At 46.6% G+C, this 60,948-nt stretch overlaps 1 protein-coding gene across 3 annotated transcripts; it reads left to right on the plus strand.

Moving 5' to 3' along the window:
• The first annotated feature begins 9,599 nt into the window (after window positions 1-9,599).
• Window positions 9,600-49,828, plus strand: Cdh5 (cadherin 5). 3 transcript variants are annotated; one of them, XM_034522093.2, is made up of 12 exons: window positions 9,600-9,738; window positions 20,784-21,006; window positions 33,057-33,345; window positions 34,142-34,258; window positions 35,685-35,849; window positions 36,933-37,120; window positions 38,543-38,793; window positions 42,759-42,901; window positions 43,852-43,976; window positions 44,323-44,431; window positions 46,025-46,270; window positions 47,757-49,828. In XM_034522093.2, exons 2-12 carry the CDS (start codon window positions 20,803-20,805, stop codon window positions 48,272-48,274), a joined length of 2,355 nt encoding a protein of 784 aa, XP_034377984.1. In that variant the 5' UTR covers window positions 9,600-9,738; window positions 20,784-20,802; the 3' UTR covers window positions 48,275-49,828. The 3 variants fall into 3 exon arrangements, with proteins under 3 accessions (XP_034377984.1, XP_076771822.1, XP_076771821.1); XM_076915707.1 differs by having other exon boundaries at window positions 9,606-9,738; window positions 20,789-21,006; window positions 47,757-48,508; XM_076915706.1 differs by lacking the exon at window positions 9,600-9,738 and adding an exon at window positions 19,257-19,385 and having other exon boundaries at window positions 47,757-48,508.
• Window positions 49,829-60,948: the final 11,120 nt, after the last annotated feature.

Here is a 60,948-nt window from a genome sequence, read left to right on the forward strand (position 1 = left end):
AGAGGAAGAGGAAGAAGAGAGGAAGAGGAGGAAGAAGAGGAGGATGAAGAAGAAGAAGAAGAGGAGGAAGAGGAAGAGGAGGAGGAGAAGGAAGAGGAAGAAGAAGAGGAGGAGGAGGAAGAAGAAGAGAGGAAGAGGAGGAGGAGGAAGAGGAGGAGGAGGAAGAGGAGGAGAAGGAAGAAGAAGAAGAAGAGGAGGAGGAAGAAGAGGAAGAAGAAGAGGAGGAGGAGGAAGAGGAAGACGAGAGGAAGAGGAGGAGGAGGAAGACAAGGAAGAGGAGGAGGAGGAGAAGAAGAAGGAGGAGGAGGAATCCACCTATTTTTCCCGGTGCTAGAAATTAAATTAAGACTTCTCCCATGCTAGACAAGCACTTGTCCACTGAGCTACCTTTCCAGTCCCTGCAAACCCTTAACATCTAGCAACAAGAGGGCAAACAGCCCAATTAAAACTTTAAAGGCAAATGATTTGAGTAGATATTTTCCCAGAGAAGCTATGCATATTCATATATATATAGAAAGTCCCTGGAGAGATGCAAATCAAAATCATAATGAAATGAGACTTCGTGCCCACCAGGAGCAGTCCAATAAAAAAAAAAAAAAAAAAAACAGATAACAGCATGCATTAGTGAAGAGACAGAGAAACAGCGAAACATCATCGCCTCTGCTTGGGAAAATGGTTTGACAAATCCTATAAAGACTCAAAATGGAGTTGCAAGTTCTGTGATCCGATAAATCCATTGTTAGATCTACAATCCTGAGAAATAAAAATGTTCACACAAAACACTGTAAAGCCATGTTCAGAGAAGCCTTACTCAAGATGGCAAAAGGGAAGACATGACCCAGATATCCATCAGCGGATGGATGGATCAACCAGCTATGGTAGACCCATACAGTGACCACCCTTTGTAAGAGCACTCTTGTATGCTACATTACGATGGTCCTTGAAAACATTGTGCAGTGTAAAAGAGGCCAATCACAAAAGGCCGTCTCATAAACATGGGTCCATTTGTATGAAAACTTGTTGTGACAGACGGAAGATTATCACTGGGCTGGGGGAGGGGGTTGGGTTTCTTCAGAAGGTGATGTCAGTACTCTTAAGTACTGAGGGTCAGTATATAGTTTGAGAGTACACAGACACACATAGACATACAGACACACACACACACACACTGAATTTTATACTGTAATAAAAGGATGACCTTCATATATGACTTCCAGTCCAATAAAGCTGTTATATTTTTAACAAGGTAATATATTCTTTATTGTTGTTTGTCACAGAAGAAAGGATGTTTAGGCTGAATTTAAAGGAGTCTGGCCCTAGGGAGATGGCTCTATCAGTAAAGTGCTTGCTGTGTGTGCATAAAGACGTGAGTTTAGATTCTAGCACCCACACAATCCCAACTCGGAGGCGGAGACAGGTGGATCCCTAAGGCTCACACTGCTTAGATAATCAAGCCCATCAGTGAGCTCCAGGCTTAGTGCAAGACTTTGTGTCAAAAAAAAAAAATGGAAAAAAATTGAGTATGACACCCAATGTCAACAACCTCCAACATGTACCCACATCACACACACACACACACACACACAGAGAGAGAGAGAGAGAGAGAGAGAGAGAGAGAGAGAGAGAGAGAGAGAGAGAGTTGGAGAGGCCAGGAATGGAATTCCAGGCAGCAGGCAGTGGAGGTGGCCTTTTCAAATGCCCTGTGACCTAACAGCAGTGTGATGGTTGGAAAAACAGTAATTTGAAAGATGACGTCTCTGACACAGGCTGGGGAATCCCAGAGGAAGCCAGGATCTCAGATAGGGAGTGAAGATGGGTGTGCAGAAATAATACCATCTTGTGGAGCATCTGCCCAGACCAAAAACCCTTGCTTCCTTTCCAGTTGACCTGAATGTCCTCAAGGAAGTCTGGTCCCCATAGCATTCCTGTCCTTTCACCTTGCCTCTGTTAGTGTTACATCAAGTAATGGCCCTCTTTTATGTCACCTGGGGTCTCCTCCTCCAGGCTTGGTAACAGTTGCAGGAAAACCAGACCAAGGAGAAGAGAGCCTTCATCAGAGTTTCTGGAGTTCTTAGAGCGATGTTACTCACTAAGTTGCCTGTGAGATCTGGAGTCAGTCAGTCATTCTATTTCTACTTTCCCATCAGTCTCTGGCATGGAAGGTCAGGACACTGGGGATTCTCAAGACCCAAAGCAGCCTGAGGATTTGGTTCCATCTAAGCCAGGCTCTCCCTAGCAGCTGCACTTGGAGGAACAGATCACATTGCCTCTCCTCTGCCTGCACTGTACTCAAAGGACTGACTTCGGGCCACAGGAAGCTTTGTGCACTGCACTGAGGGTCTGGGAAAAGTTGCAGACCAAGCTGGAGGGCTTGCTAGGATGAGAAACTGGTGTAGGATCCGAGTCTGTTTGGCTCATCAAGCTGGCCAGGCTAGACCCACCTTCCTGCCCCACAGATGGGGAAGGCTCCTACCCATTGTTCTCCAGGATGCTTTGACAGAGAGGGAAGAGAATGTGGGGCCTGGAGACCGGAAGGTTCAGCTTCCGGGCACCAAGGTCTGCCAGACTCACGCCTGCCCTCCAGACAGGAAGGCTGGTCCTTGGTTCCATTCTGTTCTGCCCAGCTGCTGGGCCATCCCCAAGCAATGCTTTACCCTTTCTGGGTTCTTGTAGGAGATGGAGTACAGGAGGCTTTGTCTGTGTGCTGGCTTGGGGAGGGAATTCCAGAAAAATATGCCCAAGATTTGGGCCTCCCTGGGCTCAGCTTATACCATTCAGCGTACCATTACACCCCAAGTACTGCACAGAGGATGACACATCCACAGAAATGCCGGGTACACTCTATGCCAGGTCTCACACATTCACATTATCAGACAAACACCATGTCCATAATCTTAGACGCACCACTGTCCCCATTAACACCTCTGCTGTCTCAGTCCCAATTTACTGAGTATACTTTGCATAAATACTCTCAATGACTTCTCCCAACAACCCTTGAAGGCACACAATCCTGCCCATTGTACAGAAAGGGAAAATAAGGCAGCAAAAGCTACATGGCAGGTCTGGGGCGCCTAGATCAGTAGTTCTCTGAGTCTTGACCCCTTTGGGGGTTGAATAACCTATTCACAGGAGTAGCCTGTGATCATCAGAAAACACAGATGTTTACATTATGATTCATAACAGTAGCAAAATTCCAGTTATGAAGTAGCAACGAAATACTTCTATGGCTGGGGGTCATCACAACATGAGATACTGTACTAAAGGGTCGAGGCATTAGGAAGGTTGAGAAACTCGATCCCAGCCAGTCTGTGTCCGGCTCTGTCAGGCTCCGTACTGAGCCCTTGCAGCCTGGATGTCCCAGCTTCAGGGTCCTTGCTTCTCTGGCACCATTTCCTCAACAACATTGAAAGGATGTCTGAGAGAAAGCAAGGCAGCTGGGAAAGTGCTCTCTAGGAGGAGTTAGTCCCCCTCAGCCCCCAGGAGCTCTCTAAATGGCCATTGTTCTCACCACCAGGAATGCAGTCGTTGCTCTGCTCCTTCCTGGCCTGGGACAGGCTGCCCAACACCCCTCTTCCTCCTCGGGTTCCTGAGGCTGCAGCTTTAACTGCCTTAGCCTCTGGCCTCTTCTGTGATCCAGATTCAGACCATGTCCCCAACCCGCAACCCTGCACACGCTTTCCTGCAAGCGTGTGTTTCTCCTGTTTCTTCTCTCTCTCTCTCTCTCTCTCTCTCTCTCTCTCTCTCTCTCTCTCTCTCTCTCTCTCTCTCTCTCACACACACACACACACACACACACACACAAAACCACCCCATGGGGATCTTAAACCTAGACAGGACAATCTTCCTAAAACAGAACCTCTTATATTGAGCCGATAGTTTCAATGCAGTTTGGGGGCCATCAGGCCACCTCTCTGAGGACACCTAGTATGAAAGCAGTCACCAGTCGGGGTCCCTTCCGAATGGCTTGTGCTCGTCTGGACATCTCCTACTAGGTGATGAGCTTCCTTAAGCCTGGCACAGAGCTAGGAAAAGCCTGGGCAACAGTGGGTGTTTGTTTGTTTGTTTGTTTGTTTGTTTTGTGTTTAATGAGATGAAGATATTGACAAGCAGTGCCACGGTACTGAGATCTGGTTGTGCTTCACAAGGAGGACTGAGATCTGGTGGTGCTCCACAGGGAGGACTGAGATCTGGTGGTGCTCCACAGGGAGGACTGAGATCCAAACACAGAAAGCAGAAGTAGTTTTGGTTACCCTGTGCTGTGAACTTGGCTTCCAAGAACTTGTCATAAGCTAACAAGGCTTCTCCAGGGCAGAAGAGCTCGGTGGATGTGAGCAGCCAAGCCAGAGCTTCATTAATTTCAGGATCCTCCCTTGGTGGGATGGTCTACCTCCATCTACTTGTGGAATGACTGACTCCAGATCTCACAAGCAACTCAATGAGTAACAACTCTCTAAGAACTCCAGACATTCCGATGAAAGCTCTATCTTCCTGGTCTGTTTTTGGTTTTGGTTTCGGGTTTTTTTGTTTGTTTGTTTGTTTGTTTTGATTCAGTCTGGGATGCCAGTCCATAGGCTGGTGCTGCCCATATACGAGGTGGGCCTATCTCCTCAGTGAGAGCTCTCAGGGAGCCCTCTCACAGTTACATCCAGAGGTTTCTCTTCTAGGTGACTCCAAATCTAGTTGAGTTGGAAGAATTACCACCACAGAGCTCAGGTGGCAGGCTTTGCAACCGAACAGATGGAGCGGCTAGAGTGTGATGGGGGGGGGGGGGGGCTTTCCAGTGGGGACTAGGAATCGGAAAGGCTAGGTGAAAGGTGTTGCATTGCATTTGAGCTGGACAATGAAATATTGGGAGGCCTTGGCTGGCACAGTGGGGAAGAAAAATCATTCCAGAAGAGGACAACTTGGGCAAAGGCTCAGAAGCAGGAAGCATGAGTGGCCATCCTGGGCTGATCTACAGTGTTTAGCAAGGCCAGGCAGACATATTCAGGAAGGAAGGAGCTTAGTTGGAGCTAGGCACAAGTACATGGCAGTCACTCGGTGCTGTAAAAAGATTAGATCCAACCCCTGCTTTCAAGGCCATCATATCCCAGAGAAGCTATAAAGCCTAGGATATGGAGGCACATAGTAGACTCCTAGTAGGAGCCTCAGAACAGCTTCTGATATCAGAAGCATCCATATGAAGAAAAGGAAAATTTTGGAGCAACCAAATCTGAGTGCAGACAGACTAGGGGGAGTGTGCTGCCACCAGGCGACTTCTCCAAAGGGTATCTGCTCCCTGTTCTTCAGTAGCACTAAGCTCAGGCAGGGGTACCAAGGAGTCAGCCCACGCTGGCAAAAAACAAGACAAAACAAAAAGACATCAAGAGCCAAGCGTGACTAGTGCAAACCTGTGAACTCAGTGTCTGAGAGTCTGAGGCAGGAAGATCATAAGTTTGTGCCCAGCCTGAGCTATATGAGGGAAAAGGAGGAGGAGGAAGAGAAAGAGGAAGAAGAAGAGGAGGAAGGAAAAGATAGAAAGGAAGGAAGGAAGGAAAGAAGAAAGAAAGAAAGAAAGAAAGAAAGAAAGAAAGAAAGAAGAAGAAGAAGGAAGGAAAAAGGGGGAAGGGAAGGGAAGGGAAGGGAAGGGAAGGGAAGGGAAGGGAAGGGAAGGGAAGGGAAGGGAAGGGAAGGGAAGGGAAGGGAAGGGAAGGGAAGGGAAGGGAAGGGAAGGGAAGGGAAGGGAAGGGAAGGGAAGGGAAACCAAGAACCAAGACAGGAAGACAAGCTAACAGTAATACTGGCCATACAAGGTACAGCTGATCACTTGGCTCCCAGGCAAGGCAACAGCAGGCTGGGAGGGGATGGGAAGAATGCTGGGAGCCCCACTACTGAGTGCACATAGGCAGAGTGGAGCATGGGCCACACTCCTGGGGAAGCTGTGGGGTATACAGTCCCTGGGGAAGCTGTAGATCCACACCCAGTGTCCCACCCCTGATTCCAATGCTTGCACAACCCCAAGTCCTCATTTAGGGAGAACTCCATCTGTGCTGCACATCAGTGAGACACATCTGTCTAGAAGAAGAAAGATGAGCCAGTGGGTGAGCTCATGAATCCTAAAGCTGGTACAAGGGGCTGTGAAATCAGAGAGAAGATCTAGGGGCTCTGCAAACAAGAGAAAGATCTGAATGCAGGAAATGGAAAAGCACAGGCAGATCCCAGAAGGTGGAGCTCACACGCCTTCAAGTCCAGCACCACCGCTGATGAAGCCAAAGGCATCACCCTCCTGCCCTAAAATCGATTGCCTCATACTGTGGGAAACTTTTATTAACAGAAAATTACTGTGACCAGAAGAGTTCTAACAACACACTGTAGAAGGGCAGGAATGCCTGGTGGGTAGAGCTTTCCTGCGGCGAGGAGGAAGGCCTGTTTCAGAATCGGTATTGCACCAACAAGTTCTCAAACCCCAGGCAGCACCTAAATTCCCAGGCTACAGTTTCCCCATCTGTGTAGCAAGGCTAACAACAACTACCAACCCCAGGCTTGTTCTCGGGAGCTAAATGAGGAGCTCTAGGCATGAGCAGCACACACACAGTGTGTGTGTGTGTGTGTGTGTGTGTGTGTGTGTGTGTGTGTGTGTGTTCCTCTATGTGAGTGCTCAACCAGAAGGTCTAAGGGGCTGCCAGACTGTAGATATGTAGATGTTGGGGTTCCATCTCCAGGCATTCTGTCTCCACCCACCTCAGGTGAGGGCAAGGAATCTACATTTTTAGCTCCTCTACTCACCCTAGTGATGCTGAGGCTTAAGGACCATGCTCAGTTAAAAAAAAAAAAAAAAGATTCATTTATTTTTATTTTATGCATATGGGTATTTTGCCTCTATATACATCTGTGCACCATGGACAGGCAGTTCAGGAGGAAGCCAGAAGGTGGCATTAGATCCTTTGGAACTAGAGTTACAGACAACTATTAGTGGCCATAAGGGTATTAGGAGCAGAAACAAGGTCCTCTGAGAAGAGCAACTGGTGCTCTTAGCCACTGGGGTTCATTCCTGCCCCAGAGACCACACAGGTATGAAGCATATGTTCAGTATGCCTTGCTTTGTGTTACTGATTTCCAGTGTCCTTTTGACCTCCTCCTAGTCCTGAAAAAAACGTGTCCTGAAGGTCATTTCAGAGGCGAGGAGAGGAGCTCAGAGAAGCCAATCGGCTGGTCTAGGACACACAGACAGGATCTAGACCCAGGGTCTGCTAGCCTCATGGCCTGCAAGCTCCTCACATAGGACTCCGGCCCTGGTCAGGCTAGGTGAGCATCCCCTGGTCCCTTATACCACTTCCTCTAGTTTGCATCTAATCTGCTCTGGCAGACCATCGTGTTTCCTGTCTTCCCAGCAGCCTCCTGCACGCTCAGTGCCACTCCCTGCATATGTGCCCTCCTCCCAGTACCTTCTTTGCCTCCCATGAGCTTGGAGTGGGGGGAGAGAAGGGAGGGATTAGGAAGTGGGTGAAATCAGGCATTGGACCCACAAGGGGTCTGAAGAATGCTAGCTTGGCCTTTTGGGACTGAACTTCTTCTGCTATATAGACCTCCACTGCCATCCCTGGACTCCAAGTTACATTCAAAGCTTGCCTGTCCATTGTTTATTGTTTACAGATGACAGTGATGGCTGTTTTCAGGGCAGAAATATCCCCCCACCCCTCAACCCCGGGGCTAGAGTACAAACAACCAGGTTTGCATTGACAGCAGGACAGGCCCTGTCCCTGGCAGCCTGCCAGCGCTGAGTTTGAGACCCAGTGGAAAGTGCTACCCTAGCAGACATGTCCATTGAGGTCACAGACCACCAGGATAGGCAGCTCTCACAGGGAGCAGTCTATGCTGGGCCAGCCCACCTTGAGGGCAGGGAACAGAACAGATCCTGGCAGAGAGGAAAATGTGGAGCTATTGTTTGCTCACACACATACACACACACACACACAGAGAGAGAGAGAGAGAGAGAAAGAGAGAGAGAGAGAGAGAGAGAGAGAGAGAGAGAGACAGACACAGAGACAGAGAGACAGAGAGACAGAGACAGAAATAGAGAGACAGAGAGACAGAGATCTGGCTCAGAGCTGAGAACAGCCCCAGCGGCAGTTCCCTTTCCGCCCCTTCTTACTCTGGTGTCATCATCTGTCTTCACACCGTCTCAGAACGCTAATACTCCATCATAATTTAGACTCCATCCACGGGCCTTGGTTCCAGTTCAGTTTTCAGAGGACCTGGAGGGAGTGACTGGCTACACAGACTTTGCTTTCTTGTTACTCCCCCACCCCCACCCAGACTGTCCCCTCCCATCAGTTTTGTTTAATCTGCTATGGTCAGTGGATGGGGCTCTCCTAGTCACACCCTTACCCAGGGTGACCCAGCTGGCCACCCTCCTGACCTCACTAGCTTCCACAACACCTTGATTACAGAACCCTTCCGTAAGGGACACACATTTCAGAGGATGAGCCCTCTCTCTCCACAAGTTGGTCAACTGCCATGGGCCAACATGACTCCTCTGTGTGAGGAACCCATCTCCACTCACCAAGCCCATGTCTCTACTTGGGTGTCTAACGGGCGTCTCCAATACCACCTACCCCAAAGAGAAAACCCTTTCTTCCTTCTCCTACCACCCCCCACACACCCAGTATTTTCTCCGTGCCTGGAAAGATCTGCTCTCTTATGGTTCCTCTTTGCCTCACTGAAGAGCAGGGCAAGTTGGGGACTTCCCAAACTTTTATGGATGAAGAAATCCAGGCAATTGGCCAAAGAGTACACTCTGGGGGTCTGCCTTATATATTCCAAGTGACTTAGTCTGAGCCAGGACCCTGAACTTTTTACTAGCCCATCAAATAATGAATGAAGAGAGAATCTTCCTCATCTCCCCGACCTCTTGATTCTGAGGGACTCTGGTCTACCTTCTGCTTTGCTGTCTTTTTAGTTCTTCTCACTTTTGCTGATTCAAGCCTATGACTATCTTCCATTGTACAGATGAGGAGACTGAGGTATGGATCCCTGGCTGGTCCATGGTCACATCAGAAGTAAAGCTCCATCACCCAGTATTTGTAAAGTGAGATGTGCTTCGAGCTGGTACCTTGGAACTGAAACTCCCTGCCTGGAAGAAGCTGACAGGCACTCTGGTGATGAAAGCGATTATCCCATTTCTCAGCTACTCCACTCCTGAGACCTCCACAGCCCCCTTTCGTCCCTCCATACCACAGAGGCACCATGGAAAGCAAGCTCTGAGGAGAAGCTGAAGTAGGTGGATTTCTGTCTTGGTTACTCTGTCCAGCTGGGAAACAAGTACCTCAGACCCAGTAAGCCTCTGTTTTTTTGAACTGTTAAGTGGGGGATACGACACCTGCCTTCCAGGTATGGTTGAATGCTCTGGCAAAAGCCTAGGGTCCCCACAGCCAGTCCTTAGCTCACAGCTCCTCGGATAAGACCTGGAATTGAGGTTTGAGTTGAATACCCCAGGCAGGTCCAAGGCTTCCACGGGGACCAGCCTTCTAACCAGGCTGAGGCCGCCCACCATAGGGCTTGCCTATCTGCAGGCAGCTCACAAAGGAACAATAACAGGAAACCATCCTGAGGGGAAGTGGGCCAGGGCCAGTTGGAAAACCTGCCTCCCTCCCAGCCTGGGTGTGGCTCCCCTCTCCCCTCCTGAGGCAATCAACAGAACTCTACACAAAGCTCAGTCCCGGACAGACTGCAGTGGAGACTCTTCAGCTCACGGATAAGGTAAGTGAGACTCTCAAACCTCTCTCTACTCCTGTTCCCTGGAGCTAAAACTGGGAGGGTCCTGGTCCAGATGGGCACTGTAGGACTCCCCAAGGGACAACAGCCTCTCCAGAGCGTGAGTCTCCGGTGGGGCCAGAGCAGGGTTAAAGAATGTATATCTCTTAGTGTGCAAGAATGCAAATAGCTATCTCAGGGCCAATATGTGAGAAAGACTCGGCATCCTTCTAAGTAGACTGTGTTACTCAGTGAAACTCCAGTGACCCGAAGCTTCTGTGGATACAAGGCTCAAAGAGGATTGGATTTCCAGTGTTGCTCAGCATACTAGGGCGGAGGACAGGAGTCTGGACCTTGGATTTGAGTAGGATCTGCTTTGTGTGGGATGGGCAAATAACAGTTCTGTGTTTCCCTTCCCTGTCTACCAAGATTAGCTCTGTCTTCCACCCAAAGGACAGGCTGGTCCAGAGCTAAAGGGATAGATTTACCAAGGTCTGACTTACATCTCCCCCAACCCCCATTATCCCTACCCACAACTCCTCAAGGGACTAGAGTGGGATTTGGGGGGGGCTGAAAGGAGCACTCATTCCCTCTGTCGATGTCTCCCACTTTCAAGATGGGCATTCTGAGGTCCAAGTCTAGGCACTTGGGGTCCCATTTAAGAACCCTCTTCCCTCATCTCCCCTAGATTCACAAGGCCTGCTTTGTGTTTAGGAGTTTGCAGGCAGGAAGGCGGCCTCTAGTTTCTCCCCAAACAGTAGATACTCAGGGCCTAGAGATCAAGGGATCCCTGTGGCTGCGCAGCTCAGCAGTCTCTGGAAGGCCCTGGAGACAAGGACCTCTGAGCCAAAAGTCTAGCTTAAAGATGGTGACCCTCGGCACTGATCCCAGCCCACTTCCTTGTGGCCTTGGGACTGTAACCTAAGGTCTCCAAACCTTCATTAGGAGAGGGCATTTTTTTGGATAAAATTCTACTCACAATGTGTGGCGAGCAGTGGAGATGGTTCATGCAGAAAAAATATTCCAACAAAACAATGGCTCCCGGATTTACTATCCAGTCCCGAGGATACAGAGAAAGCAACCAAGATCTGGAGGAGCGTCAGTGTGAAAACTGAGTCAGAATGACGATTGAAACTTAGATCTAGTCCTCAGCAGCACAGGCTCTTCCTGGAACCTGTGGTTACAGAGGATCTCTGGCTTCTAGACTATAAAGTTGAAGAAACGTCTTCAGTCCTTACTTGTGATATACACACCCTTGGCTCTGGGACTGACTCATAATGAGAGACAAATAGCCAGGGAATCCTGAATGGATTTACCCACTGCTCCATAGCAATAGATGGCTGTGAATGCCACAAAGATTTGGAACCCCAAAACACAGGCACAAGTCCCCCACCTCACCTCCTGTTAGGAGGTGGTACCCAGAATATGAAAGGAGAAACTGAAGTAAGAGGCCGTATTCTTAGCTACCCCTGTTGCATCCGAATTCATTGGCTACCCCTGGAGGAATGTGGTAGGCAGACACACTAATAACATGTGATGGCTTCAAGGCAGGAAGCTTGAAGGATCTGGGAGGCTGGTGGGCTCTGGGTTCTTTAGAGCAGGGCATGAATGCTGAGTCCCAGGGAGGATTTTGACAGCCCAGAACAATCAGCTGCCCTTTGGTGGGCAAGGAAGTCACAAAACTCCCCTGCATCTGGCCTGAGCCCAGCCATCTGTGGGCTGGAGAGTACCAGGTGACCCCGAGGGGCCCAGGGGCAGTTGAGCCTCAGGGCAGTCCTTCAAATTCTAATTTTCAGAGCTAGGAGCTGGAAGAAGTGCCCAGTACCTTGAAGGGGTTAACCTGCCTACCCCATAGTCTCAGGCAGACCATTGTGCAGCTAAACAAGAACCGGACATGAAGCAGGAAGCCCAAAGGGCCACACTTTTTTCTCCCAAAGTTAGATGAGTCACAGTTGCATGAGAACCTCAGAGATAGCAGACATTAGCCACCATCCCAACAAAAATATCCACCCCTGGCTGAGTGGACCATTTCTGGTTGCTTCCATCACCTCGTTGGCACTCCCTCGGTTGACATGATTAATTCCCATGTGACTGATGGGACCCCTTGGGATCCAGAGAGGCTAGCCAGACATGAGGTCACATAGTATAAAGTGGGAGGGGGATAGGGCTGACCCCATAGCCATATTCTATATTGGAGTTTAGAGAAGAGACAATCATATGATTTAGACCACCAGAGCCAGGAACCTAAACCAGGGACTGCCCTAAGAGATTGGTTCTACTGTTGTTGGGGAAATATAAAATATAAGTCCATGATAACCCTGCTCTAAGTTGGCATTGAGAGGAGAAACTACAGAGAATTTCTTGAAGGAAGAGTAAGAACCTGGAATTCTGGGAAGACTTGCACAGCTCCCACAAACTCAGCCTTGGTCTCCCATCTCTCTTTGTCAGAGGATGATTCTTAAATCCTCTCAGGTACGACCTGGCAAATCCATAGGCTAGCAGGAAGAAATGGGGCTCAGGGGTGGACTGACAGTGGTGAATAACATTTACCCCTGGAGAAGAACAGTGAAATGGGAGATGAATCTAAAGCTAGACCAGGAAATTAGGTCAAATGTGAGGCAGCCAGTAGAAGGCACAGCTCTAGACCAGAGAGGACAGGTAGGTAAAGGTCAGATACCCACATACTTGGGAGCACTGTCTATGTATATTGGGATTCACCTCTTCTAGTCCTCCTGTCCAGGGATTCAGTATTGGTTGCCTTTATTACAGATGCAGTCACTGAAGCCCAGATAGGGCACAAGACCACAGAGCACATGAGCCATAGGTCAGGTTCAAACAGACAAACATACGGACCTTGTTCTGATGCCCCACAATTACTCCACCAACCCAGCCCAAGTCCGGATGTTCAGAGGAGGCTGAAAGACTCCCTAGGGTGGGAGTCCTCTGTCTGATGCTTGAGCCTCACCATAGGAGACAGAGAGCTAGTTTAAATGACCTAGCACTCAAAGACTCACTGTAAATCAGTTTCAAATTGCAGACAAAATTTGGTTCTATTGGAAGTTTCTATCTCAAAAGTTGTATTACAGAGGAATGAACAGTGTGATTGATTAGTGATGTCTGCCATGGGTATGGGAAGAGGTGAGTAGCAACAGCTTATGAGTTGTAATTTGGCAGCCTTGCCTGAAGAGGCTCACGGCTCAGAGATATGTGTTTTCTCTCTGCAGACCTGTAGGGAAAATTATTTCATTGTCCTAAAGGATCCAATTTTAGTGGGATCTAGCAATATCATGGCTGTTAGAGGGGCTATTTGGGAATAAGCAAGATCTTTTTGTTGTTGTTGTTGTTGTTGTTGTTGTTGTTGTTGTTGTTGTTCAGTTAAACCACAGTTTGCATTTGCTCTGACCACCCAAGGTGCTGTCTGCAAATATACATGGTTTTTAAATCCTGCGAGTGAAAAGAGACCCAGAAGCAGTTTCAGAATAGGAGACTGAGTCACAGGGGCATTCTACACCACCAGACTTCAGACCTACCTTGAGTCCATGTACCTGGACACTAGGATGTAGTACAGAGTCGGATGCTGAATGATTCTGGGAAGAGGATGCTCAGGCCAGGAAGCAGAGGCTGGGCTGGGAGCTTGGTGGCAATTAGAAGATGTCATGGAGGAGGTAGCCTGGGGCTGTGCTCACTCAGAGAGCAAACTAGGAAGGATACTCTGGCATGTTGGGTACAGGCTAAACATCATGCATTCTAGAAACCTTTAGGATGTCTCGTGGCTGGAAAGGAGGTAGGAAGGTAGAAGATAGAAGACTTGGAGGGGCTGACACTCTGTTGGCTGGCTCTGGAGCTTGGCTTCATGCTGGAGAGGTGAAAAAGCTACAAGAGCTTAGACAAGGGAGATTCAGTAGGGAGCACAGGCACAAGCCAAACCAGGAGACAGTCCCAGGGAAGGAACAGGTCTGGAAGCCCTAGGAATAGGTCTCAGTGCTAAACTGAGCTATAAGAAAACCCCAAAGGGCCAGCTCATAGCTGATGGGCTTCACCCTTCCAACGTCCACACTGACAAAACCCAGTTGTTAAACATGGGTGGGGGTGGGAAGGGCTCAAGAAGAGGAGGTAGAAATCACTAGAGGAGTGGAAGATACGTGTACCTTTACATCCAAGTCCTGTTCTAGCTGGAGGCTCAAAGTGTGGGGCAGGCTGAGAGCTGTCCAGGGCCACACACAGAGCTCAGGCTCCAAAACCAGTGAGCACAGGCACACCCCCTACGTGTTCTGAGCCATCTCCGCCCATCACCCTGCCCCTCATCCCTGACCCAGACCTCCAGGCTGGAGTCCACAGTCTGCAGGGGGCTGGGGTAGGGCTGAGCATTCCATCCATCCTCAGAGGCCCTCCCTGGGGCTCCACTTAGCCGCTAGATCCAGCCCCAAGTCCTCACTGAAGGCCATAGGGTGGAAAGAGAGGGCCCTGCACAGGAGGTAAGGGAGTCAGCTCGGTGGAATTGCTGTGGAAACATAGCTATATACAGGGCCACTGGGGACTCATACCAGCTTCTAGAAGGATATGAGCCTCCAGGGAGATTTAGATGCATGGATGGATGGATAGATAGATAGATAGATAGATAGATAGATAGATAGATAGTTTACCTCACCCTGGAGCCCTCCAGGATAGTGAATAGCCTCCTCAAATGGACAGAACCTGGCAGCTAGAATCTAAGGCTTAACTGAGGCTCTGATCAGATGCCTGTGGTCAGGGGCGGACAAACCCAAAACACTGGCCTTATGCCCTGCTGAGGGGCTCTAACCGGAGCCAAATTTTCTACATCTGTTCATCTACAAAGCCAGAACCTAGTCCCAGGGAGCCCCAGAGACACTCCAGCTCCTCCACACCCCTCAGCCCTTCAGCTGGACCCAAAGCCAGTCATCTGTAGAACTCAAGGCTGAGCCTGTCTCACAGCCTCTTTGAGGCCAAGTGCTAGGGACTAGGGACGGATGGGCTATAAAGACAAAGGGGAGGGGGACTTCACTTGATGTCCCACAGTGGGTGAATGAGCAAAACAAAAACCAAGTTCCCTCCTGGGACTCAGGCAGTAGGCCAGTTCTGCCTCCCCTGCCCTCCACACACCCTCTCACAGCTTCTCAAATCTTTTCCTTCTGGCACACATTGAATTTTTTTTTTCATATGGGGTAGTTTGCGTCCTGGGTCCATGGGCACAAAGGCCTATATAAGATAGGTGCTAGTGTGCAAACAACTGTAATCTTGCCCTCTCCTGGCTTCCTTTGGGGAAGTGGTGTGGTTTGGCCAAGCCCAGTGGGAATAGGAGGTCCTGGAATTAAGGTCTTATAGCTAGGACTATGCTTGGAGCCTCCAAGGGAACCCAGAGAGCAGCAGATAGAGCCATGGGGCCCTGCCCTGCCCAACTCAGTCTGGCCTAGGTATCTCATTTCTAGCACTTCGGCCTATGGCTACTCTAGAGATAGACTCCAAAAGCCTCCAAAATCCTTACTTTCCAGGGTATAGTTGAATTCAGCCATATTTGGGTTCTCAGAGACACAAGTACCCACTGCCCTGAGCTCTGTGTATGTTCAACATTAGGTCACTCTTTGTCTTCAAAATTAGAATCTACTTGGCATTCTTAGACTGACTGAGGGCATAGCAGGCCCTGTCATCCATTAGGAATTTTTCTCTCAAAGCATGAGCATGCCCCCAGAGTTAGGGCATCGTCACAGCTCCTGGGTGGCAAGGGATATGGGCAACCCCTGAGTGTTCCACACCCACAGCTGAACCACGAGGCACTTCCTGTCCCCTGGCTTCTGTGTTCACACAAGTTCCCAACTATTCACCTGGGATGCTCGGCACGGAATCACATCCTGGTCCTCAAGCCTTTCACACATCTTTGGTGCCCTGATTCCACCCAGAGACATTCTAAGCCTTTCCAAAGCTAGTAAGAAGGGCCAAGAGAGATGAGACTCTGCTGGGGTCAGGGGTGGGGGCAAGGGGATAGAAACAGCATCACCTGGGCAGTACCTAAACCTTCAGGAGATTCGGCTTCCAAAGAGACCACAGTCGTCCTAGCTTCCATTCCTAGACAGGAGGAAAGGACGATGGCTGTCCTACAAAAGCCTTCCTCTCTGCTAAATTTCTAGCACTAAAGGTAATACTAAGTGTGGCTATTGGAATGGAAATTCCTCCAGGTCCCTCTGAGACTGTATGTTGTCAATCAGAATGTAGAAGAGGGCAGATTGTGTGCGGAGCAATCTCTAGACTTCCTCATCTGCAAAATGGGAATGAGAATCTTTACATCCTGTGTGAAATTTAAATGATAGGGTATTTCCAAAAGCCAAACACTGAGAACTATTATTATGACAAGTGTTGCTGGAGAGAGAGGTGACACAAGACAGGCTGTTTCAGTCTGAGGCTTCCACAGACTCTTTCCTTGCTCATCTGCAGAAGGGGACTATTGGTAATTGCCTCAAAGCTGTGGCAAGGTTTAAATCAGATAGCGTGCTTGGGGAGGCCAGCCTACTCTACCTGATAGGGTCCAGCCTCACAAGATTCCCACCTCTCATAGGCCCACACTCCATGGCCCTCCCTTCTCACCAACAGCTGACTGACAAGAAGTCAGAGTGAACAGACCTCCCCGTCCCCTGCTGTAAAGGACACTGTGAAAGCAAAAGCCATTCTCATTAGAGGTTGGGAAGTTGCTGATGATCTCGTGGGCCAGAGGCTTTCTTTTCAGGGCTCACAGCAAGGCCTCTGCTGGACACAGAGCAAAAGGTCAGCTCTCCATCTTTGATAACTCTATGTGGCCAGCCAAAGCCCGCCAACAAGCCAGTGTCCCCTGTGAGCCAGTGAACTCTGCTTCACTGATGTCTAATAATTTCCTCGTATCACTGGTGGCTGTTGTCAGCTCTCTGAGCCCTTTTCTCATTCCAACAGGTCTCATAAAGAAATTGTGTTTGCTCAGTGTGTTATACAGAGTTCCCTGAGGGAACTCGGTGTCCAATGTGGACTCTTTGAAGGGTCTTCCAGTGAGGGCTGGGGATGGTAGGACAGGGACCAAGCTACACATGGAGGCACCTAGAGACTAGCAATGGAGGGGGCGGGGGGAAGCTATTATTACTCTGGGGCTGAAGGGGCAAAAGGAAACACTTACAGAGCCCAGATCCCAGAGACAGAATCCCACATTGCTGGCCCACTAAGAGCTGGCATGTTGTAGACTGCAGGGGAAGGACGGATCAGCGAAACAAAGAAAGAGAAGCCCACTTCTCTCCTCCCATACCAGAGCACCCGCTGGACATCTCTTAACCAAACCCAGCCAGAGGTCAAGGCCAAGGCTAGGAGTCCCAGAAAAGGCTTTGTGGTCCAGTGCAGAGGTTGGTGAGGGCAAGGAGGAGTGCCTAGGAGAAAAACCAACCCACATAAACTCTCTTGAAAATGATTGGGCAAGGTATTATTGTTATTGCTCTTTGGAGGCCAGATCTTGCTATGTAGCTCACACTGGCCTCAAGTTTCTGGCAGTCCTTCCACCTGTGTCTCCCAAGTCCTGGGATTATAGGCAGGCACCACTTAAGGATTGTGTGTTCAGGAACACGCACAATAAGCAGGCCATAATCCTCTAATGACGGTGACAAGCTCTCACAGATCTGAGGGCTTAAAGCCACATGTGTTGATTTATGTATTGCCTTACAGTTCTGAAAACCAGGAGTCTGGAATAGTTCTCAGAGGGCTAAAGTCAGAGCTGTAACCCCTCCACAGGCCTCAGAAGGAACTCATGGCCACACCTCTTCCAGCTCCTACAGCTAATACCTCCCTCAGCTGGCAGTCTCTCAGTACCTCAGCTTCATTTCACTACATCTCTTTGTGGTACTGGATTCCAGGCCTTCACATATTGGAGACAAATGCCCTACTATAGAGTCCCATCCGGAGCCCTTTCTTTACAGTTTCTTTTATTTCAATTTATTTTTTTGAGGAAAGTGTCCTAGGCTAGCCTCCAGCTTCCCTAGGTGGCTGAGGGTGACCTTTGAACTTCTGGTCCTCCACCTTCCAAATGCTGGGGTTATGGGCATGTGCCACCATGTATTTACATGGTGCTAGAGATAAAACTCAGGATTTATGCATGCTGGGCAAGCAGTCTACCAACAGAGCTACATCCTTATTTGTGACACAGGGTCCCCCTAGATTGCCTAGGCTGGCCTTGAACTCAGCCTGTAGCCAAGGAAGGCCTTGATCTTGAGACAGCTCTGCCAGTCACCTCCATAGCTGGGATTACCGGCCTGCCCCACCAGTAAACGGCATCTTATTTTTGAATTTGATCCTTCTCCCTCTGTCTTCAAAAGACCCGGGCATTATCCTGGGTAGTCCAGGATCAACTCTCCATCTCAAGCATGATACTCCATTTAAGCATATCCATCAAGAGTCCCTTTGTTAAGGTGACCCTTCAGGTTCTAGTGTGTAGGACATGGATATTTGGAGGACATTATTCACCTGTCACACTAACGTAGCCTCTCCCCAGTGCCTTCGACTCATTTCTATCTGGCAGGAGACTTCGTGGTTTCCTCAGACATGGTAACTGCTCTTCTACATTGGGGCTTCGTTTCTCCTGGTGCTACACGCTGAAATTCCCTTCCTCCTTCTGGCCTTCTTACACTCAGGTCTTAAATAGTTTTCTTAAAAGGGCTGGTAGTGTCACTCCGTGATAGAGCACTCGACTAGAACACATGAGGCCCTTAGTTACACCCCCAGTGCTACAAAATACAATAAAACCATCTCAGAAAAGCCACCGTGGCCTCCCAGTCTCTGCTGGTCACATCTGCCTCACAGCTACTTCTAATGGGATTCCCACTTTCTTAGCTTCCTGTTGGTTCCAGTGTGGGGAAGAGCTCCAGGACAGGTCTTCCTGACTCATGGCTGTGCCCCACCGCCTAGTAGAATCCTACATCCAGGAGGTGCTTGCCCCCAGCAGCATAGCATTTAGGTTCCTGTCCTCTGTTTACCCCAGGCCTGAGAAATCTCACCCTCCTTCTCTGTTTCACTTCCTACTGTATCATGTTTCTATTTCCTAGTCACTTCTTACTTGAGGGGGAACAGAAAAACCCAAGCCTGGCAGTTCTTCCCCGGGCAAATCAGGAAATGATTCACGCAGCCATGCCTGCAAGGCGGAGTCAAGGGTCACTTCCCTGAGTCAGGACCAGATTCCTAGCCGGCCTTCGGCTTCCACTACCTTCCCCCACTGTTTATTCACTACCTTTTCCTGCCTGGCATCTTACTCCTAAAGCCCCTGGCATTTTCTAGGCAGCCCCCTTTGCTAATGGTTTTCTGGGGATACAGAGCCTCCCTTAGGCACATAGCACTGTAGTCAGGGCTCCCATTCTCGGACACTGGGGTCCACTTCCTTCTAAGACAGACTTGGAAGAGCTGAAGGGCAGGAACCATGGGTGCTAAAATCAGCACAGACAGCCCAGCCCTCTCTGAAGCCAGTCTGGTGCCAATGGTCTGAAGATGATGTTACTAGAGTTTAGGAAAGTCCTGTGATACACAGGGCCCACCCCTTCCCTCAATAGCTGGGTAGGAGGCTACCCCTTCCAGCTCCTTGAAGGCCCTCATCTTTCTCCAGGCACCGGTACTGATTCCCCATACTATCCCAGGAACTTCAGGTCAGTGACACAGGGACCCTGGGTGAATGACAGGGGAGGTCAGGGATGCGGAGCCATAGCGATGACGACATTGAGGCCTCTATCACCACAAGGCACTGGAAATTTTCCTTGCTTGATATTTAGATTAGAGGCAGAACTTGATCTCTGAGTGATGCCCATTCCAAGCCTACAGGTTGCCTTCCAGAGTCCACAGCCTGTACAACCACACAGGTCACGTGCTTCAAGGGGGTCCACATGTAGTTTAAAATTCTTTCATCTCTATTTCAAAATTTCTAATTTTTTTTTTAAAAAAAAATGGAAACCCACACTCTGTTTTACACCGGACCCACAAATTATAAAGCCCAATGTATACCCCAATCTCCTCCCAACTCCCTCCCAATACAACCCACAGCCTGGCCATCACCTAAGGGTTCTAGAGTGAGGAGCTAACCTCTAGATTAAAGTATTTGGGATTGGGGCTGGAGAAGTGACTCAAAGGTTAAGAGCACTGGCTGCTCTTGCAGAGGAACTGGGTTCGAGTCTTAGCACCAACATGGCAGCTCACAACTGTCTGTAATATCTGTAATACCAGCTCCAGGGAATCCACTGCCCCCTCCAAGGCTCTGTGGAACTCATACACACAAATAATTTTTTAAAAAGCTATTTGAGATTTCCTAGGAGCCTTCCTAAGGCAACAACGCCAGAGGAGCTTTCAAGCTGGAATGAGCTGGAGATGTTTCAGGGAGCCACTAAATCTGCCTCGGAGAAGCTGCAAAGCTGCTGAGATGCAGAAGGCATCGGGAAAGAGCTGGAATTTTGAAGCACACAGACTTAGTTCAGGCCTTGGCTCAGTTCCTTACACTCTGGATAGTTTGGGAGTGTTACTAAGTGTCTCTGTGTCTCAGTTCATTTGTAAACTGAGGGTCACAATTATAGCAGCCTTGGAGACTGGAAAGAAGAGTAAATGAGACTGTGTGTCTAAAGCATCTGGAATAGAGCCAGGCAAATAGTGAGTACTTACTGGAGGTGACTGACTGGCTATGCTCAGATGCTGGGGCCTCATTCCCAGCTGAAGTTAACCTCTCTGTGCCTTAGTTCCCTCATTTGTAAAATGGTGATATTCTGAGTGCCCTCATAATGCTTTGGGATCTTGAACATCAGTATTCCAGCTATCCTTCCCAGGTTCCTGGGGAATCTCATACCCCCCACACCTGCTTTCATGTCATCCTATGTGGGTATAAGGAGAAATCATTTCTGGGTTTGCCTTCCCTACATAGACCAGCGTATTATTCTGCTGGTGTCAGCTGAGTGACAGATAAAGAAGGAGAGAGACAAAGATACTTTGGTTTCTAGAGTGAGCCATTTGCTCCATAGGACAGTGGCCCCTGTACCCTCATGGTGTCTATCCTCTTTCCCCAGATCAGCTCCTCCAGGAAGGATGCAGAGGCTCACAGAGCTGGCCACTGCTTTGGGTACCTTCTTGGGCCTGCTGGCAGTGGCAGCAATGGCAGGCCCTAACTTTCCCCAGATAGACATCCCCAACATGCTGCCTGCCCACCATCGCCAAAAGAGAGACTGGATTTGGAATCAAATGCATATAGATGAAGAGAAAAATGAATCGCTGCCCCACTATGTGGGAAAGGTAAGCCTTGGGCTCCAGGGTGACGGTCATTATCAACACTGGACCATAGTCATGGCCATGTAGCCAAGATGGTGATGAATATAGTAGTGGTTGTCACTGAAGTGGAGGAGGTGATGAACACGGGGGTAATGGTGGTCAAGGTGACATGTATGCTGGCAGTTGTGATAGGAAAGAGAAAATCAATGATGGTGAGGAGGAGGAGGGTGGTAGTGGTGATGATGATGTGGTGGTATCGATGGTGATGATGATGGTGATGGTGGAGATGGTGATGGTGGTGGTGGTGGTGGTGGTGGTAATGGTGGTGGTGGTGGTGGAAGTGGTAGTGATGACCATCGTGTTATAATAAGTGGGAAGATGAGGGTGGTTATGGTAGTGAGGATCATTGTAACGGTGACGCTCTTGGTAATGTTGGCCTTGGCGATAGTAGTAATGGTGTCAGTGGTGAAGGTGGTAAAGGGGAAGGTGAGGAGGTTGATGGTGGTGGAGATAGTGGTAACGATGGTGGTGGTGGTAACAATAATTTCGATAGTCATAGAGAAGAAGAAGACAATGGGAGTAACCATGGTAGCTGTGGTGACAGTGTTCTGAATGAGCAGGTGATACAGTTTATAATTTGGACCTTAAGATGTGTCCCAAAGGTCACAAGCTAATTTTTTTTTTTTATCAACCTGTGTTGCTATAGGGAGTCAGGCGTAGTGGAACGTCATTAGAAGTTGAAGGTGATACTGGGACTCCAATACCACACAAACACACACACACACACACACACACACACACACACACACACACACACACACATGCTCTGCTTCCCAGACACCATGAGCTGAACAAATTAGCCTTGCTGTGGGTTTTCCATGTTGCTCTTTCTTTACACTGGCTCGAAGTGACACAGCCTTGTGAGACTCAAGGCAAGGTCTCAGTTGTGAGCCTTTAAATTGGTGCATTAAAAATAAGCCAAATACTTTACAACAAGATGATAGGAAAGATGAGTTAGGGCATCTCAGAAATCAGCAGGACGCTGCCCATCTGAGGTCCACAGACTTGTCTGAGAAGAGAACACCAGAACACCCTAGTCTCAAAGGAAATGATTCCACAGGATTGGCATCCCTTTCCCTGAGTTTGACCAGTCAGGTACTCAGAGGCCACTGAGATCATGATCTAAGATGGTCTGGCTGTTTCTGATGCCAGCCTTATACCTGGGTATCATTCACATGAGGTTGGTTTTCAGGCATGCAGATATATAACAATTGTGGGGTCAAAGGCTGCTACCAAAATTTCAAAGGAAACCCTGTAGTTAGGTAGCACGGTCGATTTGGAGTCCATGAAGGCATCCCCTGAGAACGTAGTCTACAAATCTGGGAGAATAAAGGTGAATCTCTAATGGGGATTCCCAAAAGTTAAATATGCCAGAAATTCAGATGTAGAGCCAGATCACACGAGATGCCCTAGAGACTGCCTAAGTCCTTCGGATCTCACATCCTTCTGCCTTGTGCCCGAGTTGCTAGACATGGAACTATGAGATTTGATGTCTTCTGTGCTGGGTTTTTATCTTACGTGAGTTCAACTCTTCCTTTCTGTCTTAGTTTCTTTTCTCGTTGCTATGGTTTTAAAAAGTCTAACAAAAGCAACTTCGGGGAGAAAGTGTTTATTTTGGCTCACAGTTCAAGGGTATGCTCCATCATGAAGAGGAAGCCAAGGCAGCAGGGGGTTAAAGCAGCTGGGTATATTACATCCATCATCAAGAACAAAGCAATGAGTGCTTACTCGGCTCGCTTTCTCGTCTGCATACAGTCCTGGACCTCTGGTCCCACCTCAATTAACAGAATCAAGAAAACCCCTCAAAGAAATGTCCAAATACTATCCTCACATAGTTAATCCCTCACAGGTGAACCCAGAGGTTTTTCTTATGAGTGACTCAAGATCCAGTCAAACTAGCAATTAACACTAACCATCACACTTCCTCCCCTATGAAACAGGAATGTGTGTCCTGTATCGCTGTATCTTGCAGCACGCAGCTTTTATTCCCGCTCGGCTTTTACTCTTAAAAGCTCAGAAGCTTTCCTTCAGTCTCAGAAGAAACTTCTTTTGAGCAGTGCCGGAACTGTAGATACCACAGGGACTCTTACAGATGGGACTCTTATTCATTTGGTGGTGTGAGATGACCAAGAGCCCTTGGTAGTCAGAGCCAGGATGTTATCTCTCAGGGCTGTTGAGATGGTGCAACAGATAAGGGTCCTGTTCTGCAAGCCTGGTGACTCGAGTTCACTGGTGACTGAGTGGCAGGAGAATAGAGAATCCAGAGAGTGGTCCTCTGCATGTGGGCTGTGACACACACACACCTGCCTTCACATACATGAACACAAAATTTGTTTGTAGTTTATGAGCCAGAGAGATGACTCAGTGGGCAGAGGCATTAGTATCCAGTCTAATGACTAATCGTCAGGACCCACTTGGTAGGAGAGAAACAAACAACTCCCACAAGTTGCCCTCAGAGGTACACACACACACACACACACACACACACACACACTAATTAATCAAAACAGAATGTTCTATTTAGGTCTTCAGTGTCCCCTAAAGAGCATGTGCCAAAGATTGTGGCCCAGTGAAGATGACAGAATCTTGAGGAACAAAGCCTAGGGGAAGGAAGTTAGGTCATTAGGAATGTTCTCTCGCTTTGCTTCCGGGATGTCCTTAGTGAACCAGATTCCTCTGTCACATACTTCTACCAGGATATACTGCCTTTCTACAGGCCAAGGCACTGAGCCTAAGTGACCATGGGTGATGGTGGTGGTGACTGTGGCAGTGACGATGACACTTGTATTAGTCACTTTGACATTTCTTTCTCTCTCTTTTTATCTTTGTTTTTATTCTTCTCTCAAACAATATATCCCAACAGCAGCTTCCCCTCCCTCTTCTCCTCCCACCGCTCCCACTTGTCTCCCCTCTATCCTCTGCTCCTCCATTTCCCTTCAGAAAAGAGCAGGCCTCCCAATGATATCAACCAACCACGGCATAAGAAGATGCAGTAGGACCAGGCACAAACCCTCATATTAAGGCTGGACAAGGCAACCCAGTGGGAGGGAAAGGGTCCCATAAGCAGGCAGAAAGTGGGTCCCATGCCCACTGCTAGGAGTCTCACAATAACAGCAAACTAAACAACCAAAGCATGTGTGCAGAGGACATGGTGCAGGCTCGGTGATTGCTAATTCAGTTTCTATGAGCACATATGAGCCCTGTTTAGTTGATTCTGTGGGCTGTGTTCTGGTGTCCTTGACCCCTTTGAATCCTACAATCCTCCCTCCCTCCCCTCCCCACCTTCTGCGGGGTTCTCCAAGCATAGGAATGGCCCACATAGGCTCATATATTTGAATGCTTAAGGTGTAGCATTAGGAGGTTTGGCTTTGTTGGAGTGGGTGTGGCTTTGTTGGAGTGGGTGTGGCTTTGTTGGAGTGGGTGTGGCTTTGTTGGCGTGAGTGTGGTTTGTTAGAGGAAGTGTGTCCCTGGGGGCCTCAAGTTAGGCCAGTTATTGGTTGGCCACTCCACCTGATGTTTGGCTGTGGGTCTCTGCACCTGCTCCCATCAACTACTGGAGGAGGCCTCTCTGGGAATGACTGGTCTACTCTCGGATCTAGAGTATAGCAAATTATCATTAGGTATCATTTCATTGATTTTTTTTTTTGCTTGTGTATTTTTATCAGTTGTGCTTGAGTCCTCACTAGAGTCATCTCATCATTTCCAGGAAGTTTCCACTGCACTAGGTTTCCACATCACCCCCTAAGTGGCCACCTATTCCAGCAGTGTCTCCCTGTACTTTCTCCCTCCATCCCTCCCCCGCTCACCTGATCCCTCCTGTTCCCATCCCCATTTACCCCAGTCTATCCACAAAATCTATTCTACTTCCCATTCCCATTTCCAGGAGGATCCATGTGCCCCCTCCCAGACCTTGCCTCTTTATCTAACTTTCCTTGGACTGTAGTGTGATTATCCTTTATTTAACACACCTCACAAGGAGCAACTTATAGGAGGAAGGGTTTACTTTGGCTCACAGGATAAGAAGGGATCAGGGAAGGCATGATGGGTCAAGTGTGAAGAAGAGGGCTACACTGTGTTCTCCAGTCAGGAAGCAGAGAATGGAGAGGAAGTAGGACCATGCTGTAAAACCTCAAGGCCCACCCTAATGACCTACTTCCTCTGGCAAGTATCTACTTCCTAAAGGTTTTACAACCTTCTAAAACAGTGCTGCCCGCTGAGAATCAAGTGTTCAAACACTGGGAGTCATTTCACTTTCAAGCCACAATATTAGTGAAGTAGATAAGGAGAGAAAGCAATTGTCCCAGTCAGTATCCTATTGCTGTGAAGAGAAACAGTAACCAAGGCAACTCATAAAGGAAAACATTTAATTGGGGATTGTCTTACCGTTCAAAGACTTAGTCCATTATTACCACAGCGGGAAGTATAGCAGCATGCAGGCAGACATGGCGCTGGAAAGGTAGCTAAGAGTACTATATCTGAATCTACAGGTGCAGGAGGAGAGAGAGAGAGAGAGAGAGAGAGAGAGAGAGAGAGAGAGAGAGAGAGAGAGAGAGACTGGGCCTGGCTTGAGCATTTGAACCTGAAAGCCCTCCCCCAGTGATACACTTCCTCCAACAAGGCCACACCCACTCCAACAAAGCTATACCTTCTAATACTACTCCTTAAGCATCCAAATGTATGAGCCTATGTGGGCCATTCTTATTCACACCACCACAAGAGTGGGGCTATTATAGAGCTATAGGTGGTAGTATTCAGTGGTGGAGGTGAACGTGACTGAGAGTAAAGGAGTAGCTGGTGGAAGCTGTGATGGTGATGCCAGAGATGGCAAAGGGGATGGAGAAGGTAGCAGTGGTGGTAGTTATGAAAATGTGGTGCTGATGGTGGTGGATGGCACTGATGGTGGACAGTAGAAGAGAATGGTTGTGGTGAGGGCTGTAACTGTGGCAGAAGCAGCCGTGAACTTCGTGGCTCATTTTTCTCCCACACTTTGATCTGCAGAGCAGCAATCACTAACAAGGCCACCCTGTGCTAAGGCTGAAGAGACCAGCCTGGCCTGAAGGCTCAGAGGTAAGGGACAAATCAGCTAAGGCCACACTCGATGTTCCTGCTTTAGAGGTCAGGAAAGGTCTTAGTAGCCTTCTACAATGTCACATGGGTAACAACGCAGATCACCCAGGCTACAGTCTGCCAACCTTGGTTGTGGACTTTGAGCCTCCTCAGAAAAACTTTTTCATCAAGCATACTGGTGCAAAACTGAGACTTCAGCCTTCAAGAGACTAAAGCTGAAAGGTCAAGAGTTCAAGGCTAGCCTGAGCTATATAGTTAGACACTACCATTAATAAAATAAAATGGGAAGAGAGGCTTCTTTGCACAGGTTATCTCATTATCCTTGTTACGTTCCCCATGATTCCATACAGCTCTCCAAATGTTAAGACTGCCTACTCATGAGATGTTTGACCCAGGCATAACTTCTGGAGAAGCAGTGTCATGGCCTGTGACTTTGTTGTCCAAGTCTAAAGTATGACCAACAGAAGTCCATCCCCCAAGAGCTTGGAGATTATCTAAATGAGCAATGAACCTTCTCACCACATCAAATGGTCACAGACCTCAAAATCACCCACTCTAATTCAAGGGAATGGCCGCATAGTGGGATCTCCCATGCAGTCAAGGGATGATGGATTAAGCATCTTAGGCCCTGGCTGTGAGGAAGAAAGCTGACAGCATTGAAGTCTCATGTCAGCTTCTTTGAATCCACACCCCAGCTATAAGAAGGACCAGGTCAGTACACTGGAGGAAGAATGAGCAGTTCCAAGCCTTAGACTGAGCGCTAGGAAGACAGCACTGGGCAAAAATGCACTCATCACTCTTGTGGATAGTAGAGATGCAGAAACTTCTTTCCAGAGACCAATATGGCCCTCTTATAAATAATGGCCTGGTCTTATAAATAAAGTTTTATTGGAACACAGCCACATTAATTAGTTTACTGATTGCCCTTGGCTGCTTTCATGTTATAAAGGCAGCCTGGAGTGCGCTATGACCAAGACTGTATGATTCAAAAAGCCAAAATTGTTTTCTCTCTGGCCCATTACAGAAGTCATTTACCACCCTCTGCCGGGGCCTAGAGCAGGCCTTCTCAAGCTTCTTCCATTTGTACAAATCTCTTTGTGCCCAAGGAAATTTTATGGAACAGGTTATATAGACATATAAAATGGGTGTGCAGGTCAACATCGACTAATAATAAATCATAAAGAAATTCATTTTTAGACAATCCTTTGGTATACATGTAATTACCATTTATTACAATGAAAGCAAATTTGCACCATAATGAAATTGATACTTGTTTTTGAATAAATAATTAAGTGTGAAGCCAGACAAGGAGGCACTTGCTTACAATGCTGGCACTGAGAAGGCAGAGGCAGGTAGGTCTCTGGGGTTTGTGAACCAGCCAGTCTAGCCTACTTAGCAAGCTGCAGGCTAATAAGAGACCATATTGTACCCCCTGAAAGGTGGACAATGCCTCGGAAACACACCCAAGGTTGTCCTCTGGCCACCATGTTATGCACCTATATGTGTACATACACAGCCTCCCCCTAACACACACACACACACACACACACACTAAAATTTCAAAACACCTTGGCTGAACATTTGCTAGGCATAAAGTGTGTTATATGTCAGTGTCTTTAACTATAGACGTGTTTGTCTATTTTCTGTCTATCTGTTTGAACAGAGTCTTGCTTTTAGCCCTGGCTGGCCTGGAACTCGTTCTGTTGAGACTGGTCTCAAGCTCACAAAAATCTGCCTGCCTTTGTCTCCTAGTAGCTGGTATTGAAGGTAGGCACCGTGGATCAATATTTTGATTTTGAGATACTCAGTGTAAGAGCACTGCTTTGCATAGAAACATAGCACACAACGGCAGAAGCATGTTTAGAACTATTTTATAAATTCTTTTCTTCAAAGATATTTTTAAATGAAACTCAAGCCAAGAACTCAAACAGAAATGTTTAAAATCAACTATTCTGACATAATCCAATTCAAAGACACAGCAATGTTGACTCTTATACGCTGAGGAATGGTGGCAGGAAAATGTTAAAAATCTATTTTACAAAGCATGGTGGCATATACCTTTAATCTGAGTGCTTGGGAGGCAGAGGCAGGAGAATCTCTGTGAGTCTGGGGCCAATCTGGTCTACATAACAAGCTTCAGAACAGCCAAGGCTACAGAATTAGATCATGTCTCAAAAAAAATTATATATAGGTGTGTGTGTGTATCATATAAGATATATAAAGATATAAATATATGAAATATAAATATATATTTAAAGGTGATTAAAAGATCTTTTTATCATATCATTGTTTCTATAAGAACAGAAAACTTTGTATGCATAGTAAAGTCACTTTACTCCATACAGTAGTGTTAAATCTGAGCCAAGTGTCTCAGGTGTCACTCATTGGTGTTATGTGGCACAACAGCACACACAATGCCTAGTGCACACACGATGCCTGGGGCACACACAATGCCTAGTGCATACACAATGCCTCTGAGTGCACATGCTCTGTGTGGAGAATTAAGGCAGCCGTGAAGTTGTGTGATACAACACAGGCAAATGCTTCCACAGACACCATCACGTGTTGAATTATGAATTACATTTTTGGTCACTGTGAATGAAGAAATTATTCAGTGTTGCCAAACTTTTCACAAGTCCTGCATTTAGGCACATGACACTGCATAGGATTGACAAGTACAGTTTGAGAACCTGACATCTAGAGAAACAGCATATCTCAAAGAACCCCACAAGCTGTGTGGACAGAAATGTTTTGGAGATACAGAAATAGACTAAGAGGACCTGTGAGGGGAGGGCACAAGTCTGGACAGGACACCAGAATGGCCTCCCAATTCCTGCTAAAGGAAACAGGTGGAGTGGTCTGGGAAGTGTCTACTAACAGCCTCACCCACAGCCCAATGACTGGGCACACAGGCTGGTCTGGCTTCCAAGAATTTTTTTTTTTTTTTTCTGGATGATGTAAATCCTGCCTCCTGACCAGTCAGAAGGAAAGACGCACAGTGAACTCTGTATCATAGAGGAAAATACCATTAGTCCAGTAACTGCTTTCCCAATGGGATAACTGGCCATGAATCATCCTCTGAGGAGAATGGTTAGCCATGAGGTAGATCTGAAGAGCTATCAGAAAGTGGAGGCCAGAGCCAAACAGGACATGCTTATGAAGGGTAGCAGACGCTCCGTGTCTTGTGATGACAGAACCTATTTGGTACCTAATATGGAGTCAGAGGAGTAGAGGAACCACACGTGACCCCAATCCCGGCTAAAAGAAGAGTATGTACAAGACACAAACACAGGACAAGGGTCCCCGCCTAGCTCTGAGGACACAATCTGAAGGAAGTGCGTGTTTATCAAGGTCAAAGTCTGGAACTTTTGTTTATAAACCTGGATGGACAGTGGGAGCCAGCTGGGAGTAGCCTGCCAGGGCAGGGCAGCTGTTGGCATTGAGATAGTTCACCCAAACACAATGATATTTAAAAAGGGGGTGGGGCCAAATCTATATTCCAGTTCAGTGGTGAGAAAAACAGAAATTTAAATGGAAGAGCATCCAGTGAAGTCCTGACCACCATTCCTTCAAACCAACAAGGTCATCAAAAATAAATTCTCGGAAACTGTGGGACCCGGTGGGTGGGACGCAGGAAAGTCCTCCACGAGATGGCAGGCCCCAATAGACACGAGAAAGTCCAGATTCCAAAATCTTTATTGACATGATGGTTGATAGTTGAATCTGGATGTGCACCCCCACTTAAGCCAGGGGGAACCTGACTTTAATAGGGAGGGAGAAGGAAGGAGGGACTAGGAAAAGAATACTTAATTAATTACACCCTCTGGCCTTTAGGTAACTCATTAATATGGAAATCTCTCTAGGGCTGAGGCCTGTAGTCATGCCCTCTACCTGTGCTGGTGACACCTCTCTGGGAGGGCTGCATTGTCCTTAGTGACTGAATGACACAGATCAAATGGAGGTCTTAGACTTCCTGTCAAAACCCTGGGTTCTGGGGGCATGGCTGAACACCTGCCATTGCCCCATTGGGGCCGGGGTTCAAGGTCTATGCCACACCAAAAACCAAGACACCCTACACGGCCCCACAGGAAACTGTCACCACCAAAATGAAACCATAACTAAATGGCATCTTGGGTGGCGAGTGGGACATAGATAGGAGGTGAAAAACAAGGAAATCTGTATAGACTGTGTTAATCAATAGTACTTCACCCGTTTGGTCCCTTCATTATACCAAGGGACCCCACTAGTGTAAGGTGTGCTGCTGAGGAGAAGGGGAGCAGGCACACAGGAACTCTGCACTGGTGCCTCAAGATTTCTTTAAGTGTAACCCTGGCACTCTGGAACCTGATGCAAGGAGATGGTGAGTTCAAGGCCAGCCTGGGTTATATAGACAGATCTTGTCAAAGGAAGAAAAGAAGAGGGAAGAAGGAAGGAAAGAAGGAAGAAATGGACGGAGGGAGATGTGGGAGAGGGGAAAGAAAGAGAAGAGTAGAGAACAGAAAGGAATTTTTAAAAAAAAGGTCTATCGGGGAAAAGGACATTCACGACATCTCCACTGTTCAGTCCATGTCCACTCTGTGCCTTCAGGCAGATCTTCTTGCCTCAGGCTCCAGAGTGCCAGGGTTATAGCATGCACTGTCACGATTGACCCAGTTTTACCTAAATAGACAATAGTTTTAACCCTCTCCTTAAACTTAAAGACATCTTGAGACAAGAGTGCACAGTTTCCGGGTTAAGACCCTGGTTAAGACCAGTGTCTCAGCTTAACTTGGGCCTTGCACAGGGAGGGTATGAGGCTACCACTCTTCTTCATTCCTTTCCATCCCCACATGCCACAGGTTACAGAGCTAGAACATGGCTTCTTGTGTTACCTGCCCCCTGTACACCACAGTCCCTGCTCCAGGATCTCTGCCAGTCCCGGCTGCTGCCTGCCTCCCAGTGCCTACTCAAGGGAAAGGGTCTTCCATCCATGCCTCTAGTCTTTCACCTTCCAGAATCCTCTCTGTTTCTGCCATCTGGCTTCTCGGCCTTCCGCCCAGCTGACACCCCCCTCATCAGAGGCTACAATTATTGAACAACTATTCTGCTCTAGGGACACTTCTAGAGCTCCCAGGGTTGGTCCCTTCTGGAATCTCCTTCTCTCCAGAGCTACTGTCCTTGACCTCCTGGCTACCCTCTCTCTTCTCCCATCTTCTTAACTAGTCCTTAACACACACCTGCATGTAAGGGTATTACATCATCTGATCTGAAGCACTGCCCCCCCCCCCCCCGAGATGTCAGCCTCAGTTCTGAGAACCAGAATGGAACCTTGGATATCTATGGGTTCCATAGTGTGCCTGATACCTGGTAGGCATCCAATTTCTGTTGGTTTTTTTTTTTTTTTTTCAAATGGAATTCTGTTAGGGTCATTCTAGCCTTCTGGAAAAGTACTATTTTGAACTCATGAAATACTATCAACATATAGACTGAATATCCACTGGTTGTAAAAAATAAAAAAAAAGAATCCTCAGCACTCAAACTTTCTATTATCTTTTGACTTGTGGGTCTATCATTAGCAACTACTCTCATTTACCCCAGTAATGTTCAGTACAAGGTGCTAGGCACATACTGCTTTCCCTTAAGCTACTATTAGAATGTCTTGTGGAAGAAAAAAAAGCTCAGTGGTCTAAGAGGTACAGGACATCCTGAGTTAAAACAAAGCTCACGGGAGCTTCGTTGTGCAGGTTAGACACTGTAAATCACCAAGAAGAAAGTATTTTATGCATCATTCCAAAAGCAGATTTACTGGGACCAATACTTACTGTGCCGACAAATGTCTGACATCTGGTTCTGCAGGGAGAGTGCAGATGTGTAGAACTTGCCAGTTCCCACAGTGTAAATACTCAGCCTTCAAGCTGATGCTATGACATCCCTGAAGGCAGAGAGTGTAGAAGATGTGCATAGCCCTACCCCATTTAGTGTTGCCGCTACACTCACACAGAAGACACAGTAACCCCAAGAATGTGATAAAGTGCCAGGACATGGTTAGAAACATGAATTCTGAGTATCTGTAAATCTCTGGTTCTCATAGATCTGTATGAGTTCAGGAAGGAAGAGCTTAACTGGGCTCACAGTTTTAAGGTGCAGTCCATCTTGGCGGGGAAGACATAGCAGCACAAGCATCTATAGTCAGCAATCAGGGAGAGATGGATGCAGCTACTTCTCTTACCCAGGGTGATGGCACCTACATTCAGTGTGGACCTTCTCATTTCTTGTCAATGCTCTCCGGAAAACAACAACAACAACAAAAAAAATGCAACAAACACCATCTCCAGAGGCATGTCTCCTAGACTGGTTCCAAATGCCCAAATCCTGGGTCGACAAACCATCTATAACAAATGATTTATTTCATTGTACACTCAGATAATTTCATTTTTAATATGGCCATGTTTAACAGCAAGATCACAAATATTCCTCAATTCTAGCCAAGTCTACAAAGCCATATTGATATAAGCCAGCTCCAGTACATCACTGGCGTGTGTCCCATTTTTGCAAGGGACAAGGGAAGCCAAGGTTTCCTGGCACTCATCTCCAAGGGGGAAGCTGTATGCATTAGTGTAAATCAACCTTAGGAACTCAATTAGGTCCATTTTAAAGATGAGATAGTAACAGCCCATGTCTTCTAAGAGAGAAAGACACTCTTTATTCTCAAATGGCAAGTGCATTGCTAGGATCCATTCTACACATTGGGCACAGCTAAGAAAGGTCCATCACTGCCATGCCTGAAGTGACCTGGTAAAGAAGAACTCACTGGTGACCAGTCCTAAGTTCTTGTTTAAAATGTCGGTGTCACAGTATGGTCAGCATACATGCATGCATCGTTGTATGCACGCACACACACAAGCATGCACACTCATGTGTGCATGCATACTGCCCATTCCCAGCTCATGTTGCCTGTTCTTCCCCAGATCAAGTCCAATATGAATCGTCAGAATGCGAAGTACGTGCTCAAAGGAGACTTTGCTGACAAGATCTTCCGTGTCGATCCTGACACAGGGGATGTGCTTGCCTATGAGAGGTTAGACAGGGAAAAGATCCCTGAATACTTCCTTACTGCCCTCATTGTGGACAAGAATACCAACAAAAACCTGGAACAACCTTCCAGCTTCACTGTCAAGGTGCATGACATAAATGACAATTGGCCTGTGTTTGCACACCAGGTATTCAACACATCTGTGCCAGAGATGTCAGCTTTAGGTATGTGCCTAGTCTTCCCTCTCTCTCTCCTCCCCTCCTCAACCCCAGCCTGAAGACACCTCTCCCATCAGCCACTTCAATGCTTAGGGTGGGGCTCCAGTAAGCTCAAAGAAGTAGTTGTAATGCTCTCTTGTGCCTTTACATGATTTTAAAATGTGTCTCTAAAGGCTAACCTCTGACCTAGTCCCAGATGAAACCCTGACCCTAATCCTAGATGGGTTTTAATCCTCATAATGTGCTGAGCACTGACTCAGTATAGCCTGGGCCCTGATCCTTTCCCCAGATATGGGCTTAGGAGGCACTAGCCTGTCCTTACCCTGCTTCCAGAGGGTCCAGGCAAAGTGTGTGTGTGTCTCTCTACTCTTCTGTCTGAGAACAGACAAGGCCATGAAGCCAGACCTCCTTGAGGAAACCTAGATCTCCAAGGGATGAGAAATGGGGTCCTGACCCCTCTGGAGGCGTTGCAGCACCCTTCCCAGTCTCACATTCCCACACCTTCAGAAAATGAAAATCTACCCAGACATCACCTAAGTGATGTCTCTCAAACCCAAACATCTTCCCTTCTTCATTTCTCTCAAAAACACACAAACCACCTGTTCTCTCTGCCTGCTTCATGAGTGATCTGGCTGCCCTTACCCTTGCTGGCACTGTGTCCTCGTGATGGCCCCTCTGGCACAAAGCAGCATTCATTCCCTTAGCTTGGGCAGTAGGAAGAGCAGAACCCCATCTATTCCCACCAGTAAATGGGATGAGGGCCACAGTCATGAGCAGATATATCAGAACTCTCTCTCCACAGGGACCTCTGTCATCCGTGTGACAGCCGTGGATGCAGATGACCCCACTGTGGCCGGCCACGCCACTGTCTTGTACCAAATCGTAAAAGGAAATGAGTATTTCTCCATTGATAATTCTGGTCCGTATGACTAAACCTTTTGGGTGGGTACCTAGCTGGAGGGCTGGGGGGGGGGGCGGGCGTGAATATTGCAGGTGCCAATGTAGAGAGAATACTAACCTGATAGGTGTCACCAGCCATTGATCCAGGGAAGGAATGCACACTACACATAAAGACATGATGGTGCAGGTTAGAGGAGAAGGAAGCAGACAAATGTCCAAAGCACATACTCAAATCCAGAAAGAAAATCAGGGCTTTTTCACCCAAGCACAGACCAAGACTCAACAGAACATACTGGTTGGAAGGGCTTTGTACATGTCCAGAGACATCTGATTTGAATCCAGAACTGCCGCTCAGTCCTATAGCCCTTGGCCAAGTTAGCTAACACCTGATCCTTACTTCCTTCGTCCAGAAGACAAGCATGCTCGCACCCCCTTGCGCAGTAGCTGTTAAGTTGGAACTAGATTTAGCATAGGCGCAGCCATGCCACATAATTTTTTTTCCGTGCCTTGTTAAGATAAAAACTTTAGACCAATTAAATTTTATCGAGTTTAATTTTTGCAAAGAACAGTTCACAAATTGGGACACCCCAGAAGCCAAACAAGTTCAGAGAAACCCCAGGGCTGCCACATAGTTGGGTGATATTTATAGTGCAGAAAAAAAAAAAAAAAAAAGACCCTGCAGTCTAGAAACAGCTCGGTCGGTTCCAGCTGGGGTGTCTGCCTTATTTGAATCGCTTTGAACAGGTGGCAGCCTATGATTAACTGAAGCACAGCTGCTGTGATTGGCTAAGCATACTCCTAAGTTAGGGCTTTACTTTATCTACATGCTACTAGGTTGCAGTTCATCACAGGATTCAAGTCTGCAAGTACAGAAGGCTTCTCAGGCCAAATTTGGTGTCTAACAAATTTTCAAAACTGAACCTTGGAAGCAAGAAAGAAGGCCACTTACTCAAGCCAGACACGCTTGTCTTCCAGAAGATGAGCAAATGCTGAGTGCAACTGGTACTTCTATGTGCACCAAGAGATGCATCATTAACCCATCACAGCACTCTCAGCACTAAAAAGGGCAGTCGCTTCTATGTATGTCAATACAGATATCATTAGTCAAGTACAGCACTCTCGGCACTAAGACATGGCACAGCCAATCATGTTTATGTGTACCCAGGCAGACATCACTAATCCATCTCACACTGAGCCTGGAATTGGCAGTATGGTCTTTCTCAACATAACATTCTCTCTGGCTAGGAAAAATATTGGACCATACATTTGGCCAGCTTTTAGCCATACAGGGCAAGGTATGGAGTTAGTGGGCTATGGTTCTGGGGTTCTCAGTCTCAAATATATAGTGGAGTCACCTGGGTCATTCTGAAAGGATCTGAGCGTTCAGATTTTTTTCTCGAGGCTCCTCAGATAACACAATCCCTGTTGGGACACTTTCTTTTCAGGACTCATTTTCACAAAGGCCAAAAATTTGGACAGAGAGACACGGGCTGAATACAAGATCGTGGTGGAAACACAGGATGCCGAGGGTCTTCGGGGAGAGTCAGGCACGGCCACTGTGCTGATCAGGCTGGAAGACATCAATGACAACTTCCCCATCTTTACTCAGCGTAAGCCCCTCCCATAAGCCTTTAAGTAGACAATCCAGATTCAGTGATTTGGGAGCTCTCAGGGAGTGTTCCAAATCTCTCTACTCCTTGCTATATCCCAGGGCACTTCTGAAGCCAGAGTATAGAGACCCTGATGCATCTTACTGCCTTGCTCTCAGGGTCTCCCAACTGTCCGTTGTGAGTCCCTTCACAGACCAGATTTTAGAAAGAAAAAAGCAAAAGATCACAGCCTTGCTGATGGCACTGCAAGACTTCAAGTCCCACTGTGAGACAGAAGCAATTTCATTAAGAACCTCCGAGACTGAAGGCCCAGCTATAAAATCCCAGAGAATAGGGTATGACCAAAGCCTGGTATAAACATGTCCACGAATTGATTTTCTCTTTAGAAACTGTCAAGAGCTTTTCCTGGGCCCCAAGTGAGAGTAGACAGGAAAAGTAAGTCAGTGTGTTCCTGGAACCCACTAGCTATGTGAAAGTTCAGGCCTCAGCTGCCCCCAAATTATCTAGTTCTGAAGTACCTTCATTGCTTCCTTAAGGCAAGATTTGTCTCTCTTGTCTATTGATGATGATATTGAAGGGGTGTATTTGATGTTCCAATGTACAGAAGGAGCTAACTCCCTGCTGGCTTGACAGATGGACAGAAGGCAAGACAGGCCTCCTTACGTTGAGACCCAGAATCACACAATCATAAGTTTCTTGCCTGTTTTCTGTAGCAAAATATTGTTTGATACCCAGATAGGGGCAGCACATGCCTGTGACCCTAGCATTCAAGAGACAGAGACAGGAGATTTGCAAAAATCAAACCCAGCCTGGGCAATAGAGCAAGTCTCTATCTCAAAATTCCAAAGGCTAGGGGTGTAGTTCAGTGACAGAGTGGTTGCCTAGCCTGGGTAAGACCCTTGGTGTGTGTGTGCGTGTGTGTGTGCATGCATGCATGCGTGCATGATAATATGAAGGGACTCTGTGTGTGTGTGTGTGTGTGTGTGTGTGTGTGTGTGTGTGTGTGTATGTGTGTGTGATAATATGAAGAGATAATTGTCCTATCTCTCTCATTAACTCTTTGCGGTATCCTGTGTTCATCAGCTACATACACATTTTCGGTGCCTGAAGACATCCGTGTGGGCAAGCCCTTGGGCTTTCTGTCTGTTGAGGACCCAGATGAGCCTCAGAACCGGATGACCAAGTACAGCATCATGCAGGGCGAATACAGAGACACCTTCACCATTGAGACAGACCCCAAACGTAATGAGGGTATCATCAAACCCACGAAGGTATGTAGACCTACAGAACTGAACAAATCCATGGGCTGTGGAGTTTGTAGCATCCAAAGGACATGCTCAAGGATCACTTCTGAGCTACAGGCCATTGAAGGAGAATGTTCTTGTACAGCTCAGGGCTGGCCATGAGTTCATGGAGACTACAACCCACAGTCTCAGCCTGAGTTGTTCCAGAGATAGAGAAGAGGCAATACTTTGGGTGTGAAATGTTTATTTGGGCAGTAATCCCTAGAAGCTTCAGGAGCAAGGATAGGTGTCAATCACTGATGAACAGATACACGTGGGGCCCAGACCCATGGGGGCTATATAGAGCATGTCTCAGAGTTGCATCAGGAAGATCAAGCTCTGGGGTAAGCAGCCACAACAGACAACACTTGTTCTAGTCTCATTTCTCATGCTGTGATAGAATAACCTTGACCAAAAGCAACTTTGGAGAAGAAGGGGTGTATTTGATTTACAATTCCAAGTTGAGTCCATCGTTAAGGAAAAGTCACAGTGGCAGGAACTTGAGACAACTGGTCACATCACAACCACAGTCAAAAGCAAGAGGATGCAAATGCACTCATAATTTCTGTCTGTGGCTTTGGCTATCAGCTAGCTTTTTCCTCTCGTACAGCTCAGGACCATGCCTAGGGAATGGTGCTGCCCACAGTGGGCTGGGTCTTCCTATACTAATTAACAATCAAGATAATCCCCCACAGACAAGCCCATATGTAACCTGATCCAAGCAATTCCTCAGTTGAGGTTCCCTTCTCAGGTGATTTCAGATTATACAGCAAGTTGACATTTTAAAAACTCATCGGCACCATGCTCCCAACATTAACTCCCTGTGTCCCAACAGTAGTAATCTATCAGTATATATGTAAAAAATGTATACCTGAGGGCACAAGTAGCCATGAACAGTGGCTGCTGCTGGCAGCAAGCAGTCTGACTGACTGAATCCAGAAGAAGAGGGAAAGGAGCTTTCATGCTTCTAGAATTTTCAGGTAGGGGACTGGGAACACACAGACAGACACCGGAGTCCACAGATCTCTCAGACAGTAGGGAAGACATACAAACAACAACAAAATTGTAACTGGTATATTCAAGGCTGCACAATAATGCCAGACAGGAAGGTGTCGCCTCTGTCTGGAGTACTTTCTGAGAGGGTCTCTTAGTACCTACTCAATTGCAAACTGCTGTTCATTCCTCAGGATGAACGGGAAGAAATTTGCTCGGCAGACAAACACAGGAGAAGCCTCTTGAGCAGAACCAGGAAAGGCACTACCTTTGAATACAGCCACTAGGTCATTGCCTCCTCGAGAGGAGGACTGGGGCTGGGCATGTCCTTGATTCGTAGAACAGGACCAGGTACAGAGGCGGGGCCGGTAAAATAAAAGGTGCTAATGTCGGTGACCATGCTTCCCGCCCATGCAGCCCCTGGACTATGAGAACATCCAGCAGTATACGTTCTACATTGAGGCCACGGACCCCACTATCAGACTTGAATACCTGAGCAGCACTGCAGGCAAAAACAAAGCCAAGGTCACCATCAATGTCCTAGACGTGGATGAGCCCCCTGTCTTCCTGCGACGTTTCTACCACTTCCAGCTGTCAGAAAACCAGAAGAAACCACGGATCGGCACTGTGGTGGCCAAAGACCCTGACAAGGCTCAGCGCAGCATCGGGTAAGGAAATGGTGGGCATGAAGCAATAGTGCCATGTTGATCCTGGCATGGACACTCTTATGTCTGATGATCTGAGACCAAGGCTCAGAGAAGGACACAGTCTCACAAAACCTCCATGGAAAGATGCTGAGGCTAGACCCTGGCTCTTTCCACTAACACCCTTCTCCTGCCAGCTCCTGTCTTGTCTATCTTGTTTGATTCAGGCCATGCTTTGTTCTTTAAAGGACTTTGGGCCTTGACTCAGGTAGTTCCAGTCTAATGAGGCCATCAAGCAGGAATGGCTTTTCTGAAGCCCTGTCACCAAAAATAGTTTAGAGATGTGTCTCCCAAGACACAAAGCCAGAGTGTGGCTTTCACTTGGTGAAACTACACACTTCTATAAAGAGATCTATGGTAGGTCCTGCCCCCACCGGGTTCTCAGGTGGGATGAGTATCCTTCCCTTCGTGGCCACATGAACCGACCAATGCACAGATGCTGCGTTTGTTATTACCGTCTGTGTTCTTTCTGTCCTTTGCTTTGGATCATGCTCTGCACAGTTCATCAATACTTGTTCCTGGCCCATTTACCATTGCTACAACTTCATAGCATGGGCTAGATAATTTATGAACTGCCGAGCTCTATTCATCTTAAGGGTCTAAAGGCTTAGAAATCCAAAGGGCATGGTGCCAGCACCTGATTGGCATCTAATGAGGTCTTACTTGCTACAACATGATAAGACCTAGTGAGCTTGCCAGTGTAGGTCTTTCTTTGTCTTCTTACAAAGCCACTAATCCATGGTGGGGACCCCACCCTCGTGATCTAATACTAATTATAATTACCCCCCAAAACTTAATCTCCAAATGCCACACATACATTCATCTATGGGTACAGTTTCTAACATGTGGACCTTGGAGGGTGTGGAACGAGACATTCAACCCTGTGTCCTTGTTCCTCTGTCTCAACTAGATGTCCTTCCTCTAGCCTCTGGGACAAAGGGACTACATAGATCCACTCAGACTTCCTGGAGTCACATAATAGTTGGTAGTAAGCATGAATTCAATCCAGTCTGATTTCATCCCACACATGAAGCCAGCTGTGTTGGGCCTGTTGACTAAACATCATGATGTCCCCACTGCTGTTATATATTTAACTTCTTACATACACTTGCCCCTACCTCTGAATTCCCCACTTTGCCTGTTCCTTGGGGACACTCTGCTTTAGTGGAAGTGCTTTCTGCTGAGTTTTACTGTCTAACAGGAGCCCTTCTCTCTCTCTCTCTGTTTTTTATCTAATCTGAAATGACCATTCTTACACTTAAGTATTGTAGCCCCACCTGGCCTTGACCTGCCATCATCCTATCTCTGCCTCTTTAGGACCAAAATTACAGGGTGCATTCCACCACACTTGGCTTCATAAGAATAATTTTAATATAGTTTTAAAAATATATTTACACCCTAATGAGGTGTTTTTCATTTGATTACTCTTTTTTTTAATTCTTTATTTATTCTGTGTGTAAGGGGTGGTGCGTGCCACAGCATGAATGTGGAGGTCAGAGGTCACTTGTGGGGGGTCAGTTCTCTCCTTGGACCATGAGAACCAGGGATTAGAACTCAGGGTATCAGGCTTGACCATAGGTACCTTTGCCCACCGAGCCATTTTGATGGCCCAAGAATTGATTTTCTATATCGATTTTGGGAAATCTCTGTTTGTTTACAATACTAGCATTGGTCAAGAGACTCCCAAACACCCTACTTTTTGGGCCACATCCCCAGGCCTCTGTGACCTCTCCCTGCCCCGCTATGTCAGACAGGGTCTCACTAAGTGGCCCAGTCTAGTCAAGAACTCACTCGATAACCCAGGCAGATCTTGAGATTCTGCCTCAGATTCCTGGAATTGCAGGCCTTCATCACCAGGCCCAGCAGTATCAGGTCTTCTTGTTGAGAACAAAGCAAGCCTTTCCTGTTTGGGTCTACCTCATACATCTGGGGACCCGATTTCACTCTCTTCTATTCCACGGGATTTATCATTATAATCCTGGCTGTTTCTTTGGTTGAAAACTTTATTGACTTGGGATGGTTTGGTTTGGTTTTCTTGTACTAGTGCTGTGGGGGTTGGGGGTGGTCTAATATGTTCTGGGATAGAATACAGTTGTGTTGTGCCCATTTTTACTGAAATATCAATACTTCTGTTTTATTTATTTTAATGTTTCTGTCCAGTTAACTAAGATTTACCACTGTTTTGCCTTCATTAATGTCCTATAACTTCTTTTTCCAGTGCAGGGGATAGAAGCCAGGGTCTGTAACCCTTTACATCTGTAACAGGAAGCCAGTGCTCCGTGGCTGAGTTAAGGACCTGCAATTTTGCAACCCTGTGAAATCAGCTTAGTTTGTCCTTATGCTTTTGGTCCCAATGCCACACCGTATGATATTCCGCCTGCCCATCCTGTTTGCATGTTATTTCTGTTTGATAAATTCTGCAACTTTTACCTCTGACTCTTCTAGATTGCATGACTTTAAGCTGTCTCTTGAAAGCAGCATGCAGTTGGGCTGGCTTTTTAATTTCAACAGAGATAATTTGTATTCAGCCCGCTTGCTATTTTCACCGTCTGTGCTGGGCTTGAGCTCGCTTGCCTTGTTCTATATTTCCTACCTCTCAAATGGGACAAGTTTCCTCTTGCTCCTCATCTTCCTATAACCCTTCTTTTTTTTTTTTTTCCTCTCATAGACATTTGACTGCAGAATTATTTCTGTCTACAAAATCTCAAATGTTTTCTAGTTAAAAGCATCGTCACATATGAACCAACAACTTCGTTTCAGTTCCTCCCAAACCAGGTTTTTCCTTTTGATTAGGACATCTCTTAAAGCTTCAAAACAATTTTTTCTTTGCATAATCAGAACCCAACTTTGTGAATGATGTATTTCATAAATAATAATGACATATTACAAACACACATACACACACATATATATACACATGTATAATCACCCTTTGCCTTTTAATTTTAATTACTCTTGGCTGTATTTGTGCAATGTTCAGGTCATAGAGACTTCTCTTCAAAAGTTCCACCAGTGTGTTCTAGCATTCACCTTCGCGGAAACAACTGGAGTGGGTCTAATTTCACTTTCTTCTTAGAGAATCTGCTTTTTGTTCATGACAGTCTGAACCCTTCCATTTCCTCACACTGCTGGGACATTTGAAGGACTATCAGCATACACCTAACCATTGTTATATTTTTATAATTATGCCCAAGTATTGCTTAATCTGTAGGCTCAGGCCTTCTTCCTATTTAAAAAAAATGTACTATATTTTGTATTGCATCTTCTTTTTGTCATGGCTTTTCAGTAGTAGCAACAATCTTCACACACACACACACACACACAAACACACACACACACACACACAAACACACACACACAAACACACACACACACACAAACACACACACACACACACAAACACACACACACACAAACACACACACACACACACACACACAAACACACACACACACACACAAACACACACACACACACACACACACACGCGTGCACGCACACACACACACACACAAACACACACACACAAACACACACACACACACAAACACACACACACACACACACAAACACACACACACACACACAACACACACACACACACACACACACACACACACACACACAAACACACACACACACTCCAGCTGCAGTGTTTTAAAGTTACATACAGAGTTGGAAATGTACCTGGGTGGAGTCTCAGGTAGCCCATCCAATCGTAAGATATCCACATCCTTCAGGTGGAGCATCATCCTGCTCACGTGTACATGTGCAGGTCCACTCACTCTGGGTGGTAAGAATAGGGAACATTAAAAGGGGGGTGTGGGGAAGGATGCAGGGGTCAAATCCTGAAGTGCCTTTTCTGTCATGCTGAGGACTTTGGAAACAGCAAAGGACAAGGCAAGCCATGAACCTCTTTCTCCTGACAGATACTCCATCCGCAAGACCAGTGACAGAGGCCAATTCTTCAGAATAACCAAACAGGGGGACATCTATAATGAGAAAGAACTGGACAGAGAAACCTATGCTTGGTATAATCTGACTGTGGAGGCCAACGAACTGGATTCTAGGGGTGAGTGGCTCACCTTCCAAGCTACCTGAGCTCTTTTTCCCTCATTCTTTCAAAACTGACATGACACATCATTCTGGACCTCTGAATGTACTGTAAGTCCCTGGGGAAGCACTCTCTGGCTAGGATATGTTGACCTCCGTTTCTGAATGTGCTTCTTGGACCACCATCATATACCACAACCCTGTTGGGATTACAGAATAAGAGAGTACCACCCTAGACTGAATGCATCATAGTTTAAGAAGCTTTGTGACGAAACAGACTGTTCCAGTGTGTCTGCGATAAGACTCAGTGAAGGCACCTGCTACACACAGACTTTCCAAGGGTTTGGTCCAGAGAACACAGAGAGGCTCGAAGGCTGTGCGTGAGCCAAATGCTGCATGATTCTTTAGTGTTAAACGCACTTAGGAAACACTCTTGTGCACAGAAAGTTATCTGTGCACCAGTGAAAGAGCCAAGAAGCAGCTCTCAACTGTAGAGGTGATAAGGTTCTGCAGACATTGGTGTAAATTCTGACAGATGCGAGGGGAGTGGTAACAACCACCCAGCAAAATAGTGTTTGCTTTCCCACAGCAACCAGGTCCCTTGGGGGTTCCTGAGAGGGGACATTACTTAAATAAGTGTATGGTTATGTGTCCAATTGCATTGTTTTAATCAATTGTATCAGTTTGCTTGATTTACTTACTCACTTTTTTAGTAACCCCTTAAGATGCACTGAGGATGGTTAGCTCTTGAATTTTTATAAGCAAGTTTGCTCGCATATGAAGGTCTACCCCCCCCCCCCATGTTGTCCTCCTTGAAACTCCTTCCATGAGCAACACCATCCTTGGCTTTTCCTCCTGAAAAACAAGAATGGCCTCCAGCACACATTGCCCCAGAACTGTCCACTCAAACATCTTCAGAGGCCAGCATCAGCTGAGTCCCGGATGATAACAAGGCTGTCTCCCCTGCAGGTAACCCCGTAGGTAAAGAATCCATTGTGCAGGTTTACATTGAAGTTTTGGATGAGAATGACAACGCCCCAGAATTTGCCCAGCCCTATGAACCTAAAGTGTGTGAGAATGCTCCTCAGGGCAAGGTGAGTTGGCCTCACGTGGGGGAGATGAGGGCAGGGCAGTGTGTTTTCAGGTAGATGATGTGGGAGAACACCTTTCTGTCCACCTAGAGTTTCCTAATCTTAAAGTAACTACATAATAGCTCTGAATAAAAAATAGCCCTATTCCCATTTTACAGAAGGAGAAATGGAGGCTCTGGGGGTGTCTGAAGAATAGGTCAGGTATAAGTGAGTGCAGAATGGTAGTAGACAAAATGGCTTTGGGGAGACCATCATAGGTGCCTCAGGTGACAGGCAGCCACAGTCCTGTCTAAACCCATCCTTGAACACCCAAACCACACTAATCATTCCTCCGTCTCTCACCTTCCAGCTGGTAGTACGAATCTCTGCAACAGACAAGGATGTGGTACCAGTAAACCCAAAGTTCAAGTTTGCCCTGAAGACCGAGGACAGCAACTTCACCCTCATAAACAACCACGGTAAGCCTCAGAGCAGGTGGTTGGCTCTTAGAAGGTCAGGGGTGTCAGTTAAGAGTCTTGAAGTACTAAGATCAAGTACTAGACCAACATGGGGTGACAGGTCTCCAGAGAGTCTTTCAAGTTATGGGGTGTTCTGTACAACTTTCACCACATAGATTGTACATTTGGTCTATGTTGTAGTTGATAACACCTGGTCAGGCTTCATAGACCATAGGACATGGTCCAGAGAATCACCATTACCCTGAAGAGGCTTCATTGAAGAGGAACACAGAATGGATACAGGGATGTATGCAGCCAGCTCAGTCCAAACTATCCAAAGGCTCCTTCTAATACAGGGAATAGAAAGTCATGAACCCAAGGACTGCAGTGAGCTTTGTTGCAGTTCAGCTACAACGGGTATCTACCATAAAGTGTTCCCTGAACAGGATCTGGTCTGCCAATCACAGCGTATCACAGCTCCTCTGTTCAGCCAATCAAAGCCCAGAGAGTCTTGTGAGGTCAGTAGTGGCCAGTCAGAGGTCTGGTGAAGATTCACTTGTTAGAGTGATGACCCCACGCTGATTTAATTCCATCTGAAAGTGGCCAGGTTTCCACAGCCTCTGCAACTTTTGAAGAAAGATATACACCCCTGGGTATGACTATAGCAACTGGTCACCTGAACATGGGAAGAAACCTTCCTGTCTCTTACTGATGACACAGTAAGGGCCCTGTACTGAAGTAGCCCATTGTCATCCTTGGGGAAGACTAGAGAAGAGGGTCCCTGAGAGTGAGGGGCATGTACAGGCGACCAGCCACAGACTCATCAAACAAGATGAACACCATGGCCTAAGGAATGAGGACGGTAGCCATGCTGAGCTGCTGACAGTTGATGACACGACTCAATACTCAAAAATAGCATTGCACAAATGCCCGTCATCCCAATCCCACTGTGTACCTTGAACGAACTAAGAACTGGGATCCATTATGGAAAGTTTGGGAGCTACCCCAAACACACAGCCCATATGTGTACAGCAGGAAGCGAGTCTGTTGGTCTCAGAGTCATTTGCATACCAATGTTCTGCATATCAGAGTCTCTCATTTCTCCCAGTTTGCTTTTGGCTGTGTGGTTAAGTCAGTCCTCTGACCATTGGTGTCACAACCTCCCAGGAACCTGCAAAAACGTGGATCAGCTCTCCTTTGCTCACAGCCACTGAACAGCAGCAGCAGTGTGTGTGTGTGTGTGTGTGTGTGTGTGAGAGAGAGAGAGAGAGAGAGAGAGAGAGAGAGAGAGAGAGAAATCTTAAAACAATACAGCAATGAGCTGAGCAAAAGCCTCTATTGGGATGGTATTGGAGAAGATGATGTGTACCCACTGACCACAGAAACACAAAGTTGGGGTTTTATATGCTGGCTGAGCTGTTCTTTCAGGCTGGGTCAAAGCAGCTACCCGAGCGCATCCTCTGCAAAGGGACAAGCCTATGCTCAGGGGACCCAAAGATGAGGCAGGGAACAAAGCGGGCAATGAAATCACCCAGAAAGAGGCAGCTTCCCCCCATGGGACAAGAGGACAGACGCTCCTGGCAGAGCCTCACTCTGTGGTCTTGGTGTTCGCAGACAATACGGCCAACATCACAGTCAAGTATGGGCAGTTTAATCGGGAGCACACCAAGTTCCACTACCTGCCAGTGCTCATCTCAGACAATGGGATGCCCAGCCTGACTGGAACCAGCACGCTGACAGTGGGTGTGTGCAAGTGCAACGAACATGGCGAGTTCACCTTCTGTGAGGAGCTGGCCGCCCAGGCGGGCGTCAGCATCCAGGCGCTGGTGGCCATCTTTCTCTGCATCCTCACCATCACAGGTCAGTGTCTCATGGGACAGGGAAGAGACATCAAGAGGGCTTCACAGAAGAGACAGGGTTCTGGCCCGATCCTGCACCACTCTGGAGCTCACAGTTCTTGTATATATAGGATACAGAGATATAGATGTAGAATCCCACCAACCTGGTGCTTAATGGGGCAAGGGAAAGGAGAGATGAGCCACGGGATCATTGTTCAAGCTAATTCCATTTCAAAATAGCCTGGAGCCCGGTGTGTATCTCAGTGGCAGAGTGCGTGAGCATGTGTCAAGCACCAGGTTCAATATCGCCATTTCAAAAAGAAAAAGAATCTATACTTGACATTCATTCATTTGCTAAATATATTTTGAGTGTTTGTTATATTCTGGGTGTTGTTTGGGGCACTGGTATACATTAAAACAGTTGTTTATTTATAGTACCCATTTATTTTGAGACAAGCTCCTTGGCTGGCCTGGAACTCACTCTGTAGAGCACCTGGGCCTCCGATTCACTTGCCTTCACCCTCAGAGTGCTGGGATTAAAGCTGTGTGCCACCACTCCTGGCTTTAATAGTTTCTAAAATTCCTTTATAACGGAACGTTTTGAGACTTCTAGCTTGCAATGTCACTAGGGAATTTCTTTTGCTTTTATAGAATTCCTCCAGGTTTAGTTTTTGTTTTGGTTTGCTTTTTTTTGTTTGTTTAGTTTTTTGCTTTTTTTTTTTTTTCCGAGGCTTGTTACTTTCAGGAACACTTTAGGGTCACCTAGGTCCGGCATTTCCCAAGAAACAGACCTCAGACAGGGTTTGTGACGGGCAAGCTGACAGAAAAGGTGTGTTAGCCAGCCTCATCCCCCAGAGACACCGGGAAATTTCCTGCTAGCATTAGCACCCAGCAGAGTCTGGCTTCTCCAGTAGAGGGCTGACAGCTGATGTTCCTTCTAGAAAGTACTTTTTCTATACTGTACCAGCCCCGTAGGATACACTGAGAGGTTAGGATGCCATGGGGCACAGGCAGCCATTGCTCTAGGCCTCTGAACTTCCCACTGTGTGAGTTCATTTCCTGGACCTCTGTGCCAGAGACATCAGAGACCAACTTCTTTTTCACAAATAATAATAATGATAAAAAGCACTGATGCCACCCACACCACGGAATCTCATCAACACCTTCCCCAAGTACCAGTGTCACAGAGCAATCAATGTATCCACTCTGCAGACAGGAAAACTGAGGCTTGGGGAGACCATGTTCACTGTTTGTATTTAACAGATTAGTGACTAACTCAAGGCTAGAAACACAGAGGAAATGGCTTGAGCATCATTGAGGGAGCTCTCTGCCAGCTCAGGGACCTTCCCACACCCATTCCCACCCAGACTTCAGGAGGGTCAATATTATGCCACTGACTTACATTTGGGGCCAAATCAAATCTGTTCGCCCAGTCATGGTAGTGGCCCTGGGAGTCTAGACTGGTCCCACGAACCTGTCTGACCCACATCTGTTGCTCTGACCTGCAGTGATCACCTTGCTGATTTTCCTGCGAAGGCGGCTCCGGAAGCAGGCTCATGCACATAGCAAGAGTACACTTGAGATTCACGAGCAGCTGGTCACCTACGACGAGGAGGGCGGTGGCGAGATGGACACCACCAGCTACGACGTGTCAGTGCTTAATTCTGTGCGCGGTGGCACCACCAAGCCCCTGCGGTCCACAATGGACGCCCGGCCAGCAGTGTACACTCAGGTGCAGAAGCCGCCGCGCCTGGCGCCTGGAATGCACGGAGGGCCCAGGGAGATGGCCACCATGATCGAGGTGAAGAAAGAAGAGGCAGACAATGACGGTGGTGGCCCCCCCTACGACACACTGCACATCTACGGCTATGAGGGCGCAGAGTCCATCGCAGAGTCCCTCAGCTCCCTGAGTACCAATTCCTCCGACTCCGACATCGACTATGACTTCCTCAACGACTGGGGACCCAGGTTCAAGATGCTGGCAGAGCTGTATGGCTCCGATCCCCAAGAGGAGCTCGTCATCTAGGGTTTCTGGTCTTTGGGTCTGGGGACCCAATCTCATTGCAACCTGGATCAGACACCTGACACTGCCTTCCCTGATTTCCAAGGAGTGACATAAACTCTCCAGCCCTTGACTGTGGGTACCTAAGACCCTTCCATCTCCAAGGTAACAACTTCCAGGTCCCTTAAATATCCAGGGACAGAGACATATCTTATCAATAGCCTCTCCAAAAACAATAAAAGTGAGGCTAGTATTCTATCTGGGCTCCCACCCTGTCTCCCCACCACCCCCATACACACACATACACACTCCTAATCTATTTCAGACCTCCTGTCCCTTCAAAACTGCCAAGCAAACTGACTATGCTAAACCTCCAGTCTTCCCCAAGGGTCCCTGAGCCCCTGGTAAGACTGTCTGTCTGAAGGTAGAAGACTGAATAGCATGTGCTATGTTTGGGACAGGACTCTTGAGCCCAATTCAGAGGGAGGAGGCTGTAACTGATCTATCATGCCTGCTCTCAGGGGACCCAGCACTGCTTTCCCTCCCTCACACCTACCCAATGCCCAGTTACTCCCCAGCCCCTCCCCAGGCCTGTCCAGGGAGGAAGGAGACTGTCAGCAGCTCCTGACCTTGGATCCTAAGGTGATCCTGCAGGCCTGCAGCCCCATTTACTGCTTTACTGAGCAATGACCCATTCCGTCAACTTCAGGGAAATGGCTTGTCAATGTTAATGCAACTGTGAATTCACCCAGGAAGGGCTATAGGGACCATAGGTGACAGGTCATAGAGCAAGGACAGCCTCCAACCCACTCACCCAGAAGAGCTAAGAAGCCCCTCTGCCACTCAACCCTGCCCGGGTTGCCTGTGGGAGGTAGCTGCCTCGCCTGGCCACTCACCCTTCCTTTTCTCTTGCTGTCTGCTTGTCTCTTGGAGGCTGCCAAGATGCAGCCTCCGCAAGCTTGGCCAATGCCCCAAAGCAAATGTAACTGTATCACAGAGCCGCCACGCCACTTGCCTTTTGCCTGGTTGCCAAATCTCAGGGAATGAACCCCACCCCCAGGGAACACCATGCAGAATGCAAGACCCCTGCCCTTTCCAGGAGCAGTGGCACCACTGCATCTCTCCCTTGGAGGGAATTGAGTAACTTTCCACTGAGTCACGGCTGGAGGAAGGGGCATTCAGACACAAAGACGTCCAGACGAGGCAGAAGTGTGCCTTCAGCTCACTTTCCTTTGTGGAACCTTCCCCCAACGAGGCCTCTCTGCAGGGGACTATAGATAGCACTGACATTTGTCTAATCAATAACTAGTTTCTCCTAATTTTTTTTTTACTAATGATACTCATAAGTCTCTAGTTCTCACCAACATAGAATAAGGTTTGTTGCATAATAAGCAGTTTGCTATTTAGGTTAACAATTTTTTAATTCAGGTTTCTTAGTTAGAGGAATGATTCCTGTAAGTTTGTATTTCCTTTTGTAGCGATTGCTGTAAGGATGATGACTATCTAGTAGTCACCCTGGTGCATGAGATGTACTGTACCTTTTTTTTTTTATATCTAAATAAAGACATCTTGAAATTCTTCCTTTTCTAGAGCTGAGAGAGCCCATATGAAATACGTAGACACGCATCCATGCAAATGCACACACAGTCATGTGCACACAGACATGCATACACATGTACAACTGCTGCTGCCCTCATTAGAGAAAGTCAGAGGGCAAGGGAGCTTGTGAGTCACCACGAAAGTGGAGTATGGGGCTAGATGGATGGCTTCTGCTCTTGCAGAAGACCCAAGGTCAGTTCCCAGGATCCCTGTTACCTGTAACTCTAGCTCCAGGGCATCGGATGCCCTCTTCTGGCCTTGGAGGGCACCTGCACTCAAGCATGCTTGTGCACAGGGAAACAAAAGGTCCAGTCTTTTAAAAAGGAAAACTAATAGTGACAGAAAATGAGAGAGACCCAATCGAGCCTTCTATCCACTCAGCCTCCCCACCTCATCCCCTCCCCCTCCCCCACTCCCATAATGCTCTATGCATGCCTTACCCCCTTTTCCCCACTATACGCAGCAGTCAGGGCTGCCATTTTGGGAAGGGATGCTGCAACACCATTTGTAATCAGCAATAGCAGGTTTTTTTTCCTGGGCAGAGAGACGTACAGCCCTGCGCCCACGGGGGCATCTCAGTTCCAAAGAATATGCCTGCGCTTTTCAAACCCCTCTGCAGAAAAGCCTTCTCCTCCGTCTGCCCTTAATGAAGGTTTGCTCAGCTCTTCCCTGGCTCTGGCTAAGAACACCTTTCGTGGTAAACAGCTGGTGGGGACTGTTTCTAACAAGCCCAGAAAGGGAAAGACTGTTCTCGAGTTTCTCCAAATCAAATCGAATGAATAAGGCCTTGCAAGAGAAGTTGTCTGGACAACCCACCAGACAGCTCAGCAAGTCACCTGGGAACATGTTGTGGAGATGCACAGCTTCTGGGCTACCCTTTCCAAGCCCGATGGTGTTCAGCTCAATGGTGATACTCTTGGAAGCAGGGCTCCAAGGTTCAGGAAGCAGGAGATAGAACTGTGACCAAGTTACAATGCCACAATGCTTACCATCCTTAGTGAAATTTCTTTTTTATTTATTTTACTTGACTAGATAACCCCCTGCTTGTTCTGAGGTGGGCATTTTTTTAAATTTTATTTATTCACTTTACAACCCAATAACAGCTCACTGCTCCTCCCAGTACCCCTCCCCCATTCTACCTTCCCCTTTTTTTTGAGAAGGGGAAACCCCCTCTGGGTGTCACCCCCCCCCACTAACACAACACCCCCAACCCCCAACCCCCAGCCCCAACACATCAAGTTGCTGTGGGACTAGGCAGATCCTCTCTCACTGAGGCTAGACATGGCAGTTCATTTAGGGTCTCAGGATCCACAAGCAGACTGGCAGGCAGGCAACAGGCTCAGGGACAGCCCCTGGGAACCCACATGAAAGTGAAGTTGGCATTTATTTCCAGAGTTGCCAGTAGCAGAGGTAACCTGCATTTTGTTATTCCTGTGGTTGTCACCTCCCCAAGCTCAGTGTTCCTACCTGTCTGGATGAAGCCTCTGCTCTAAATCTATCTTCCATAAGATCTTTTCCTACCTTCTTTTCCAAGGAGTACTCTCCCTCAAATCCCTCGACTCCCCAATCCCGTTTAAGCGAAGTCCGGACCCTTTACCAGTCACCCTGAGTCACAGGTGACTCTCAAGAAGGCTGAGGGGCCACTTTGAGGCCCGAGGCTTTTACTGAGCACCATGGTAGGGTAAAACCCCAATGCTCTCTGGAATCTGACTGCCTACTCCAGCGGCCCTGGGCTCCCAGGCTGAGGAGAGAGGAGCAACATCTCAGCCCTGCTACTCTCCAGGACCAAATCACGATGAGCCCCGTGACCTTCATTTCACAGAAGATCAAGGCGAGACCTAGAGTACGGTGAGATAATAAGGGGCAGAGTTGGGGCTAGAACCGGCCTCCTGGTTCCCAGAGAGCGGGCAGAAGCACCGCTACACTGCGGCCATTGGAAAATCTGAAATTTCCCACTAGGGGGCGCGCTACATTTACAAATGCTCGGTCCTAACCACTATCCCAATTTCTGGCACCCTAGCGCAGATGCAGGCCCTGGGAATTCCTTGCTTTGACAGAGACGGTTGTATTTAAAAGAATGAACTCCGGATCTAGCATAGCATCCTCAACAGGTCCTTGTTTGGAAAGGCAGAGACCTACTCCCACACGCTGCCTAGAGCGAGGGTACTTGAAGCTTCCAACAACCCAATGTCCTTGAGTTTACGAGTATCACAGGTATGCCATAACCCTTCTCTAACCCATCACCTCTCCTCGACCCTAGAAGGACATAGATCAGTGTGCCCCACCCCCCAACACACACGCGCGCGCCAAGTGAGTCCGGAGTGATCCATTGGGGCCAGAACCAGTAAGTCTTTACATACCCTGGTTCTATGGCCTCTCAGATCAAAATTCCTTACAGTCTTGCTGTCCTGTAGGTGACACATGAAGCCTTAGACTCACACGAGCAAAGCCCCAAGCCGTCCAGAAACTATTCCTTCCAAGAATCAGCCCAAGAGACATGTACTGGGTGTATCTACCTTGTTGTTAACTGCAGCGCCATTTACAAAGCAAAACTGGAAACAGTCAATGTTCAACACTAAGAGTTTGGTTATGTAGACTGTGACAGAGCCTTAGAGCGAAATGAGTGAGCAGAGGCTGGTGGGGTGGCTTTGCAGTTAAAAATGTTTGTTGCTCTCTCTCGTAGAGAACCTGGGTTTGGTTCTCAGCACCACATGGCGGCTCACCACTGTCTATAACTCCAGTTCCAGGAGACCTGACATCTTCTTCTCTCCGTGGGCATCAGATACATACAATGTTGCATATTCATACATGTGGAATAAACATTCATGCACATAAGATAAAATAATTAAGTCTTTAACAAAAGACCCAGCTGTAGCAATCAGAACCCACACATGAGGTGAGCTTTAATCAAATTCAAAATTAAGCACATGACACTCCGGTCCCTGGGTTTTCCTGGTAAACATCCACCCCCAGCTTATGACAGTCTGAGTCATTTCCACGTTTTCTATTATTGACATACATTCTTAGAACCAGAGAAACATTCTCACGTTCATTTGTAACATAGCTGCAAAACAGTGACTGGATCAGTTTTTCTCCATTGTTTCTAAATATTGAAAGACGATTTTCTGGCTTCGCTGCTGATCTAAGAGAGTTCTGTTAAAGTAAGCTAAGTTGTGGGGGCTTGGTTTTTGTTTTGGAAGGATAGGAAAGGGGTTGGACAGGTTGCTTGATTATTTTGATTTTGTTCTGAGACAAGATCTCACCAAATGGCCAGGTACAAATCGTAGCTGCTCCAGCCCTGACCACCCGTCTAAGTGCTAGGACGGAAGATGTGTCCACTGTCCCCTGCTACCGAACTGTTTTGAAGTCAATATTTCTGGCCCCAGAATAGCTAGCTGTTACTAGAGTGTTCTCTGTGGGGCTTTAATCTCTTCACCTCTAGAGTTCTTTACTCCTGAATTTCTAGCAATTTTCAGGATCTATGGGAGGAGAAAGCTGGTTTTCCAAACAGGCAACACCTCTCACCCCCAAATGATTCTGTGGCACATGAAATGCCTAACGTTGTTCTTTATCCAGATATAAAAGAAACAACTGGGGCGGGTCTCCCTGAGCTGATTGAGGGACCATCTGTAGTGTCCGGAAGTCTATGGATACACCAGTTTTCAGGGAGTTTAGAACACTTTGTATTGTTCTTTTATCGCCTAGACTCGGGTGCAGCTAACTTACAATGCTCCTGAGTCATGGTTCCTCTCTCTCTCTCTCTCTCTCTCTCTCTCTCTCTCTCTCTCTCTCTCTGTGTGTGTGTGTGTGTGTGTGTGTGTGTGTGTGTGTGTGTGTGTGTACACATTAGCCTGGAAGCTGTGCAGAGCAAGTGGGTTTGTTTTCACATGAGGCTCTACACAGAATGCAAGACTTCACAAAGAACTCTCAAGCTCAGAGGAAGAGAAGCCCCCTGAATACTGTAACCTGTAGGTATGTAGCTCTGGGCAGTAATTAGAAACGCACCTGGGGTACAATATGCCACAGTTCAAGTCATCTGTAGCTAGACCAGCAGAGTCCATTCTCTGGGCCTAACAAGTATGTGTGAGGTGTGTGTGGTGTGTGAGGTGTGTGTGAGGTGTGTGAGGAATGTGAGGTGATAAACTTCCTGGTTTGACAGGATTTTCCTCATTTTAGATCCAAGATCCTGAGTCTAGAAAATGCCTAGACCCCAGGCCATGTGAGCTGATAGATCTGGGCATGTCAGAAGTCAGCAGCTCCAAGCCTCACAAACCAGCAGAGTCCAATCTCTCTAAGCCACAGATTCTTTGTCTGTAAATAAGACACCTCTTAGTCATAAATTTGGTCTTTTCATGATGTCTGTGATTTCTTGGATGTCTTGTGACTGAGTTTTCTTTTTTCTTTTTCTTTTTCTCTCTTTCTTTCTTCCTTCCTTCCTTTCTTTGTTTAACATTTTCTTTGACCAAGACATCCATTTTTTTTCTGCCTTGTCTTCAGCACCTGAGACTCTCCACTCTGTCTTCCAGGTTGATGAGGTCTACCTCTACATAATAGTAACTTTTATTCCCCTGATGTAATTGTCATCTCCGAGGCTTACTGCTTCAGTATGCTAACCTAGGCCTAGTCCTGGAAGCTTCTAGCTTCCATACAATCTTACCTACGCCTGGAACGTTTTCAGCCTCTGAGACTTACAGCTGAGTAAATTCACCCTTTCTTTTTCTTTCTGAGCTCTGGCTGGTTCAACTCAGCTGTTCTGAATCAAACTCCTTTCTGCACTAACTGATTCAATCTTCTCTCTCTTCCTCCCTCTGTCCATCCCTCCTTCCCTTCTTCCTTCCCTCCCTTCCTCTCCTGAATTGCTCTGCTTGGCCTCTAACAATACGTTCTAATCTTCTGGGTCTTCCTCATTGTCTGTCTTCACGTGCGTCTAGCTTGTTCTCTCCAACCTGTCTCTGTAAAACTCTCCTGGTAAAACTGCCTCCTTCTTCCTCTTGTCCCCTCCCCTCTGTGCTGCTCTCTCTTAAATAGTGTCTTCTTCCTCTCTCTTCTCATGAAAGTTGGACATATCCTATTCTGTTTTATTGCTATGAAGAAACACCATGACCAAGGCAACTCTTAGAAAAGAAAGCATTTAATTGGAGCTTGCTTACAGTTTCAAAAGCCAGATAAAAAATATAAGGAGATCCACAACCCCCTCGTGAAATAGAAGCAGTAATTAAAAGTCTCCCAACAAAAAAAAAAAGGCCAAGTTCCATAGATTCAGTACATAATTCTACCAGATCTTCACAGAAGAGTTAACACCAATACTCCCAAATTATTGCACAAAAATAGAAACAAAAAAAAACCCATTGCTTAATTATTTTTCACAAGGCCATAATTACCCTGATGCCTAAACCACAGAAATATTCAACAAAGAAAAAAAATTATAGACAAATTTCCTCATATGATCATTGATGCAAAAATCTCAATAAAACACTTGTAAGCTGAATCCAAGAATACATCAAAAAGATCATCCACCATGATTAAGTAAGCTTCATCAAGGATGGTTCAACATATGAAAATCCATAAACTTAATCACCATATTAAAAAACCCTTTGAGAACTCCAACCCTCCCTTCATGATATAAATCAAGGAGAGATTAGAAATGCAAGGGACACCTCAATATAAGCTATAAGGGGGAAATACCAAATAACATAGAGACAAACCTATTAGAATTACTGCTGACTTCTGAATGGAGACTCTAAAGACCAGACATATGTGCTGCAGATTCTGAGAGACCACAGATGCCAGTCCAGACTTTGAATCACCAGGGATGGAAAAAATAAAACATTCAATGATAAACTAAATTTATGCTGTATATATCTACAAATCCATCTCTACAGAAGGTGCTAAAAGGTAAACTCCAACCTAAAGAGGTTTACTACACCTGGGAAAATGCAGAGAAAAAAAATAATCTCAGACAAGCAAAGTCAAATAAGGGTGGAGACACACACACACACACACACAGCAACAACAACAACTGTGAAATAACAGGAATCAACAAACATTGGTCATTGATGTCTCTCAATATTAAGGGTCTCGATTCCCCAATAGAAGACACAGCAGACTAACAAGATGAATGGGAAAACAGGATCCATCCTTCTGCTGCATCCAAGAAACACATCTTAATATCAATGATAAATACCACCTCCGTGTAAAGGGTTATAAAAAGATATTCCAAGCAAATGAACCTAAGAAACAAGCTGGTGTAGCCATTTATCTTATAAATAAGCCAATGTCTGACAAAAATAAACTTTAAACCAAAAGTGGTCAGAAGAGACAGGGAAGGACACTACAAACTCATCAAAAGAAAATTCCACCAAGAGGACATTTCAATTCTTACCATCTATCCCCAAACACAGGGGCACACAGTCTTAAAGAAAGAAAGAAAGAAAGAAAGAAAGAAAGAAAGAAAGAAAGAAAGAAAGAAAGAAAGACAGACTACTACAGCTTAAATCATATATTGATTCTCACACATTGTTAATGGGAGACTTCCATACCCTATACCCTTGCCAATAGACAGCTCATCAAGACAAAAACTAAATAGAGAAATGCTGGAGCTAACTGATGTAACAAACCAAATGGACCTAATAGAAGTTTACAGAATATTTTACCAAAACACAAAAGAATATAACCACTCAGCAGCTCAGAGAACTTTCTCCAAAACTGACCACATGCTGAGACACAAAGGAAGTCTCAACAGATACAGGAAAATCAAAATAATACCCTGCATCCTGTCTGACCACAACAGATTAAAGCTGGATTTCAACAATAAAAACAACAGAAAGTTTACAAACTCGTGGAAACCGAACAACTCTGTACTGGATGACAACGAAGTCAAGACAGAAAATAAGAAAGAAATTAAAGATTTTCTAGAACTGAATGAAAATGAAAAGCAATATACCAAAACTTATAGGGCACAATGAAGGACAGTTCTAAGAAGAACTCTCATAGCACTAAGCAGTGACATTAAAAAAAAATTTAAGAGATCTCATACTAGCAACTTGACAGCTTGCCTGAAAACTCTAGAACAAAGGGTGGAGGAATCACACCCAAAAGGAGCAGATGGCAAGAAATAATCAAACTCAGGGCTGAAAATCAATAAAATAGAGACAGATAAAAACAATACAAAGAATCAATGAAACAAAGAGTTGATTCTCTGAAAAATATCAGTAAGATTGACAAATCCTTATGCAGATTAACTAAGAGGCAGAGAGATGGTATCCAAATTAACAAAATTAGAAAGAAGAGGGGGAGGACATGACAACAGACACTGAGAAAATCCAGAGAATCATAAGGACATATTTTAAAAACCTGTTCTCCACCAAATTGGAAAACCTAAAAGAAATAGATAATTTTCTTGAAACATACCATCTTAAAGCAAGATCAAATAAACAATTTAAACAGACCTACAACCTCCAGTGGCATAGAAGCAGTAATTCAATCCCCCAACCAAAAATAAAAGCCCAGGGACAGAGAGTTTCAGCACCGAATTCCACCAGACTTTCAAAGAAGAGTTAGTGCCAATACTCCTCAAATTATTCAAAAAAAAAAAAAAACAAAAACAAAAACAAAACAAAACAAATTCAAGAACACATCAAAAAAAAAAAAAATCATCCACCATGATCAAGCAGGCTTCATCCCAGAGACCAGGGATAGTTCAATATAGGGAAATCAAAAGTGTAATCCACCACATAAACAAACTGAAAGGGAAAAAAACCCACAAGATGCAGAAAGGGCCTCTGACAAAATCCAACATCTTTTCATGATAAACATCTATAAGAGACTAGAAACACAATGGACAGATCTCGACCTGATAAAGGCAATTTACAGCAAGACTGTAGCCAACATCAACTTCAATGGAAAGAAATTCAAAGCATTTCCACTAAAATTAGGAATGAGACAAGGTTGTCCACTCTCTCCATAGCTATCTGATATAGTACCAGCTAGAACAATACAACAACTGAAAACGGCCAAGGGGATACAAACTAGAAAGGAAAAACCCAAAGTATCTTTATTTGTAGATGATATGATAGCATACGCAAGTGGCTCAAAAAATTCCACCAGGAAACTCCTGTGCCTGATAAACGCTTTCAGCAAAGTAGCTGGATATAAAATTCACTCAGAAAAATCAGTAGCCCTCCTATATACAAATGGAAAAACGGGTTGAGAAAGAAATTAGGGCAACAGTTCCTTTCACAATAGCCTTAATAATATAAAATGTCTTGAGGCATCTCTAACCAAGATTTATATAATAAAAAAAAATGAAGTCTTAGAAGAAAGAAATTGAGAAAGATATCAGAAGATGAAAAGATCTCTCATGTTCATGAATCAGTAGGATTAACATAGTAAAAATGGCCATCTTACCAAAGCAATCTACACATTCAATGCAATCCCTATTAAAATTCCAACACAATTCTTCACAGATCTTGAAAGGATAGTTTTAAGCTTTGTATGGAAATACACACACACACACACACACACACACACACACACACACACACACACACCAGGACAGCTAAAACAATCCTAAATAATTAAAGAACTGTTAGAGGCATCCTCATTCCTGATTTCAAGTTGTACTACAAAAATATAGTAATAAAAATGGTGTGGTATTGGCATAAAATCAGATACATTGATCAATGGAATTAAAAAGAAGATCCAGATATAATCTTCACACCCATGAATCCCTGATTTTTGATGAAGAGGCCAGAAATACAAACTGGGGAGAAAAGACAGCATCTTTAACAAATGGTCTGGTCAAACTGGGTGGCTGCATGTAAAAGAATCCAAACAGATCCATGATTATCACATTGCATAAAACTCAACCTCAAATGGATCTCAACATAAAACCAGATACACTGAACCTGAAACCAAGAGAAGTCAGAGAAGGAATAGCCTTGAACTCATTACCACATGGTTTCTGAACAAACCACCATTAGCACAGATTCATCCTATCACTATGGGTTAACAATAAGAACAATAAAATAAATAAATAAATAAATAAATAAATAAATAAATAAATAAATAAATAAACCTAGGGCTTTCTCAGGTCAAACAAATGGGAATGTGTTTTGTATCTCTTTCCATCCTCCTTCAGAAAAACCCAGGTGTATTATGGGAAGATGGGCTTCCAAATTGTGATAAGTGAGGCTGTGTTGATTGGCACTTTGCCACCAAGGGTGACCTCCATCCCAGATGACTCCACAGTGAGCACCTCATGCCCTAAGCATGACTCAGCCCACAATGCTCCTCCTTCCCAACCCAGCACCCACCTCTCCAGCAAGTCGGGCAAGCATCTTAGTGGGTGACCTCTGGAAAGCATGTGCTCCGTGCCTGCCAGGCCTGGGGTTCCCTCCCTTCAGTCTGTTACCAAGGGGAAAAAGGTGGAGGGGGGATGGAGAAAGACATACAGAACAAGGGGTGGAACAAGAAGGCGTCCACATTCATCACAAGGTCATTGTGCATGGCTAATTGTATAATCAACCGCAGATGTGACCAGAGTCGGCTAGACCAGAAACAAATGTCCAAGGTCAAGAAATACTAATCGGCTCTTTCTGATGTGCTTCTCTCTGACTAGAAGATCCCAAGGGAAGCAGAAGGAGAAAAGAACTCATCTAGAGCATGCCTTGAGGGCAAACTTCCAGAAACTTCAGTCATTTGGAAGCCAAGCAGGAATTGGAAAGAAATACATAAAAAGCTTCTGTAAATGTGATCAATACTTATCATCGGAGTCAAGGCCATGACAGCAAGGGACAGAGGAAGAGCTATCAGAAACCGGAAGCACCTGAAGGGACACAGCAGCTGTGAATGACTAGGGATCCTGAATTGGAACAGAAAAATGACATTCTCAAAAAATTGGCTAGGATCACATACAATATCCTGTTAACCTCCATATTTTAGGATTTTATATGTTGTTGACATCATATGTTGTTAACATTGGAGGAAGCTGGGTAAAGTGTATACATAAACTCTTTGTACTGATCTGCTGGCTTTTCCTTAAGTCTAAAAATATTAAATTTAGAAAGGAATTTTGTGTGCAGCCAGCAACATCCTGGTAAAGATGGTGACATTGTCCCCACCAAACTGGGTTTTGCTGGTTGTCCATGAACTATAGCTTGCTAACTTATTTAGTCAGTTAATTTGTGATTTTGAAAAAGGTCTTACTGTGTGGATCAGGCTGACCTCAAGCTCCTGGAGACCTCCCTGCCTCTGCCTTTCAAGTGCTGGGATCAAAGGCATATGCCAACCATGCATGGCCCTAACTTCCCAATTTTGTGTCCTACTGTTCTCTCAAGAAGCTCACAGTTCTTAATGGAAGAACATCAAGCTGGGGGCTTGATGTTGAACTAGACTCAGTTCCTACCCTGGAGAAGCAGGCCTGGGAGACAAATGTGTACACAAGCAAACTTTGCCTGCTATACACAAAGCTCTATTTGTAAAGTCTGGGGGTGGGGGTTGAGGGAAGGGGCCATAGAAGTCTCCAAAGGGGCCATTGGGCTGTCTAAAGCGGCCAAGATACAGAGTGAAGATGGACAGGGACTAGAAGAGAACCTGGACAGATGGGCAGGGCCCTCATCAGAAAGGACCTGGACCCTGCTGCCACAGGGCCCTGTGGAAGGAAAACCTAAGCAGAGATGTTGCCAAAGAGCTTTGACGAGGACAAGGATGGGCAAATACCAATCCTTCAAGAGTTTGAGTCGTGGTAAGGAGACCAGTCTGTGCCTTGCCTTACTCCAACCCCACTCACAGTTCTCAGGCTCAAGCCTGAGGCTTTGCTCATAGCAGGTAAGCACTCTCTCACTGGACTGTGTCTCCAGCCCACGTTTTATAATCCTTTCAAAGTTCTGAGATAGGGCCTAACTAATTCACCTAGACGATTCTTGAACTCTGTGTAGCCCACGCAGGCCTCATCTTTGCCATCCTCCAGCACCCGAAACCTGAGTAGGCACCACCAGTCCTAGTTTGTGTCCTGCTTTAGAAGTGCACCTATATGGCAAGAAAATGACCAAGGTGACAGTCCTCACGGAGATGCTGAGAAAACAGCGCCTTAAACATTA

Source organism: Arvicanthis niloticus, chromosome 18 (genome assembly GCF_011762505.2).
Source record: "Arvicanthis niloticus isolate mArvNil1 chromosome 18, mArvNil1.pat.X, whole genome shotgun sequence".
Taxonomy (NCBI): domain Eukaryota; kingdom Metazoa; phylum Chordata; class Mammalia; order Rodentia; family Muridae; genus Arvicanthis; species Arvicanthis niloticus.

Bases quoted from the DNA above. Each gene is read 5' to 3' on its own strand.
- Cdh5 (XM_034522093.2), top strand. From the start codon at position 20,803: ATGCAGAGGCTCACAGAGCTGGCCACTGCTTTGGGTACCTTCTTGGGC. The intron at 38,794-42,758 runs GTAAGGAAATGG...TTCTCCTGACAG, and splicing joins AAGGCTCAGCGCAGCATCGG to ATACTCCATCCGCAAGACCA. The intron at 46,271-47,756 runs GTCAGTGTCTCA...TCTGACCTGCAG, and splicing joins CTGCATCCTCACCATCACAG to TGATCACCTTGCTGATTTTC.